Below are 67,478 nucleotides of genomic sequence, written 5' to 3'. Positions count from 1 at the left end.
GCATCCCCAAAAGCCCATTCAGCATCCCCAAAAGCCACCACAGCACCTTCAGAGCCAAAACCCCATTTAAATCTTTTCCTGAATCAGGCTAAAATCCCGACTCCGAGCACGAGGGAGATGAGGAGGGCTCAGCTGCAGCAAAGCCTGGCCCGCACCCAGGCTATCGGCAGCTCCCGTCGGCGAGCAGCCTGCCTCGCTGCAGAGCTCATTTCACCCCAGCTGGCTTTTCCTGCTACCTGCATTGTTTTGTGGCAGCTTTTATGGGGCACCCAGTGTGGGACCACGTCGGCTCCCTCCCAGCAGGGACTCGCCCTCGCTTGTTATTAAATTACATCCTGACCCGGTTAATCCATAGCTGATTAATTTTGGACTCTATGGCTGGGTATCAGAAAGGTTTCATCTGTCTCATGGCGTGTACTGTATGTACTGGGCTCTCTGTTAATCTGATTTTTTTAAATATCAAAAAATATGGGTGGAAAAATCAGAATGAGGTACGCAAACTGGGGAGGATTAACGGGGTCCGGCTGGGCACGCTCCTCTGCCTGCCAGGAGGGACCCCTCCATCCCAGCACCAGGAATTCAGTTTGGGATCTTCCTCTTGTGCATCTTTTCCCGCTCGGCTGTATAGCGCATCACCAGCTCTGGGGAAACTGAGGCATGGAGGTGGCAGTAGCCCGTAGGAGTCGATGGCCGCTGGTTCAGGCTGATCATTTCTTTGCTGGCGCGATTTGTGGGTTTAAATGGTGGGGCTCGTCCTGCCCGCCCTTGCCTAAGATGCGATTTAACCTCTCTGTTTACAAGCAAAGGTCTCGCGTAGGGGTCTCAGCCCCGGCTGCTCATGAGCTCTGGGCTCCTTGGGTGCCATGGGGCAGGAGAAACCCTGGGCTCGCTCCGAGCCACCGTGTTATTTCAGCATATTTTGGCCCTTTTTCCCATTTCTCTGCTGTTCCCACACTGAGGACTTGAAAGCGGAGGCAGCTTTTGCCAGGCCCCTATCATCCCCTCGAAAGTTTGAATTATTCTTTCCTATTTTTGCATCATTCATAAACTACCAGCCTCTCCCCTCCTGCTTATTCCCTTGCAGCTGCACACATTTGCCTTGAATTTAAAGTGCTCGATTTGCAAATGTCTCTCCCGAGGAGGGGGATGAGCTGCAAACTTTTGCAGGATCTTCCCTGGCAGCAAACCTAGGAGCTCCTCGGTTTTATTCTAGGGATGGTTCCCGTCCCGTTCCCAGCAGCAGCAGATGCCTCAGCCATCTCACTGAGCCTCCGAGGATGCTCCGTGCCTGATCCAGAGCTCAAATACTCCCTTAGTTATCCCCATCCCTCCTTTCATTACCCCCAGTGCCGCGGCAGCCTGGCTGGCTGGAGTTGGTCCATAAACCCAGCCCTAAATTGAGGGGTTTGAAGGGTTTGGGTTGTGCTTTTGCTTATTGCAATCCTTGTGTGTCCCCCGAAATCCAGCCCTCCCTAACACTGGGGGTTTTTGCTAATTTAAGGGCACTTCACGCAGCGTTGGGAAATAAGAAAAACTCACCCTAATATTTCAAACAGCCACAGAGGTACCGTGGAGCCGACCCAGCTCCATCCAAGAGCCGCGTAGCTGAAATCGTAGCGCTGAACCCCAGCTAATTAGTTCTGCTAAGAAAGAGGAAAATTAGCAGGGGCTCATTACTGCAGCAAATTGCTCGGTGGACTGACGCGCGTGCCTGGCGCAGAGCAGAGCCCAGCAGACGCGCTGCTTGGCAGAAGTCTCTGCGGGCATCGTTTTGCTTGAGAATTAAGGAAAAAAATCAAATTAAGTGTCATTGCCTCATTACACGGGAGCGGTGATGGGGTCTGCAGGACCTCTCCTGTCTTCTCCTCCTTGTTCCCACCCTGCTCCAGTTCATCCCATGGCAGATCACAGGGGAAATGGGTGTGATGAGCTGGTCAGTCCTCTGCCCCTTTCCCCACAGGGAAAATGAAGCTCCCTGTGCAAACACGGGTCCAAGCAGCAAGTCAGGGACCTGCTGCAAAAAAAAAAAACCAACAACCTTTACCAACTCATCTCTCTCACAGCGGGGGGTGTTTTATCTCCCCTCCCACGGCCAAGCTGTGTGTGCGGAGCTGCTGGGCAGCAATCCCATACCAGTGCTTACTGGGTGCCTGTCCATCCCGGATGCAGGACACCCTCAGGGGCCAAATTTGTCCATGGGATAAATCCTGGCAGAGCCGGCGATGGGTATTTAAATCCTTAGGGCCAAAAGGGTGTTTAAAGTCACCTTGGTTGAATGGGAAGGCAGAACTGTCCTGAGGGTATCCAGGGTGTAGCCGAAATCTCCGGAGGTGAGTGAGTTGTGTAACCGTCCTGTTTCTTGGAGGCAATGATGTTATTCCAGGCATCTCCCCCCGTACCCGTCCCGTCTCCCCTGGACCATAACCCTGCTTTGATTTCAAGGATGTTTCTATTAACAGCAGGTTTTTGCTAGAGCTGCCTTCTCAGCCCCAGCACGAGCCAGATCATCGGCTCCTGGGGATGGTTTTCACGCTCCAGGTTTCCCTCTGCCACAGATGCTTTTTGCCCAGGTGCAGGATGTGACCCTGGTTAGTGCCAGGGAGATCTGGGAGGAAAAAAAGCCCAAAGAGGTCAGGTTTTGCCCACAAACACCATCACCCTGTGGTCGAAGCCCTCCCAAAGCTGGGTTTGGAGGGGAGATGGGCACAGGATTTAGGTGCCAGGAAGATCAGTTTAATGCCTTTTTTTTCTCCAGCTGCCTCACCGGGGTGGGTAAATATAAGCACCGTAGTTTATAGGGGTGCAGAAGGGGTATATAAAATGATAACCCGACCCTGAAGGGCCTGATCAAAGGTCTGGATAATGTTGTGTCCTGTTTCCATCACAGATGGCCGGAGGTGAGTATAAGATGCTCCAAGCCAGCGGGTCCCGGGCTCTCCTCCGGGACGGGGCGGTTTAATGGGCTCATTAACATCACGGGGGGAGAAATAGCTCAGAGGACAGAAAAGGATGCTGGAGGGAGGGAAATCGAGGTGACCGGATCCCTCAAGAGCAAAGGAGCGTCACCGTGGAGGAAATCAGGCTGAAGCACGCAGGTAGAAACGTGCCACCCCTCTCCTCTGCTTTCCCCAAATGCGGAGGCCTGGGAGGAGGAGGAGGAGGAGGGTGGGGAGGTCACCTGGGTGAAGGTAGAGGTGGGACCCAGCCCTGTGTGAGGCCACCCGACAGGGATGAAACCCTCCCTGGAGCACCCATGGTGAGGGTGCCTGTGAGTGTAGCAAGCTCTGGAAAGGAAAGAAAGAAAAACTAGGGAAAGAAAAAACAAAAAAATATACACACATATGTATATATAAATCCCAGTTATTTCAGTGACTCGTGCCAACCTGCCCAGTCCCATCCACCCAGGGCATTTATTTATTTATTACCGGAGGCTATAAGCCCAGCGGTGCTGGGTCGGAGCCAGAGGCCGGCTGGCAGCCAGGCGTGAGGAAGGGGCACCCCTCCCTCCCTCGTCCCCCGCCAATGCCCTCCGTGGGGCTATTCCAGCCATACCTGCTGCTGCAACCAGTCCCAGCCACCGCGGGAGGGACGGAGATGTCCCACGTGGCGGTGGCACCGTGGCCATCCCCTCCTGGAAAGGAGCCCACTGTACCCACGGCCGCAGGCAAGAGGTAGGTGGGCAATGGGGGATGCTCCAACCCTTGGGCTTTCCCCTCCCCTCCTCTTTTTAATACCCTTATTATATATTAATAATAAAAAGAGCCCTATTGCCTGCTGTAATACTCCTGCTGACACTCTCCCGGTGTCAGCGGCTTGCAGGTCCCCGTCCCCCCTCTCCGCCTCCCTCACGGGGACCAGCTCAGACCTCGCCACGTCACGGACAAGACTTGTCCCCGCTGGACCATCCAGAGCATTATTGGGGATTAAAGGTGGCATCCGCCAGAAGGGCACATCCTCCCCCGTCTCGCTCGCCGATGAGCGGGTGGGAGCAGGAGGTGGGTGGCTGGGTCCCCCCTCCCCGAGCAAGCGGGGCATGGGGACAGGGTGTCCCCTGCACCCCACCAACCCCCTTTCCCGATGGATCCCCAGCTCATTTTAGGGCTCCTGGGGCGATGGCGGGGCCGAGGCTCCGAACTGTGCCGGATCCTGCCGCCGTGCCTGCCAAAGCCCATCCCCGGCGCGCTGGGCTGCCAATTACACAGTGAACCAAATAGAGAAGAGCCTTTTAAATGACATTGCCTGCGTTATCCCAAAGGGACCTTTCAAGGGTATGGCTGGACTTTTTTTTTTCCCTCCGCTTTCCCTACACATCCCTATGTGTTTAATAACTGTCTTCCCAGATGCAGAGAACGTTGGTACTTCCATGCCCTGTGCGGGTAAGTCCCCGTAGGTGATGGCGTGGGGGGCTACAGGAGGAATCCCTTCCTTCCTCATCCCACCACAGGGGTGGTGGGGAGGGGATGGGGGGCAGAGAGAGGCTCAGCAGCTCCGGTTTTCTGGAAGAACCTTGGAAACGGCAGTTGTTCACCGCAGGAGTGCAAGGGGTCGCTGGGGATGAAAGGACGACGGGTGGGAAGCAGAAGGGAATTGCAGACGGGGAGGTCTCGATGGTTGTGGAGGGGCTGGTGGAAACCATGGCCCCGATTTACTGGGACGTGATGGGCAAAACACAAACTCTCTCCCTCAAAATGACCTTTCTCTTCCGCCATCTCTCTCCCTCGCTTGCTTTTTTTTATTATTTTCCCCTGCCAGGGATTGCATCTGAAGGGTATTAGTTAATCAGATTCTGAGAAGCAGATGTTAGGTGATTTAGGAGGAAAAAAATGAGGCAACTTTCTAGTTCAAGCCTCCGCTGGAGCCCGGAGCGCGCGTTTCAAAGCGAGCAGCTCCCTTCTTGCTTTGGGGGGATGCTTTGAGGTTTTGGGTAGCACCATTAATTTTAGTCTAAATTAAAAATGAGACAGATGGGGTGCTCCGAGGGTTTGGGGACAGGTGGGGCACCTATCTCTGGTGATGGGGACAGGCAGACGTCAGCATGGTTTGGGGCTCTGAAGGCAAGAAAAGGAAAGTCAGAGCCCTGCATCCCTTGGGCAGCTGCCCCGAGGGCTTGACGGAGCTGAAAAGCACCTTTCCATGTCCCAACGGGGAGGATGAGCATGACTTTCCACTCTCAATCGTGACCATGACGTGCAAATTGTCCCTTCACAGCTCTGTGCCTCAGTTTCCCCATGAGGGACGGTGCCAGGGGGGCTCAGTTTGATGTGCACGGAGGCTCCAGAGCAAAGCCAGGTTTCAAGATTTCACGATTTCTTCTGTGACCAAAGGTCTCAGGTTGAAGCTGTCCTACCAAGCAAGGGCTGGAGCATTTTCTTGCCCGCAGTGCCAGCGTGCAGCATTAAGAGTTAAGCACACTTAATGCTTAAAATGCCAAGATCATCTCACGGCGCTGACTTAGGATGCGATTTCACGGTCAGCTTTAGCTGCTCTAACTTTGCTCCTTTGCTGAGAGGCTCCCGGGCACGTGGTCCCCTCGGGGCTCTCCCACCAGGACTGGGGTGTGATGGGGTGTGTGGCGGGTCAGGTCAGCTCACCCATCCAGCTGAACGCTAAATACTCCCGCTTTCCTGATTCAAACTGATTTTTCTTTATTTTTATTCTGATTTCAAAATAATCTCTGGTGTTTCGTATTAAGAAAAAATAAGAACACAAAAAGGGAAAGAGATGTGCCGTTTTCCCTTTTTTCTTTAATGCTTCTTTTGCCCTTGAAAGACTCAAAAGAGCTTTGTTTGGGCTGGGCTTATCGCAGGATCCCTTTGCCTGATGCTACCCAGGCGCTGAAGCGTGGGTTATCTGCAGCTCTCGGTTGCCGTCTCCCCACAGAGGTTGTGTTGCACTTTCTGCACCCCAAATTGCTCCGATGTGACATCTCGCTCTGCTCGCAACAGCTTTTCAACAGAGCCACTGAAACACCAAGGCTGACCTGAATCCGGCCCCACGGAGAGCCACTGTGCCTCGGGCATGCCTGAGCAGGACACGCATCCATCGCCGGGGCTGGAGGACTTGGCTTTGGAGTCATTGGGGCTCCTCAGCTTTGCAGTGAGTTGCTTTGGGGGGCAAAACTGAGCTGCTCCTTCCTTCAGGCATCATTTCTGCCCCATTGCCCCAAATGTTCCTCTCTACATGTCCCCAAGTGGGAAAATTGGCACAAAACCAGCCAGAAGCAGCTCTACAGAGATGGATGCCTAAGAACAACCATGCTCCGTGGCTTTTTATAAAGCAAAGAAACATGATTTTTAAGTGTCTTTGCCTTGGTTTATGATAAATTGTGGGCTTTGTCCCCAAATCCAGAATCTCATGACACTGCTGAGGTTGAGCCCTGATTTGGGATACGGATGCTGGCTCCTGTATGAAGTTTTGCTTTCGGGGTTGTAACGCTGAGAGCAGAAGAGGGAGGATTTGTAGCAAGCTGGGATGTTAACATCTATTTCTGCAACAGATTTGGGGTTCTAGCTTGTCCTACCCAACTTCACCAGCAGTTCATCGGCATGGATGGATGAGTCTGCTTCTGGGGAACAGGGGAGGAAAAACTTCAGAGCCCCAGATGGCTTCAGTGAAATAGGGATGTTGAGGCACCGGGCGCAGCTTGGTCCCCACGGACAGGATGGATCCCTTCCCAGCACCTGGTTGCATGGAGCAAGCCTGCGGTGGAGAGCATCCCCATCGCAGGACCGGCCCCAGCGCCGCTGCTGCTCCATGCAGATGTGGCCTAAATTGCATTGCTATTCTTGGCAGTCGAGGGCATTTGGGTTTTTTCGCTCCTTCTCTCTGAACTTCTCTGGGTAAGAAAGCCAGCGAGTCCTTGGTGATTAGCGGTCTCGCGGAGCAGCTCTGCATGTCCCTCTGTGGTTTCTTGTGTCCAGAAAATATATCTCTGGGGGAAAGAGCTGGAGGGGAAATAAATCAGGGAGTTGAATTTACTTGGAAAGTGCATTTTTGGGCAAATCTCCCCAGAACCATTCCCCGTTAACCTCTAATTTCTGTTCGTGCTTCTCCCTGAGGCAGAACAGGTAATTTCCCAGCTCGGTAACTTGGCCCAGTCCCTGGGCTCCTCTTTGACTTTGCCTCCAAGTTCAGTACAACAGCAGTGGCATGTCAGGGAGACGTGCACCCAGGAGTATTTTGGGGACAGAGTGTCTGTTGCTGAGCACCTGACAGAGCCAGTCTGTGAAAAAATCCACCCCGTGGCCTGAAAGATGCTCTCCAAGTGACCTGAGTGTTTAGTCCTCATCTTCTTCCTCTGGCTGGGAATATTAGGTCTACCATGAAGGAGGCCTAGGGGAGCTCTGGAGGACATCAACGCATCCACCCCAAAGTCTGGATCAAGACAAGGGGTCCCAGTTCGTGCCCTTCATGCAGAGCAAAGGGGTTCTCCAAGGCTGGTGGACATGTCCTTCTCCTCCTGACCTGCCTTCCTCATGGACTGCACTCCCCAAATTCCAGTGTGGCCCCTAGTTTGGGAATTGCTTTCCGAATGCCAGTTGACCCAGCTGCAACTTGCCCAGCACCTCCTGGGTTTTGACCCAATGCCTCTCCTGGCTGGAGCAAGGGCTGCTGCTAACCAGGACACCCATGTTTAATACCTCCAACTCCTGCTCCAAACTCTGGACCCACACCTGGAAATGTCTGAAATGACCCCTTGCTCTGCAGGGCTGGGATTGCTGGGGAAAGGCTGGGAGGGACAACTGGGTTCACCCTCATCCTCTGCTACTGCCCGACCTTTTATCCTTGGGTGCTGTGAATGGCATTGGGAGGTTTAATGATGATAATGAAGCCATGCCAAAAGGGCTTGCAGGATCCAGAGATGAATGACTTGGTGGAAGTATAAGGCTTTTGCCAGTGAATGAAATGAATGTTTGCATTAAAAAAATACAAGGTTTTCTGACCTCAGGTTTGTTTTATTCTTTTCAGACAAGCCAAGAGATATATATGCACAATTCAGCTCTCTCTCCCTGTCTGTTCACTTGCAGATCCTCATAGCGTGGGAAAGACGCAAGCTGCCGGCATCTGACCCGGGGATTTATGCTGCTAATCTGATTAGTGTATGATGGACGTGTCCAGTTGGAAGGAGATGGAGGTGGCACTAGTCAGTTTTGACAACGCTGATCAGATCGTGGAGGATCCCTGTTATTCAAACGACCTCAGCCCCGCCGGCCAGTCACGGAAAGGCCATCCCAGTTGCGCCAACCTCCTCTCCAACTTGAGAATCCTCATCAACAGTGAAAATGCCAACAATGAGACCATTTTCTCCAGGTTCTCTGCCGAGTTCAGTGAGCACCTGGTGGGGGAGAGGGTGGGTATGGATGAGGGGGACCAACGAGTCATCATCAACATCGCTGGGCTGAGGTTTGAGACGCGGCTCAAGACCCTCAACCAGTTCCCTGAGACCTTGCTTGGGGACCCAGAAAAGAGGATGCGTTACTTTGACTCCATGAGGAATGAATATTTCTTTGATAGGAACAGGCCCAGTTTTGATGGGATCCTGTACTATTACCAGTCCGGTGGGAAAATACGGCGCCCGGCCAACGTCCCCATCGATGTCTTTGCTGATGAAATCACCTTCTATGAGCTGGGTGATGAAGCCATGGACCAGTTCAGGGAGGATGAAGGGTTCATCAAGGACCCTGAGACCCTCTTACCAACCAATGACTTTCATAGGCAATTCTGGCTGCTCTTTGAGTACCCCGAAAGCTCCAGTGCAGCCAGGGGTGTAGCTTTGGTCTCCGTCCTGGTCATTGTCATCTCTATCATCATCTTCTGCATGGAGACCCTGCCGGAGTTCAGGGAGGAAAGGGAGTTTAAGTCCACCCAGGAGCTTTCTAAGAATCTGACAGACACCTTGCTGGCCCACAGCACCTTCACAGACCCTTTCTTCGTCATAGAGACAGCCTGCATCATCTGGTTCTCCTTCGAGCTGTTTGTCCGGTTCATCGTGTGCCCCAGCAAGACTGAGTTCTTCAGGAACATCATGAACATTATCGACATTGTGTCCATCATCCCCTACTTTGTGACACTCACTACCGAGCTAATCCAGCAGAGCGAACTCAACGGGCAGCAGAACATGTCCTTGGCCATCCTGCGGATCATCCGGCTGGTCAGGGTCTTCCGCATCTTCAAGCTCTCCCGGCACTCCAAGGGGCTGCAGATCCTGGGGCAGACCCTCAAGGCCAGCATGCGGGAGCTGGGCCTGCTCATCTTCTTCCTCTTCATCGGTGTCATCCTCTTCTCCAGCGCTGTCTACTTCGCAGAAGTGGATGAGCCACAGTCCCATTTCTCCAGCATTCCCGATGGCTTCTGGTGGGCTGTGGTCACGATGACAACCGTTGGCTACGGAGACATGTGTCCCACCACCTTGGGTGGGAAGATCGTGGGGACTCTGTGCGCCATTGCAGGGGTATTGACCATTGCGCTGCCCGTCCCCGTCATCGTCTCGAACTTCAACTATTTCTACCACAGGGAGACAGAGAACGAAGAGAAGCAAATTCTGCCCGGGGAGGTGGAGCGAATACTCACCAGTGTGGTGACGGGAAACGGCAGCATGGAGTCGCTCAATAAGACCAATGGGGGTTACCCTCGAGACAAGGCCAAAAAATGATGGTCAAGGCCATGACGGGACTAGGCACTGTCAGGTGGGATTGGCTGGATAAGGTATAAAACATCTGCACGCTCTGATTTTTTTTTTTTAAACCAAATATGCTGCTGCTTTTTTTTTTTTTTCTAGACATTTTTCAATCTCTGATTTCCTGTGGCTGTTCAAATAAATACCATCTTTCTTAACTCTCTTCCCTGCCCATCAGTCTGTTTTTTATTATTTGATGCTCATCTGCTTGACATTTAGCTTCTCTGTCCATGGCGTCAGAACGGAGTTTCCCATATACAGAGATTTCCCCCATTTACCGGAGGGGAAAAAAGGGCAAAATGACATGAAATGTTTTGCTCGGTGGCACCCAGCTGTCCAGGGATGAAGATGGGTCCAGGTGCCTGCTTTTCTTAATTCATTTTAAATAATTCCTCCCCACCCATCACTCAGGATCTGGGGTTCTCAACAATTCTCAGATCTGGGACTGAAAAATAAGCTGGCAAAAAAAATTAAAAGTTATATTTTAGCTGGATGAGTTCCCTGCCTAAATAATGTGTTTGGCTCAGCAGGGTGGGTAGCGATGGAGGGGACCAGGCCACTGGCAGGGGGGGATTAGGAGGAGAGGGATGGTGACCGGTCACAGCAGCATGGCCACCAAAAAAGGGCCAGGGCACCGTGGCTCAATGCCCACTGGGGTGTCTGATGGAAAACTGAGCTCTGAGAGAGGGAAGGGGATTTCTCCTGAAACAAATGCTCGACTCAGGGGTTCTCTGCTGTACTAACGCCCCTGGGGACGAGCCACCGTGACCTTGTAGCTTTTATTGTCCCTTACGTTGCTGCAAATGGGGCACAGAGTAATGAGGGCTGACATTTCCCGACAGCTCGGCTTCACATTTTAAAAAAGGCACTTCTGGTTTTCTGAAACATGCAAATTTCCATCGGCACTTTTGATGGGAGAAACCAGCAACAGATCATTTTGCCGTTCTCTCTAATGCCAGCAGGTTTTCTTCCGACAAAAACATTTTGTTCCAACTTCACTGTTTCACTTGGCTGTTTTTGATGTTTCTGCCTACATTAAAATCACAGTTTCTCATGCAGTGTCTACACATCCGCTTTTATATCCCACATCTGTTATACTTGATGGCTCATCTCCTAAAGGTTCGACACGATCATTATGCAACGTGCCAGCATCTCTGGTTTGCAATTTCGTTCCGAAAGGAGCCATGAAAGATGGATTTTTTTTTTCTTTTTTTTTTTTTTATTCCTGGTCTGATGGAAGTTGTGAGTTTGGGCGTGCTGGGATTTTCCCTGTGGCAGAAATCCTGCATCCTGCCAGCTCTGCTGCAGAGCTTGTGCTGGCTCTGGTCTGGGGGGGTTGTTATTTTGGTTTTGGGGTCTTTTTGTGGACTGCCTTTCTGCAATGAGGTCTTTCGCACCCCACGGAGATGGATCTGGGACGTGACCAGCACAGCTCCTTCAGGACAGGTCTTTCCCTCCCCCTTTTCACCTGCTCTCCCTGGTTTCTTCCCATCCCTCCACCATCCTCTTCCTCACCCCATCCCTTGCAACACCCAGACCGTCATCCCGGACAGGAGGAGGAGCTGTGAGAGCTATTTAATCTCCTTCCCACCGTGTTCAAGTTCTCATCATCTGTGGCGATGGCTGGAGGAAGCACAGCTGGGCACAGCTGGAGAGCAGCACCCTGAGACATCCCCAGCTCCTCTCCACTCACCCCTCAATTCTCTCCAGCAGCTCTGCCATGTCACTATTTTGATTTCATAGCAGGTTCTTTCTCCTTTTCCTCTAGAAAGCTTGAACTTTTTGCATTCTTTTATTTTTTTAGCACTTCCTTCCCCAAACTTCAGTCCCAGCCTGTCAAAGCTGAAGGACTTTTGGTGTTTATTCCTTGGGAAGTCACCACGAGAAACCCTGGTGATAAGGTTTGGGCTGGGAAATATTCAGCCTGATCAGCTATGAGCACATCTTCACTGCTCCTGCTCCCTTAGCAAACAGGGACTGAAATGGTGCTGGGATGGATGGATGGATGGACGGATGGATGGATGGATGGTTGGTTGGTTGGATGGAAGGATGAACAACCTGATTCTTATTAACTTGTAAACTTTATTCTCAAATAAAATAATAGATGCTTCGAAGTCTGGCATGCAGAAAATACTGTTTATTTGGACTCAACTTTTTGTTCTTGGCTTTGTGCTGCTCCAAGGGAGCTGGTCCCCAGCTGGGAATCATGCGGGGGGCGGGGGGGGGGGGGTTGAAGCATGGGACATTATAGACCTGACAGCTCCAGATCTGTGAGCTGAGGACAAACTCTGCAGGGGTTTCCCCAGCGCTTCAGCTTACACCGTCCATTGCGGGAGGCCAGGTCTGAGGGGGATCCCTGATTTATGCTATGAGGATGGGGCCAGAGGCATTAAACCCCTCCAGACACACTAGCTTATTTCCGATTTATCCTAAAGTGAAGAGGAGGAAAATCAGGCTATGAATACCCAGTGTCAACACTCAGCTGGTGCTTGATAAAAACCTGCCAGAAAACCCATTCTCCCATACAATTTGCAGCTTAGTACCTTCCCAAATACAGGCTCAAAGCTCAATAAAATCCACAAAAGGCTCTTATTAACTGTACTATTCTTGAGTCAAGCCTTAATGAGCCAATCTGTCATGTCCTCTAGCATGCAGGCTGAATTCCCACTTGAAATTTTGTACTGGCACAGAAACAGCTAAAAAGAAGACAAGAAACCTCTTTGCTTTATCAGAAAGATGTCCTGGCTGCTTTTTATCCCTGGACCAAGTTGGAATTTGTGGCCACCTGTGAAATATTTGTCAGCTAGAAGCATCTCCCTCCTCCTTGGAGCTGAAATTTCCAAGCAAGCCCTGGAGCATCCTCATGCCACCAGGCAGGTACTTCTGTGCTTCCCCTTCTGTGTGCAGGAGTACAGTTTTGGCACCGCAGCCACGAGATGGCACTCCAGGACAGACATTTCCCTGGATGTAGACAGTCCCAACATGTGTTTCCCCCTGTCTAATTCATGCTTGGAAGCTTTTAGCTGGTTTCTTTCTTTATTGCATGTGTGAGCGTGGATGTGGGAAGGGATGCTTTGGCCGTGGGGAATGCTCTCATGGAGGGAGCCCATTGCAGAGTGACGTTTGCCGAAGACTCTTGGCACCGGTGCAGGGTAGCCATGCCAGGAGGGTTCGGGAGTTGCCTCCTGGCACAGAATTTGGGCTGTTGGTCCTGCCCGGGACAAGGACACGGCTTCCCTCTCCTGTCCTACTCACCAGGAGTGCAGCTACAGCTGCTAGGTTCTCCTGTTGGGTCTTGTCCATCCTGGCAGGGGCTGGTCCATGGGTTGCTGATCCTTGGAGCCATGGTTCCCACTGCATCAGGTTCATTTCTTATGGCTCATAACGATGAGAAAATTCCTGTGATGGAGCTGAGGTAAAGCCTTGTCTGCCCAAAATCCAGGCTTGGGTCCCTCTTGGGCAGAAGGGATTCCCTCCCCCTGGGGCTCAGTGACCCAGGGCTGTGTGAGCTCAGGGAGCAGGGGGGGATAAATCACATTTCCACCATCCCACATTAGATACTCCTTTCTAGTCAACTCAAAGAGAGGGCAACTTTTGCATGGTGAGATGAGAGAGAAATTCATTTCCATCCCCGTTTGCCTGGATCTCTCCCTCTGCATCCCTGTTCCCATCAGGTAAGCAACCTCTGGGGCCCGTCGGTGATGGAACCTCATTTATCAATAAATAATGCAAATAGCCCCTTATCCCTCAGCACAGTAGAAATGAAGAAGCAGCAGGGACTCTTGGCTCTCTCTCCTGGCCGCCTGCTGAGCATTTTCACTGCAGCTGCTCAGGAGGAAAGAGGCAGCCTCCATTTTCAATAGGATTTTATATGGATGGAGGTAATTTCCTTTTCAAAAATGGGAACTGCTGCTTTAAAGGAATGAAACAAAATTAGAGAAAGAACTGTCCCGACCACTGCAAGGGAAAATGATCATAACATAAATATATTAGGTTTTGGTGGGGGTTTTTTGCAGTAGGAAAGACTATAACTGAGGACTCGCTGGTGGTTCCAGGCTCTTGGTGACCATCTCATAGCACAGACTGGGTCATTACTGGGAAGGGGGCATTTGTTTGAGATTCTTTATGGGGAAACAACTAAGTGTAACTGGATTGTTCTAAACTATGGAAACGGAAATAAAAGACATCACCGCTACACATGCACAGCTGTGGGTGTGCTTCTGTAAAAGCCTCACAATGAGAGGGCACGCATTGGGTAGGAGCCATCTCCTGCCCTGCTCTCTTGGGGAAATCCAAGGGAAATCTCCAGCCGAGCCATGTCCTCCTGGGGGAGTCACTGCCCCTTTGGGCTATCAGACACCAGGTAGGGGACACAGGGGCAAACCTTGAGCCCAGGGACGGGGAGCTACTGGGTCAGCCACCGGTGGGACATGTCTGTGGGTCTGCAGGGATCTGCTCTGAGACGGGCCGTGTCTGGGATGGTGAGTTTATCCTCCCTGGATGGAAATTTGGAGGTTCCAGAAACACTCACTTGATGTAGCCCCAATAAAAGAGCCAATCTTTTCTTCCCAGGGACCCAGGCTATGACTGCAGCTCCCAAAGGCCTTAGTCAAGACTGTGTTGACCAAATGCTCCTTTGCCACCACAAAGCAGCAAGTGTATGACAGCTCCTTCCTAATTCCTGCCATTTTATCACAAATAAATGCGCAGCCACCAACTCTGAACCATCAACGCTTTATTCATGTGTCAGCAAGAGATTCCTTGGGGGGGGTTTCTTGCTACACCAAAAAACATGGTTGTGGTGTGGTTACATCATGAAACCACAGCACCCCTGGCATCATGGTGGATCTAAATAGCCTTGGCCAGTCCAACACGGTTGTTGGCCCTGTCGAAGATGCTGTAGTACACCCTGATGAAGACATCTCCCAAGATCCAGAGATCCCCAGAGGTGTTCTGGAAGCTGCTGGTGCAAGATCCTTGGTCATTCTGTATTTGAGCAAGAAAAGGCAAATGGGGGAAATGTGGGCTAGTATCTTTTCTTGCATTGCTCTGGAGGCCCATGGCCATCCATCCCCTGTCTCCCATGGGAATGGGAGAAGCCAAGGCGACCAGAGCCATTGGAGAAAGTAGAAGGACCTTGAGAGAGGCTCCTGAAACCATGACCACCTGGTTCCCCCTTACCGGCTCAAAGTAAGCAAAGGCGGGCACAGGATACTGAATCCCATCGATGACAAAGATGACATCAGGCATGGCAGAAATGGAGCTGCAGTTCACGTTGTACTGCAGAGAGCAGAGGAAAGAGGCTTTTAGGTGGGAAACAACATGCTTACAGGACAAGGAGTGAAGGGTTTTGATTTCACCAGTATAAACTAGAGTCTAGGAGTGTCTCATGGTGATCTCTGTTGGAGGTATCAGAGGAGCAGGGCTGGTTTGCCATGAGCAAAGATGCAGTTTCCCTGTGCGTGGAAGCAGGCTTGGCGCTGGGCTCGGCAGTGCCAGGCTGCCTCCAGGGCAAGCAGAGCAAGCCACGGGTGCTCTTACCTCTCCGTACGTGTCCTGCCTGGCCCCGACTGCGCTCTGGATGTTACTAATGCTGGAGGGTGGCCCAGCAACAAGAGAAGTGCCGGTGTCAACGATGGCTTGACAGCCACCACTGCATGCAATCTCCTGGCTGTTCACGATGATGCTGGGGGGACAGACAAAGCACGGGGCCGTTAAATAACCAGCTGGATGTTTCTGAACTTTTTTAATAAGAATTAAAGCTGGGTAACCCCAAGTGTTGCCCTTGAGCCTTTTGCTTCTCGGAGTTTGCAATGCCAGCTGGTATCACAGCCCCTATTGCACACAGGGGCACGGAAGCACTGAACACAGCCCAGCAGTTGGAACCCAACTGAGCCCAACAAAGTGGTTTTTGGACCATAATTTTGCTCTACTCATCGCCAGAGACATCCCTAAGAGCACAGGCTTTGTACAGAGAAGAACTAGGCTGTGTCCCAGGCACAAAGCATCCCCATTTTGGGTGGCAATTACCAGAGTACTATGGATTTTGGCCCCTTAACCTTCTGCGTCCCGCAGCCGTGGGGTGTTAGATGCCAGTGGAAAGCCTCTGATATTGATGGGTTCAAGGTCTCTTTAGAAACGATGGTTAGCAATTAATATAGACCAGCAGAGCTATTTTGTTACCTGTCCATGGAGATCTGCCAGTAACCTTGGTAAGAGACGGAGATCCAGTTGATGGAGCCAGTGAAATAAGACTCATCAATTCCCCCGAAGATGACGACACTCCCTGTTGTCTCGCTGGATGATGCAGAAAAGAAAAACAGAGAGTTGGCCACGTGGCTTCAGTGCAGGTAGCTTAAAACAGCAGGGCTGAGTGTCGTGCAGGGTGCGATGCTGCTTGCGATGCCACGGTCTCATCCGCTCCCCTCCTTATTACACAGCATCAGCGAGGCAGTGGTACAACAGCAGCGTGTGCCAGGTCCTTTGGACCCAGAAAAAAGGAGCCATGGTGGGAGCATGTGTCTGGAAACTAGAGAGGTTTCCCTGCAAGCCATAAGCTCCCCAATGAGTCTGGTGGCCGCCTGCCATGAGCCCCCGAGCCTTTGCATGTCATGACGCAGAGACAACAGCCTGATGGCAGCGGTGACAGTGGAGGAGCTGGAGCCACCAGCAAATGCAATGATCTGCATGAGACTCATCTGCTACCTTCCCCAGCCCTGGAGACCCACATGGCTTACCGGGACAGATAGACCGAAAAGAGGTTCTCCTCCAGCAAGCTCTCATTCACCAAGTTATCAAACACTGGCGTGATCCCATCAGCAGCCAGATTTGGGTAGCCCAAGCCCAGGATCCCATCAAATTTGACATAGACAAAGAATTGGCCAGGCTCAGTGGTGCTCAAGCCGAAGAGCTGGTTGGTGTCCACCAGCGATGCAACCTAGGGACAGGAAGGATGCCGTAAGATCTGGATCCAGCACTGCAATATTGATGTTAATCAGGTGGAGAGGGCACAAAGGACCCTCACTGGAAATGCCATCGTGACACTCACAGTGACGGTGTCGGAGCCCACGATGCCCTCCATGTTGCCGGTGCCGTAATGAATAGACAAGTTCTGCCCTGTGCTTTTGTAGGTGGAGGACTGTGATGGGTTAAACATCTGATGGTTTTCTAGAAAGTAAGTGGGAAAATCAAAAATGAAGACTTTCAGCAAGGCTGAGCCGTAAGGGAAGCGTGGGAGGAGGAACCCTGCTGAATTGCTGCTTAGACCTGCCATTTATTATCCTGCTTTCAGGAACAATTCAGCTGTGAGCATTTGCTGTACATTGCTGCCCCTCCTCCAGCAAGCAGGGATCTGCAGGAAAGCCCATCATCCCCTTTGGACAGATGGGGAAACTGAGGCACCGAGCACTAAGCACCCTGTGGAGTACAGCAGCGAGTAGGTCCTACACCCCAAACACTCATCTCTCCAGTGCATTTCACAGATGCTATGGACCCAGCGGCACGGGGTTTGCTCATTGCACTGGCTAGGTGGCCCCCGGTCCCCTGGCAATGTCACCCCAATCTTTGGGCTCGATCGTGCAGTTATAAGCCCAGGATGTGCTGCTGGACCCAGCTCTGCCGAAACGGGGATCCCTGCCTGCCCCTACTTACGGCAAGCCGGGCTGGTGCAGGAGACGGAGGGAACCCAGAGGTTGGAGGAGCCAGTGTCAAAGACCACGGTGAAGTCCTGCGGTGGGGTGCCAATGGAGATGGTCCCGTAGTACTCCATCTGCAGGGCAGCAGGACCGGGGGTTGCTTTTAAGGCATGAAACCAAACCTGGAGCTTCCCCAGGCTTTCAGCTTTCACAGTCCCCTTCTTCATGGGGACACTTCTAGCAGAGCTGCTAGGGGGACATTTCAGTGTCCTGGCTCTGTCCAGGGCCACCAGCGTGGGCAGGAAGGGGCAAAGGATGTGGGCTGAAGGCTTTGGGGTAAAATGATTTGGGTTTGGTCCATGCATAGCATAGACATGGGGATGGGCGTCCCACAAACCGCACCGCGGCTGCGCCGCTGGGGGACAAAGCCAAGACTCACATCGAGGGTGTTCAGCAGGGGCTCGGTGGCCACTTCGGTCCCATTGGGAAAAGCATGCGGGAATTTGGTGCCGATGTCATATCGGTGATGCTGGAGGAAGCCGTGCAGCAAGCCCTTCTCCCTGAGGACCTCTCTCAGCTTCTTTCCCCTTTCCAAGGGCAGCCTGGCACAAGCACCAAGGAAAAAAGAAGTTAGACAGGATTTTGCTGCCTGCAAGCTCCTGCGAGGAGCATTTGACGCCTTCAGTATTTGTGCTGATCCAACAGCAGAAGCACAGTGGACCCCCCTCAAAACAGTCAGGGGGGTTTCTGCAAAACCCCAAAGCACCGCTAGAAACCAGGTCCTCCCTCAGGCACCACCACCTCCTCTGCACCCCTGCAGCAGCTTTCCCAGCCCTCACCTCCACTTCCCAAAGCCATTAAAAGGCTCTGAGTGCTCATTTTCCCCCTTCACCTTGACTCAAGTGGCCTGTGAGAGTGATGCTGCGGTGACTTACTTGGTGACACCCTGGGAGAAGGCAGAGGCAGCGCAGAGAAGGATGAGGAACCGCATCGTGCCAGCGCAGCCAAGGCAAACGCCTGGCGGTTTATATAGCCCCTGCCCACCCCATTTGCAGTGCCAAGAGCAGCTGGGACTGCCGCTGCCCCATCCCCTCCGGTGGGCACCCAGCCAAGGCAGGTGACACCCAGGGACCGAAGGACACGGCAAACATCGGCTAATATCAATACGTCACCCAGCAAGGTGGGGGGACGATCACATCATGCTGACCATGATACCCTACTGCAGACCCCATTCTCCCCCCTGTATCCCCCCTCCAAACCCTCCATCCTTTAGCACCCCAAATCCTTCATCACGACCAGGCACTGCTCATTTGTAAGCATCATTTTGGCATCCAAAGCCATTGCAAGCAGCAGTGAGACCCCCCCCCCATTTAGGGGCCTCCCTCCCCTGTTGGGACGGGGAAGGGGGCCCCATTGGGTGCCGACGTGCGTGTACACCCCGGGGAGGTGGGCGCGTGGGGCATACGCACGTTTTGACCCTCTGGTGCCCGCCGTTATCTGCAAAAAACAATTAGTCTGGTGGGATGCAAACAGGCTGCGGGAAAGGTGACCCTGTGGCATGCTGACCCCTCTCAGCGTGGTTTGCCCAGCGATACGGGGACCATTAAAACATGATAAAAACTCCTAACGAGTGCCTCGGTATCACCCGCAGTGATAACGGCTCCGGGCACCAGCTCGCCTTTCACAGTTTGCAAAGAGGAGAGCACGAGGGACGCGGTGGGCGAAGGACACGGGGCGATGCCGAGAGATGCGGGATAAGGGTCCTTGTATCCGCTCAATGCTGCTTTTATGTGAGCAGCATGTCCCAAGGCACTGCACCCCCTCCGGACCCCCGGAACGTGGTGGCAGCTGCTGGTATGGCAGCAGGAGATTGAGTTTCTCGGATGACAGCATGGAAAAGCTGATGGACCTTTTTTTTTTTTTTGTCTTTATAGTTTGAATTTCCTATCAGCGTTGCCACGATTAGAAAGGATGCTGTGGGCAGAGCCCTTCCATCCCCATGCCACCAGGACGGTCCCCTCCACTGCGGGGGGAAGGTGGGTTTCTGCGATGGGGCTGGTTCTTGTAATGGAGTAAAGTAGGAATTAATCATGATTTTTTCAGCAGAGGGAAGGGAACCAGCGGAAATTGTCTGGTTGATTTGTACAGGAGTGGGAAGGGGCTGGGGCTGGGCTATGGTGGCCAAAAAGGCAACAAAGCCCAGCCCGCTTTGGTCTCAGACATGAGTTCAAGCTGGATTTGAAATGAGGAAAGGCATCGGGATGAAGTGCAGAAACCACCTTGGGAACAAAACCTTGCTCCAAGCCAAAAAAACCCCACATAAAAATAAATATAAAATTATAAAATAATAAATAATAAAGATATAATGGTAATAATGTTAATATATAATGCATAGTAAATACTATAAATAATAAAAATTAAAAATATAAATAATACATTCTGTATTTTCCTAGAATACAAATATATGAAGCTCACAAAGTCCAGTCTTAACCCTACCGTTAGCTGAGCAGCTTTTCAAAGGCTGCTGCCTGGGTTCAAGACCACCCCGATGGCGCCCGAGCCAAGGAGTCGCAGAGCCCCGTTGGCAAAGCCAAAGGCTGAGAACCCCTGGCCCGTCCGGCTGCAGGAGCAGCACGGGGCACCGGGGCCCTGCAGCCTGCTGGAGAGAGCAACTTGGGGTGGGAGCAATGATGTGTGCTTGGTGTAAAAGTGGGATGGGTTTGATATGTATTTTAGGGGTGAATTTGAAAGGAGAGAGGAGAGGAGAGGAGAGGAGAGGAGAGGAGAGGAGAGGAGAGGAGAGGAGAGGAGAGGAGAGAAGAGGAGAGGAGAGGAGAGGAGAGGAGAGAAGAGAAGAGAAGAGAAGAGAAGAGAAGAGAAGAGAAGAGAAGAGAAGAGAAGAGAAGAGAAGAGAAGAGAAGAGAAGAGAAGAGAAGAGAAGAGAAAAGAGAAGAGAAGAGAAGAGAAGAGAAGAGAAGAGAAGAGAAGAGAAGAGAAGAGAAGAGAAGAGAAGAGAAGAGAAGAGAAGAGAAGAGAAGAGAAGAGAAGAGAAGAGAAGAGAAGAGAAGAGAAGAGAAAGAAGAGGAGAGGAGAAGAATATTTTCATGCTGTTTGGAGACCACACATGCAATTATTTTAGGTGTTGAATATTCAGACCTAGGAGCATCACCAGGATGCCGCGCTGGGTTTGCGACACCTCAGCCGTGTCCTGGCGGGGTGCCAGCTGGGTCCCAGCTGGGTCCCAGCCAGGTCCTGGCCAGGTCCCAGTTCACCTTGGAGCCAGAACATTAAACAGCGAGTGGGGAAACGCACGTGCGGGAGGACGAGAGGGGCACTTGGCACCGCGCCGCGGGGGAAAGAGGCTCACGGGAAGCAAACGGCCCCTGACGCTCCTGATCACCAGGTTGTGTTGACTTTTCCCCTCGTCCCCGCAGGAGGACGTGAGCTTTTGCTTTGCTCTTTGTGCCTTTTCCCCTGTGTGGAAGCTTTCACCCCTAGGGGAAAGAAAAAAAAAGGAGATTTGCTAGGTTTTGCTCCTCTAAATGCACTTTGAAAGCCGCTTAAAAGTGTTTTTTCTGCTAAACTGCAGGTAAAAGCATGCAGGGACACGGCCGCGGTGAGAGCGCGGGAGAGGGGAGCAAGGGCAGGGACCCGCTCAGGCTGCTCTGGGCTGCTCTCGCCTTTTTTCAATTTACAATTTTAAATCAAGAAGGAGAGCCTGCTCTTGCAACGGGGGTGTCCCTCGATTTATGCCAGAATCAAGTGATTGCCCACTGTCACCTCCTGCAGTTTCAAGCCACCGGGAGGTCGGTGATTCCCACCGGGCAGCGCTGCCCCGGGGGCTGGGGAGTCCCCCCGAAACGGGAATTGAGGGCGATGAGAAGCTGTTTGGTTGGTTTCTTTCTTTTTGTTGCTATTTGTTCTGCTGGCAGAAAATCATTTGCAATATTTTCCACTGGGGGATGTCTAAAAATTAACCAAACAAAAAGAAAATTCCAGTCCTTTCTGCTCATTTCCAAGCTTGTGGGAAGGCCAGAAGCAGCTAATAAAGTAAGGCAGGTTAAGAAAAGAAACCCAAACCACGGAACTATAGATTTTTTATGAATGGTATGAAATGTTGTGCTTTTTTTCCTGGCTTTTTGCCCCCTCTGTACTGCTATGGGACCCGTTTGGCAACCCATGGTGTCCCCCGAGCCCTTCTGCCATGGTCCCCGGTGCCACCAAGCCGTGGGTATCACAAACTCACCTGCCTGCGCAGATGCAGCATCCCCACTGCAGGACTCTTCTTTTGTAAATAAAAAGCACCACTTCTGAGGTGTAAAAAAAAAAAAAAAAACTAAATAAAATCAACCTGGTCATTGCAATGTTTTATTTTCACCAAATTTACAACAATTTTTCTTTGGGAGAAACAAGTGCAGGGAAGTTTTCACCCAGCATCAAACGCCAAATCTGAATTATTTACTCTCCATGATGACATAGCGTCTGCCACAGCCGTGCCTCTGGTGTCCTTGGGGGTCTTTAGAAATAGAAACAGTTGCTGCTATAGCACCAAAACCCCCCAAAACCCACCACAACCCCCCAAACCCCCCCAAACCCCAAAAGGGGGAGGGCCCCGAGCATAAGGAGGTGCCGCTGCTCCCGGCACCGAACCCCAGGGGCTTTCCAGGAGCACGTCGTTCAAACCCCCAAAATAAGCTTTGCCTTTAAGCCCTGCTTCTGCTTGAAAGGAAATCAAGTTTGGGTTTGGTTTTTTTTCTGTAAATGCTGATTATTATTATTTTATTTCTTTATTTCTTTTTATTTACTAATGCTGGGGGTTGCTGTAGGAAGCAGGAGGGAAGCCCAAGTGATACACAGTGTTCCCACAACATGTTTTTAAGACGGGAACTGCAAGCACGTGTCTGAGAGAACTTTTCGCACGTTTAATTAACTTTAATATCCCATTCTCCGCTCAAATTCGACTGAGATAAAGAGAGACTTCCAAACCTCATTCGGTGCCTGAACCTAAGGCAGATGCTGAGGCTGGAAACCATTTTTCTCCGTCCCGAAGGCCCACATCTGGCACGGCACGGCTTCAGCCTCTGCCAAGCACATTGCGTTGCTTGAACTTTGGGGAAACCCATTCCTTAATTCCCCACAGCTATTTGATATCGATTTCTTTTAATTGCAGGCTAAATTAGATCATCCATCACCAGCTTGAAGAAAAACTACGCTGGTAAAATACGACTGGGCAATATCATGATGGGAATTGCCGTTACAGAAACGGTTTATCCAGTAGGAATTGCAAGGAAACTGCCCAAACTCCCCGCAAAAGGAAGTTTCTGCCCCTCTGATTTTTGTCTTTCTTAGGGCACGACTGAAAAGTGTAAAAAAATACTTAAAGTCAGGTCTCCACCGCCGCTTTCGCCGCTGGGCTCAGCCCTGCGGACGCTGTGCAGACGAAACGATGCTGCCCAGCTTCACGTCCCAAATTTTATCGTGCGCCGGGATAAAAACCACGGGAGGAAGCTCTTGGCTGCTGGGTGCTCGGCATCTACTTTCACTCTTCCCAAATTGCATCACCCTTGATTTTTACTGTATAAAATAAAGGAGGGAGGTGAAAGCTAGCTGACGGCATCCGTTACATGCAGACAACATCTTGCGAAAGGGATTTTTGAGGCCACAGGCATTTGCCACACACGCTGTCCTTCGATCCACGCCTCGGCAGAGGATGCTGGGCCTGGGTCCTGCTCCGGGCTGGGGCAGAGCTTTGCTAAGCCAGATAGCGGAGCAGCTTGGCCTGACCGTGCCTCAGTTTCCCCATATAACATATAGCTTATAACAACACTGTCTACCTTGGAAAAGCACTTTTAAGGTTGCCTGGTGCTACGTGGGCACCCAGCAGCCATGGGAGAGGGCAAGAAATGGGTGCTGGGTGCTCACAGATGGAGAGCCAGGAGCATCACCCTAAAAATCAATGTTCTTGAAGTTGATGGAGCAGCGGTAGCGGCCGTCGAGGAACCTGGAGCATATGAAGTTGGGCAAACATGGGCAGGTGTGGTGCTGGCGCTTCCCGAAGAAAGGGACCTGTGGAGAGACACGGGAGAGATGCAGGAGAGATGAAGGCATCAGGGCTCTGCCACAACTAAAAAATTATCAAATGGGATCAAAGCCCTGAGAAAATCTCTGGCTCTTCTCAGAGGTTTAATGGGGATATGCCTGAAATTAATTTTTGATCTCTCTGAAGCCCTTTGCTCCTTCCTCGTGCAAGCAGAAGGCGCAGCATCATTAAATCTTGCTCCCAGCGTGCAAAATCAATACGGGAGCACGGAGCGGGCCGTTCCCCCCGGGGCCGGGACGCCGCCACTAAATCCTCACGGAGGAGGGATGGCAGCAGCACCGCGCTTTGGGCTAATCCCAGTGCCCTGGGGTTTCTTATCGGACAGAAATCACGGCGCTGGGGCGGCTCTGCGGCATTAACTTGGCTTGTCCCTGCTTGGCAGAGCATTTACGACTCAATTTGGAGCAGCACGGCGTGCGCTTTGCTTTAAATGAATGAGGCAGGCGGCTCAGTCCCGGCTGTAAGTCGAGGTCCACAGCACCCATGGGACATCCCGAGGATTTAGGGTGGCGCGGACAGGTAGGGGGTTCCTCAAAATACTTTAGAGGCTGAAACCAGCTGCACCGCTCCAGCTCGGGGACCACCACGATGCTGCCAGTGGGATGGGGGAGAGAATTGGAAGGGTCAAAGTGAGATAAGATTGTGGGTTGAGATAAGAACAGTTTAATAATTGAAGTAAAATAAAATAGAATAGTAGTAGTAGTAGTAGTAGCAGCAGCAGCAGCAGCAGCAGCAGCAGTAATAATAATAATAATAATAATAATAATAATAATAATAATAATAATAATAATAAAATAAAAATACAATAATAACATATAATAATAATATACAAAGGCAATGCTGCCCGGACCCTCATCCCAAATCCACCCCAGCCCCCCGACACCAGCCCCCTTCTCCATCCCAGAGCTTTAATGGAGCTTTTCTCCCACGCGAGGAGCTCGGTGCCCCTTGCCTGGCCCTTGTCCCCCCTCCCAGCCCCACGGGGCACCCCCACGCCGGTACCTTGTGACTGAAGGGGTGGCACTCGTCCCCCTCCTGCCCCAGGGGGGTGCACATCCGCAGCCCCCGCAGCCAGAGGCTGACGGCGCAGCAGGTCCCGCTGCCGCACTGCGGGTCCCGCTCACAGGCCTGGGGAGAGGGACGGCGGTGGGTTAGTGGGACCGGGAAAGCATCGCTGTCCCTCCTCTGGGGGGGCCCAGTGGTGAAATCAGCCCACGCCAAGCGGCTGGGTGTAACCCTAAACGGGGATTTAAGGGAGAGGGGTTTGTTGTTCCTAGCTCTCCTGTTTTGGGTTAAGCTGGGGAGGTTTTGGGGCAGGGTTGGAGTGGGGGCGATGGCGTTTGCAGGATGAAGGGGGAAATCCCTTGTGCACGCAGTGGTGGGAGGGATGCAGGAAAAGTTTGCAGCTGCCCAACTGAAAAGCAGCATTGGTGCCAAGTCAGAGCAGCGGCATTAAGAGACAAACTCACTCTCTGGGTCCTCCGTTGCGTACGCACATCGCCCGTCGGAGCCTGTGAAACCTGCTAAATAACGCAAATGCCCAGGGCTTTTTTTTATTTATTTATTTCTGTTAGTAGGGAGCGGAATAATGCCAACAACTCAGCCTCTCCCACCCAAGGCAGACGGAAAATGGAAAACGGTCACCTCTTCCCCCAGGAAGGGGAAACTGAGGCACGGATGCAAATGCTGCACCAGCTCACCACCACACCTGGGAGCCCATGACGGTGTTGAGAAGAGCTGAACGGGAGCACCTCAAGCACCAAGCAGGTCCCATTTTCCCCCCCCTAGGCTGTGTTGGCCATCGCTAGAGCAGCTCATTGCACCCCGACCCCTTCTCGGACCCATCTTCCTGACGTCGCACAAGAGGAACCGATGGGGCTCACCCAAACCCCCCCGGGCACCCCCTCCTTGGGGCACCTCTCTCCCACGAGCTCCCAGCCACAAACCCATCGCTCGTACAGATGACGAGGTGTGGAAATGGCAACTGGGGAAAAAAAAAAAACACGAGGGCAATGGATAGAGCACAATTTTGGGGTGCAGCTCTCTCGCAGGGGGGTAGCAAGGGGATTTTGCAGAGTCTTCCCTTTCCTGAAGGGAACCTGATTCTCCTCCAGCATCCAAAGCGCCTTTTAATACCCAAATACTGTTAAAAATCAGACCTCAGCAACAACGGACCCTCACCTGCAAACTCTGGGGCCTGCAGGCAGCCAGGGAGCTGCACATCCAGCTCTTTGGTTATTCAAAATGACTCATTTAAGCCCTGGGAATAATTTCAGGAGCTGCTGGGTCTATTTGGCTCTGGACGGAGGTGGCTTCCCTCCGACCTGGCTCCGCAGCTCCGGGTGTATGTAGGGGTTGGGGAGATCCAGCTGAAAAAAATCACAGGCTTGAAAGAAATAGGTCCGCCTATAAGGGGAGTCCGGGAAAAGAAGAGCCAAGAGCCAACTGAAGTCAGCCACAAAATTCCCATCGGTTGGGAAAAGCCAAGAGGCAGCCGGGATGCAAAGGCTTCGTCTTGGTTTTAAACAGAAAATTTTTCACTGCCAGGGGAAAAAGGAGGGGGTTCAGGCAAGCCTGGCTTTGCTGAAACCAGCCTCTGGACTCCTGAAGCACCACAAAAGCCTGGATTCTGTCCCCAAAACTCGCTGCTCCTCTTGCTTTTAGCATCACCCTTGGTCCAGCTCTTGCTCAGCAGCACCGAGCTCTCGGACACGCCGAGGCCCCAAAGCCCACTAACACAGCAGGGTAAGCATCGGACCTCTCCTTCGCATCCCGACATTTAATAAATTCTCTTAATTTGGGCTGGAGAAAGACACTCTGGGGTGCTCGAGCCCTTGTCCCAACCGGGAACATGCTCTGGGGGATGCCCATAAAGATATATTATATTTTCCCTGCTGGAAAACTTCCTAAAATCCCCCGGTTCCCTGCGTGCCGGGTCTGACAGGGTGCTGAGAAAAGAAGCAGAAAGAGCAGCTCACCGGCGTGACTTTACACTCACGCGGACTGGGGCTGGCTGCGGGAACAGCATCCGGCGTCGGAAAAATGAGTAATAAATTGGGAAAAAAACCCAAACCACCAAAGCAAAGAGCAAAAGGCGCCGATTCCTGCCTTCTTTCCCAACGTAATAAAAAACCGAACTAAACCTCCCGGGTTGGGGATGGAAGCGGCACTTACCCCGGTGATGACGGCGCAGGGGCAGGAGGTGACGAGCAGGAGCAAGCAGAGGGTTTGCAGGAGTCGGCCCATGGTGCCGGGGCAGGAGCCGTCTCCCTGCGCTGCCACGCTCTGCAGCAGCCCCGCGCCTCCCGCCCTATATAACCCCGCCAGCTCCGCCACCGGGGGCTTTTTTTTCTTCCCCCTGATGATCTCAGAATAAGCAGATGAGACCTGAATCGCTAACGGTATAAAAGAAATATTAATAAACCACCGAAAAAGAAAAAAAAAACACCTCTCCCACGTCCCAGGGTTATTTTTCATCTAAGCCAACACAGCTGGATTTTCCAAGTACACCTCTACATCCATATTTATCCCTGACGGGTGTACTTAAGAATTGAATCAAGAATTTGTGATTATTTAGCTAAAAGAAACCACAAGAATAAAGTTAGCCTGCTACTTCTCGGCTCGTAAGAGCACAATGCGTAATAATGTGGCTCTGTGATAAATATCCTGTAGAAAGAGAGACTCAGCTGCATTTATTTGCGAGGATAAAAGACGGCAGAGAGGGAATAATATCTTTTTCAGTAATGAGGGTGTGTTTGAATCGGAATATAATGTGTAAATATGTTGATTTGTGGTTTGAAGTATATCCCCCCTACCTCAAACTGCATTTGGTGCATCTCCTGGGAGCACAAGGGAATAAGATCAGGGATTGCTAAAGTGGCTAAAAAGGCAGGAAAAGCTGGAATTATTGGCTTCTTTTTTAATTTGTACATCCCGGGAGGATGCAAGGGACAACATCCCAACGTGTTCAGGGATGGGGGGCCTCGACAAAAGCACCCGCCGGCCCCCACAGCTGCACCCATCAGAGGAAAGAGGAGCAAGAAATCTCTGCAGCCTCTGCGATGCGATGCCCCCGCGGAGCTGGGGCCGTTCGTCACCCGCCGCCTCATCCCATGCAGCCCCTGTGGGAGCGCAGCAATAAAAAAAAAAAAAAAAAAAAGAATTAAAAATTTACATACCCTCCTATGGCCAGCGCACGGTCCTGGGCTCCCACGGTCCAGCCTGGATTCGGCTGAGGACCCCCAAGCCCAAGCTCCCAGCGCCCGCAGCCGTGCTGGCCGGGGCCGCGCAAGCAGAGACCGTGGCTAAGACCCTTTGCACAACAAGAGCAGGAAATAAAACTCCATTTTTTTCCTTCAAAATAAAGCTGGGTTTGGGATTCTGACCCAGCAAGGTAGATTTTTCCAGCCCTGGATTGCTAGGTGCCATCCCCGGAGTACCAGCATTAGGAATTTAGTCCCTTCTGGCTTTTCCCACTGAGGAATAAACATCCCTGAGCCTGATTTTTGGGGCTGCTCCCCACCAGATCTGGTCCATGGGGGCAAATTAGGGACCGGGAGCAGCCGAGGGGCTCGGCCCCAGGGGGAAACTTGGCCCGAGGTGATGGGCTGGGATTTGAAATATGAGTTTGGTTGGAGCCGCGTGGTTTAATCGGGCTTTTCTGTGGAATTCTTTTGCAGAGTATCAATCTGGTGCTAAATCGTCTATTTAATTAGTTAAAAATAGCCCCGGCATTTCCCTGCCCGGAGACCAGCACTTCTTTTGATGTGGCAGCTGTTCTGCTGCTTCGCTAAAGTCTCCTCCACCTGGGCTTGAATTAATTAATCCCAACTCTCCCCAAAAATCCTCCCCTCCAGAATTCCTGCAGCCAGGAACGGCTCAGGAGCGGTTGTTTCCTTGAGAAGGTGCTGATGGGATGGGGAGGATGCAACCCCCAGCCTCCACAGGGCATATTTGTATTTTTTCGGTCCTGCGTTGCTTCCTAGGAGTGGGGAAAAAAAAAAAAAACTCAAAAAAAGGCAATATAAGTCAAAGCCACCCCGGCGGGGTGGGATGCAGCAGGGAGCCTCTCGGCAGTTGGGATCGGGGCTCTCGGTGCTGCGTGGGAGAGCTCCCAGCTCGACCAAGGGGAAAGAAAAATAAAATAAAAAAACCCCACTGCACTTCACTTCCCCCATCAATAACATTTTAATTTTCTGACCTGACAAGCCAAGATCTATCGCCAAGCACAGCCGGGAACGGCTTCAGCTGACACCTTATTAGCGTCGCCGAGCTTCACAATGCGCCCACCATAAATTACCTCCTACTCCCCGCTGGCGGCGGGGCTGGGTTTTGGGGGGGCTCCTCGCCGCAAAGGCGGGCTGAGCAGCGCTTTTAACACCCCTCTGCACCCCGGGAATTGGGTGGGGGTCCTGCACCCCCCCGGCACCGTATGCACCAGCCCAGCGTGGCCCTTCTTGCTGCAGATATCGGGCTCCAGCCGGCGTCCCCGTGTCCCCGTGTCCCCAGGGCCCTGCATCCCCGCCATGGTCCAGCTGCGAGGGGATGCTCTGGCCAGGGAGGGTGGGCAGGGGCACCGCCATGAAAACACCACTTAAATGGCATTTTGCCGTGCAAATCCTGAGCGGTGCCGCGTGGAGGGAGGGAAATGCAAATAAACCACGCTCAGGGGTATAAAGGTGGAGACAAGGGAGGGAAAAAAACCCCAAAAGCCACAACCGTGCCACCCGCTCTGCGGGAAAACGCAGCCCAGGGAGGGCTGCTTTGGGGTGCAGGGCCCGGATTTGCAGCTAACCGCCCCAGTTTAGGGCATGGCGCATGTGGGAGCCTGCGGCGGCCCCGGGAGGCTCCTGGGGATGGAGGCCGCGGGCAGAGGGATGGGAGTTTGGGGGGTGCCCTGGGTCACCCCCAGTGAAGCTGGGCGGGCGCCTTCGCGCAGCGAGGCCCCTTGGCCCTGCGGAGCCGCCGTCCCCGCGCGTCACGTGGGTGACGCCGCTGCCAGGAGCGGCCGGGTAGGGCGGAAGTGGGGGGGGCGCGGGGCCCGGCGGCATGGAGGGGACGCTGGAGCAGCACCTGGAGGACACGTACGGGCCGGGGGGGACACGGGGGACAGGGGCAGTGCTGGCTGGGCCGGGGGGGCCGGGGCGAGGGGGGGAGCTGGGCCTTGGCCGGCCCGAGGCCCGGCGCGGGGGTACGGGGCCGCCCCGCCGCTGACCGCCGCTGTCTCCCCCCCCGCAGCATGAAGAGCCCGGCCGTGGTGGGCGTCCTCTGCACCGACTCGCAGGGGCTCAACCTGGGCTGTAAGTAACCGAGCACCGCCGGGGCCTGCCCCGGCCCTGTAAGGGCTCCGGGGGTCGGGGGGGCAGCGGGCCCGGCCCCACGGGAGCCCTCCCAGTTTGAGGGCACTGGTGTGCAGGGGCCTCCCACACGCTGTGGGGGCGCCAGGCCCTGCCCACCGCAGTCTTCCCCCCCCCCCCACATCCCCCTTTTTGGGTGCCCCCAGGGTCGCTGGGACAGCAGGGACCAGCACCACCCACCCCTCGGTACTCAGCTTCCCACAGGCGCTGGAGGACACCAGAGCCCGCTCTTCCTGCCGCGTAAATTCAGGCTTTTTGGTGGTTTGAGGGCAACAACGAGGGGAGAAGCTGCACCAGCCCCCGGGGGAGGCAAAGGGGCCCGAGCAGGAGCAGCCCCCCTCGGCCCCGGGGGGAGGCTGCTTCACGCCGAGCGCTGTCCCGCCCCGGGTGCCTTCAGTCTCATCTCCCACCCTCGCAGGCCGAGGAACCCTCTCGGATGAGCACGCCGGCGTCATCTCCGTCCTCGCCCAGCAGGCAGCCAAGCTCACCTCCGACCCGACCGACACGCCCGTGGTGTGCCTGGAGTCGGACAGCGGGTGAGTTTTCAGCCCGGGGGTGCCACTTTTTGCCCCCCCATTCGCCTTTGCCCCCTCCCCGTTCGCCTTCCCCCCCAGCCCTGGGGCCCTCCCCAGAGTCAGATCCCTGGAGCAGCTCTTCTCATCTTGCGCTGAACTGGCAGACGTGGAGGATGCCCCGTCTCTGAAGCCACGGGGGGAAGGCAGTCGCTGCCGTAGGCATGCGAATTCATTAGATTAAAGGAAACCCAAGGAGCAGGAACTGTAAAAGCAGTAGGAAACCTTTCAGGGGGTGGTGGCTGCTATACTTCTTCCACACTTGGGATCTCCACAGATAATTGAGCCCCCGCTGTAGCCAGTCTGCATGGTAGGCAAAGTCTTCTCCAGGGAGCGGGCAGAAGAGACGCAGCAACCACCAGGCCTAGCGCAGAGCTGGGGGCTGCTGCAGCCACTGAATGATCCCCCTCTCCGGTTTCCCACCCGCGTCAGCTCCTCCTCCTCACAGCTGGCTTCTCAACCGCTCAGTGCTTTTCTTCTTCTAGGAATATCATGATCCAGAAGCATGACAGCATCACTGTAGCAGTGCACAAGCTAGCATCCTGACCCTTGGGAACCTGCGCGGCGCTCCACTCCCACCCGCGGCCCAGCTCCTCCTCACTGGACAACCACTCTCCTCTGCTGCTCCAGCGCAGAACGGGCTTGCAGTACCAAACCTGGGCTGAAGGCTCTCCCTCTCCACTTAACAGCTCCTGTGCAGCTAGCGGGGTCTCCAACTCACATTTTAGCACTTGTGCTGCTGAGGGTGAATTGTGGGTCACTCACCAAGCTCGTGTAATGATCAGATACTACGAGGTGTATGTGTGTGTGGCCTTATTGGTTGGAGAAATCAATAAATGACCTGCAAAACCACGCCTTTGCTTCTCTTTGCTCCTGCTGTGAAAACTGTTGCCTATTGCTTTGCCTTGTTTCCAAAGCCAAGTAACTTCTCCCAATCCCTTCTTCATCAGCACTCCGCTAGAGAAAGGGAGCAGTGCACAAAGGCCTGAATTAACGGAGGCTCCCCCAGTGCAAAAGGTACAAACACTTTCCGAGGAATTTCTCCTAGGAAATGTTTAGCCTCCTCTAGTTAAACGCTCCGGGCGAGAGTTACTTGCTTACTATGCCTTGGATTGAAGTTCAAACCTAAACGTGTTGGCCCTGCCTGCCCTGGCTGCCTGCCCGGTAAATGGATGTTGACAACATCCTCACAAATCCAGGCCTCCCTTCTTCGTACGGATTCGAGCATTTGAAATGGTGCAAGGAAACAACCCTGCGGAAAGGCTTGCCCCTTGAAAATCTGCTACGCTTAAACGCTTCCTATGTGTAAGGGAGGAAAAAGGAGCTGGCCGGCAGCTGGCCGCGTGTAAAGCAGAAGGGAAGCTTCGCAGAAGAGCAGGAGCTGACAAATTGGGCTGGGTCAGAGACAAAACAACACGCTCGCTGCTTTGACTTTACTACTAGGAGCAGCTCCACTTGCCAGCGACATTCGCGGTCTCGCAGTCGTTGCTGCGTATGAAACGGGGAGCAGGGACGAGCCTGCCCCGCGCGGCGGGGCTCCGCGCGCCTCTCGATGCCAGTGTTAGTTCTGCGTAACAACCCGGCCTCGGCAGCAGGAGCTGGTGTGCCCAGGCCCCGCGGTGGTGGGGAAGGGTCCCTGACTCCCCTCTCCCTGACAGCCCACGCCGCTGGGAGCAGCTGGAGCCGGAGCGTTTCCTCCCGGACACCCGACAGCACAGATGCCGCGCCAGATGCTGCCGCCGCCGCCGCCAGCACCCCCGGCCCCCCACCTGCCGAGCCCCCCGTCCTTCAAGCCCTTAAACCATACTCACTGCAAAAACCATGCCACTTAAATAAAAGCTTCATGCACATATTACAAGCCCTACTATAGGGAAAGCTCCTCCGTAGGCTCTGCTGTACCTCTGTCCCGGGCTCCTACAGCGAGACAGAGCATTGCCTTTTCTGCCAAGGGAGAGGAGCAAAGCGCGGTATCACGATCCTGCAATTTTATCTGACCTCAGGACCGCCGATTGGGGTGACAGGTCAACCGAAATGGGGGGAGGAGGCGTGAGGGCTGTATTTACCCGGGAGTTTGTGCATATTTACAATAGAGGCGTGAAGCCAACTCAAATCCCACTCAACTACCAGCTCCGCTCAAGGGCTGCAGTGGCACAGCTGCTCTGCTCCAGCTGCCGAGCATCTTAGCTGGAAAAGCTTTCCAGACTATCCCCTCCTAAATGACGCAGTTTCCCGAGCCAAGGGCCACGCAGCAGAGGCAGAGCGGGCAGGGCAGGCAGGACAGGCAGGGACGGGGCTCTGCTCCCCTGCAGCCGTCGGCAGCCCCAGGCTTGGCTTCAGTCCACTATTGCCACTTTCTGCTCCGCTCAACGTCTGGCAAGACCCAGGGCTTTGCCTGGAGCTATAACCCTTCCAGGCTTCCCCTCCTCTTTCCTCCCAACAGGATTTCTGCTCCGAAAGCCCCGGGTTTCCTGCTCCCGGCTGGGGAAGGGGAGGGACTCCTGGCCTTGGGGCCCTGCAAGCCAGGCGCTGCCTCCAGGGAGGAGGAGGACGGGCGCCGTCCACACAGCCCCAGCGCTTGCCCGGCTCCATGTCCCACTTCAGGGCTCGTCGGGAAGGACGGACACCATCGTCCTCACCGGAGGCCAATGAAGGACCAGACTTTGGGGTGCCAAGTCAGGAAGGGAGGATTTAGTCTCTGGAGCAAATGAAGAGACGATTCTTCTTTGCTATCGACCGTTTCAGGGAGGATTTTCCAGCATGCAGCAGCAAGGCGGTAAGGAAAAGTTTCAGGTTCATCAGCCCCGACTGCTCTAGGGTCCGGCTGCTCCCTCGGGCAGGATCCTGCCGCTGCCAGAGGCGCGGGATGGGCGAGAGGATGGAAGGGAGATGAGCAGGGAAGGATGGGGAAGGGAGAGCTTCCCACGGGAGCTCAGAGATGGACACAGATAGACGGGCACCCCCCGACTTCTGGCACAAACCAACCAAACTATCCGCTCTAAAGCAGCGGTAAGGTGCTTGTCACTTAAAATCCCTTAAAGCTTAAGTGGTTACAGTAATTTGGTGGGAAAGAGAAAGGATATCAAACTGTTTGCAGGCCGTGATAATGTGCAATTTAACATCTGTTGGCAAAAAGATTGATAAAAGCCTCGCCGCTCTCAAAAGCTTTTGCAAGTTGCACACGAAATACTGGTGCCTACCTCATTAAGAGCCAAGGAGCAAAAGGGTTCAAAGGCAGCCGGTGCTTTCACGGGAGCAGTTTTTGATTTGAAACGGTGACAGAGCAAGGTGTTAATGTGTCCTGAAATTCTCATTTCCAGGGGAAAGGAAGGAGGAAGAGCCAGAGGCTCCGGCAGCCGGGAAGGGCCCAGGCGCCGAAGCTGCGGACGGAGGGTGGGCATGGGGAGTGGTGTTTCACTTCTTCCTGGTAAGCAGCCAACAAATTCAACAAAACCCTCCTGAATCTGCGGCAGATAGAAAGCCTTGAGTCTCACTCACACGGAGCAGGGGACAGGACAGGCTGATCCCACCGAGCTAAGGGCAAAAATCAGCGGTGCTTTGCTACACCGAGTGCCATCACCCGTTTCCCTGCAGGCTGAGCAAAGCCGAACGCCTTCCCCTATGGAATGCCACCTGAAAACACCTCAGCTGGTGTAAATGAAGGTGTCCACCCTGCAGCCCAGGGCCAAAAGGCAGCTTGCAATGATAAGATGACTTTTCCCTACTCATACGCACCGCCACTGGGGTGTCAAACCCCAAAGGGGCGTCTCGTACCTTCGGTAAAGGCGAGCTCCCATCATCGGAGCCGAGATGGGTCCCCAGGGACCGACTGCAGGAGCAGCACGGGCTGCGGGCAGCGCACACACGCTCCGTTACGCGCTCCCAGGAGGACTGGGCATCTCGACACCACTTAAAGCCGCTAATTCTCCACGCTACAGGCTTTAATACCACACACTATCTTCCCGTCAGTGACAAAGGCAACGCCATCCCCCAGCTAGGAAAGCTGGGAAGCGCAGGGAAGCTTTCCCCACTTCCACTCCATCCAAAGTAACTCGCTGCCAATCATTAACGGGGGAGGAGGGAGGGAGTTAACACCGAGGACACAAACCATCCTTTGCCCCCGTGGCAGCGCTGGCCTGGGAAACCGCAGCGGCTAACGTCCATCCCCGCGCCGCTCGACACCTCATCAACTCCTAGTGATCTTTCAGAGCGCTCAGACCCATTTCGATTCTTTTTTAGTATTAAAAAATAACTTACAAAGAAAAAAAAAGCCTACAAGAGTCAGGCTCTAGTGTTATTTTGTTCCATTTCTTTGGAAAAGCCCATTTGCACAGAAGGTTTTTTGAGGGTCTGTTAATGAACCGCAGCGTGGCCACCACCAGCCTGCCCTGCTGATATTCCCCAACACAGGCTACACCAGTTAACACGTCCCAGTTTGCTTCTCCCCAAACACAACAAATTATCCATACAAGAAAAGCAGAAGGAAAAACTTTCCCTCCCGCCTGACCCCTGTGGCATCTCACCTCCGTCTGCTCCCACCAGGTCAACGTACTCGTGATGGGGATGCTGAAGACCTTTGGGATTTTCTTTGTGGCTTTCCAAGAAGAAGTGGGGGGCTCCTCCGAGCAAGTCAGCTGGATCGGCTCCGTCATGTCCTCCCTGCGCTTCTTAGGAGGTGAGCTGGCATCCGTAAGGCGGGGGGCAGCACTTCAACCTCAAGCCCATTCGCTTCGACATAAGGGGCACTGCGGATGCTCCGCAGGTCCCATGTCCATCCCAGACCGCTGCAAGCCGGCTGCGGCCGGTACCCACGCCTGTCTTAGCAGGGGCATGGTCCAAGGACGGGGAGCATGTGTGTCACAACGCCTCGCCGCAGCAGGTTTGTTATATACATTCGGAGCAAAGCCTCACCCCCAACACCAATATTATTGCCTCTGAGCAAGCCAGCTGCTGAATAATTCACGGCTGCTGAGCTTGGCGTGCATTAGGAAGCAGGCTGAGGATACCTGAAAATCTGGGCTTTGATTCCTTCCCCTGCCCCGTCCCCCAGACTCCCAGGGTACGAGGCAAGGCCTGAATATTAACCCATCCCGAATTTCTCGTGTCACCCCCTCCCTCCCAGGGCCACTCGCCAGGGCAGCAGATGCAATGACCCCCATACAAGTCCCCAAGCCCCGCAAAGCGTCATTTGTCATCTTCAGCCCGAGATTTCTCCCTCCTTTCCCTTCCAGCCCCGCTGGTGGCCGTGGTCTGCAGGAGGCTGGGCGAGCGGCCGACCTCCATCATCGGGGCCGGCTTGATCGGAGGGGGCTGCCTGCTGAGCACGCAGGCCACCAGCGTCCCCTTCCTCTGCGTCTCCATGGGACTTCTCCTGGGTGAGCAGCCTGCGACTCACAGTCGGGCAGAGATTTTCCTGTGCATGATGAGCAAAAGCAGCTCCTTTAACGTTAACCTGGGCAGCTCCTTTAGCAAAGCATCCCCAGCTCCTTTCTCTTAGATGTTGTGTGAAACCCCAAAGCTTCATGCTCATAAAATACCAGTTTCAACATGCTAGACCCAACTAAGCTTGCTTTTTTTCTAGACCCAACGTGAATCCTGGCCTTCTAAAATCCCTTACTAAAAGCGCACAGCCCCAAAAACCCCAGATACTAAATACCACGCATGAATCTTGTTCTCCACTGACTGCAACAGCAAAAGTCCCTCCGCTTTCAGCCCGTGAACCCTGCAGAGCAGCTCTACTACAGGGACAACAAGCTTGGGACGACATGACTTTGAATCCCTAAAGCCCACGACATGAAGCAGTCACTTTTTGGGCACGGACATCTTATTCCTTCCCCCTTCCCGCAGGTATGGGGTTCGCCTGCCTTTACCAGGCGGCCGCGGTGATGACGGCCAAGCGCTGCAGGACACGACTGGCTTTCTCCAACGCCATCGCCCGCTCCGGGATGGGGCTGACATTTCTAATAGCGCCGTTCACTCAACTGCTTATCGATTTTTATGGCTGGCAAGGTGAGCACATCTCCCGTTTATCCAAATTCATCAGCACTAAAAGGGCATTTGAGGATACCCGGGCAGGATAAGAGGAGCTTTTTAAAAGTCAAAGTTGGATGCACCGAGGAACAACTCTGCCTCTTCTAGGATAGTTTGGGGACATCTGGTTAATGATTAAACACTTAATCAGTTGTTAAAGTTAAGTCAGAGTCAAACCAGAGACCTCAGAAACCAAAACCAAAACTGAAAATCCCTACTTCTACTACACTTTTTCAGGCCATCTTGAAGGTTCGTCACATGTAGTGGACTTCTAATGAGGGCAAACAAAACAAACTCCCAAATTCCAGAGGTAGCTCTGGATTTGTTGCATGTATCCCAGCGAAAGGGACTTCCAGCTAGAAAAAGAGGAATAAAAGCTCCTGTAAGATACCTCCTCCTTAGGACAGAGCTTTCTCCATGTTCAATACAAACCACGCCTTGGTCTAGAAAGATCGTTTCCTACTGCTCCTCCTTTCCCATGCCAAGAAAAAAGCATCTTCTGTCTTCCCTCAGGTACTCTCCTCATTTTTGGAGGCATCATGTTAAACCTCGTGCCTTCCAGCATGCTGCTGCGACCCGTCAGCGCCCAGCTGCAACGCTCCTCTGCTAAAAATCAAGACCGTGGGTCTTTAATGGCAAAGAAGGATTCAGAAATGCTTGATGGATGCTTAGATGAAACCACTCACAGGGAAATACAGCTTCGCAGTGCACAGGACCTTCCCACCATGGAGGGAGTCGTGATGCCCCATGGCAGAGATGTCTCTGGTCCGGTAAATACATCGGCTTTGGAAGGGCTTGAGAAACCCCCCATGGACAGCTGCTTGCCAGAAATAGCCACTGAGGCCAAGAGAAGCTACAAATCCCTTCCACCGACCGAAAAAGAAAACACACAGCCTCTCCTCGACTTCTCCCCACTGAAGGATCCCGTCTTCTGCATTTTCACGTGGTCTTTTTTGTTCAGCCACTTGGCCTACTTCGTGCCCATCTTCCACCTGGTAGCAAGAGCCAGGACGCTGGGCGTAAGCAGCATGGACGCCTCTTACCTCATTTCAGTAGCTGGTAGGCAAAAGAATCTTTTAAACCCATTTATAATTACAATGACACCAAAACAGGAAAGAAAAGGAACACAAATCTTGCCAAGAAATAGTCCCAAATATGTCCTAGAATAAATCTTCGTGGAAGAGGTTTAGCTCACAGCCTTTACCCGGCTTCTGTATATATAGCGTCGCCTTCTGTAGAGGTACAAAGTTGCTCTCACATGGTGGGTGGTTCTCTCAACCTAAGCTAGATGATCCCCCATCCTCGCTGCACCGAAAAAACACAAGTTTCCAATTACATAGGTGCTATCTGTCCTCCTAAAGCCTCCCCACCACGGCCCCTGCTTTGCTTGAATCCACAAGCCGCAGAAATCCAGAGTCACTCGGCATTCAAGGACCTCCAGTTTGACCCAGGAATGTGTTGCAGAGAGAAAAATTCAATATTGGGGAAAAAAAAAAACCCAACACATTAACTTGGATCTAGCCATTTGGATTTGGTGCATTCACCTCCAAGGGAAAAAAATAAAAACGACTCCCAGCCCTGAAAAATAACAACATGCCTGATTATAAGCAGGGATTAACTCTAAAGTCGCATGGGGTTAAGAAAGCAGCTCCAACCTCAGTCGTCATAAATTATTTTATTGTACAAAAATAAATTTTACTTCCACACTGCTGTATAATATTTAGAAATGACATACGCTGTCAAGGAATCTAGAAGGAGAGCACAGGAATGAATCTGACATTTTGAATTAAGAGTAGGAGGGACACAGTGGTCAGCAAGGTATTAGCTGACAGCCAGCACTCCCTCTGATCTTTAGTTCATAAAAACATATTGAGAAATGTAAAATCAAAGTATCAAAAGTTTGCTGAGCCTTTAAAAAATGCTGGTTTTCTGTCCTTCTTTGCTTCTTTCTAAAAATTAAAATGTCATAAGCATATTTCTTCTCAATATCCTGCTTTTTCTCTATCTTGAAAAAGAGATCCAACAGCAAGCTTATCTTTCCAATTTTTACTGAAGGGCATTTCAGAGTTTTCTGCTGAGTGCACAGCCCTTAATTGAATTTTTACTGACCACTTTAGTGCACCCACAGGCACTTGGCAATGGCAGGCACCAAGGTAAAGTCTAAAAAAGCATGAATTTTACAACAGCCTAAAAACGCCTTCCTGTAACTTCCCGGCATTTGAGCCCTTTGCGGTCACGTTCTTACAGCGAGCGGCAGGCGGAATCGGGACGCGTTTTAGAGCAACGCAGTGCCAAGTAGCAAAAAAAAAAAATAAAATAAAATAAAGTCTTCTTTGAGGCTCTGGTGAACTCCTCTTCCCCCCAGGCATCACGGAGACGGTCAGCCAGCTGCTCTCGGGCTGGGTCGCCGACCAGAACTGGACCAAGAAATATCACTACCACGTGGCTTACCTTGTCCTTGTCGGCATCACTAACCTGCTCTGTCCTCTGGCCACCACCTTCCCCTTACTCATGGCCTACGCGGTGGCCTTCGCTCTTTTCTGCGGTGGGTTCATGGCTCTGGTCCTCCCTGTGCTGGTGAGTAGAGATACGTCATTAAAAAATAGTATGTGGCATTTTCAACAGTATTCCAAAATTATCCCAAAACCCTTTCATAAAGCTGAACTACCCCGGGCTGTTGCAGACCTGCATGAGAGGGCTCTCCCCTCCAGCCTTCCCAGTTTGAGCCCCTGGAGAGCCCCAAATCTCCTCTCCAACCCACTTACTGGTATCCACAGCCGAGGTGCAACAGAAGCACTGGGAGTTTATTGCAGATTTTTAATGCCCTGGCTCTGCTAATGGCCTTCCACGTCCTCCTCTCTAACGGAGACTGCTCCAGCTCATAGGAGATGAATGGCTTCATCCTGGTCCCCATCTCACTAATGCCAAGGCAGAGGGTTATCTGCTCCCGATCCCAGAAGGATTACAACACAAACAGACCAGTTACGGCAGGATCCGGGTAGGGAGGCATCATTACAATTTGGCATTTCTTTCTGGGAAGGAATTCAGAGTTTAAAACACTTTCCTCAAAGTCTTAGCAGCGTTACTAGTTTTGGGAGATGCCCAAGCAGCTGGAAGGCAGAAAAGCATCTCGCATCCTAGTAATTTCCATGCCGGCCTTAAGGAGGCGAGCGGATTCCAGGCTGGCTCAGAACTACAGGTGCAAAGTCCTTGAAAAACAGCAGCTGAAGAAGAAATTCCCAGAAAGAAGAAAAAAAAAAAAAACCCAACCCAAAACCAATCTCTTGTGCTTGCGCACTCACAGGAACTCAATCAATAATTATCCATTTTGTTTTACAACAGGTGGATCTAGTGGGCGTGCAAAAACTCCACAGCTACTTGGGGTTTGCTGCCTTCTTTGCTGGGATAGCAGCCATCGGCGGACCTCCTCTAGCAGGTAACTCTAACGTTGCATATAATAAATACTCACCGCAGACATCCAGTGATAAAACGTGCTCCTGGTTCACTCTCCTACCCATATGCATCCAAGGATGGTTCTTCTGTCCAAGTGGAGGGGGAAAAAAAAAAATAAAAAAAACAACCATATTTCAGAATTTTATCTTTATACCCAGGCAATATTTTGCTCGTGAATTTGCAAAACCCAACTAGCAGTTTGGGAAAAAGCTGCATGGAAAAACGGCGGCTAAACCCCACGCACATGTTTTAACCTTGACCACAGCAGAAGCGTAACGCCCACGTTACCACGGATTTTACCCCCAAGAGGGCTTTATTACACTGAACTTGGCACAGAGGGACCAGAGGGGAGACAAGGAGAGGAAGGTAAAGCAAGGACGGGCTCAGCAGCAGTCCCACCAAGCAGAGGCACTGAACCGTAAGGAGAAGTCTCAGTAATCTCTTGTTTTGAAGAAGATTACGCAGGTCAGCCACAACAGCTCCTGGGTCCAAAGATAAGGAGGATGAAAAGCCTTTCCTCTTCTCCCTCTGCCAGAAAACCAAGGCAGTTTTGAGTATCTGGCAGATGTCAGGCGCTTAGAAGTGAGTCTCTAGGCTCTGCTTATGAGCGAGGGACTCATTCTCCTCCAAACATCTTGCCCAGGACAAAGCTTTTCCTTCCCCTGATGACCCTTTAGCCATACCTCATAGCCGGAAACAGGAGCTGAGCTCTTCCTAGGTCCTCATGATGCAAACAAACTAGAAAAAGCTGCAAGGTCAAACATCAGCGTGAACGATGTCCCGTCACCCGCCTAGCAAACGTATCCTGAATAAAAACCGGCAGCTTGTTCTTCAGTTATTGCTCCCTGCCCTCCGCTATCAGCTGCCCCATGCCTGCAGAGGCACTTTGCTCGAAGCTGCCAGGGACCCTGTAAATACCAGCTCTGTGCAAAGTTTTAGCAACGCTGCTGTACTGCCAGCATGTGAAAAAATTGATTTCCCTAATCAATATTTCTAGGTTGGCAAAACTCTGTATATGGATGCAATTTCGAGCAACTAAAGCGTTTCATTGACAGCGTGCTTTACACTGTCACGGTGATACATAGCCTATATCGGGCAAGATCTCTTCTGCTGATACAAGATGTATGTCTACCAGAAAGCAATCCCTGTACAACCACTGCAGTAAATTCCCTGACACAGTAACACACAGTATGAAAAGAGCTAAATAACTCGGCTATCTCTTACCCATGCATCATACACGCGAAGATAGCGGTTATACCTTCATCCGCTTCCAATATATTTTTTGCTAATGGGAAGCCTTTTGCTTTCCCAAAGTGCTAACCACTCACCGCGTGAACACGTCTGGATTTTGTAAAGCAAGCAGGTTTCCTGCAAAACAGCCTTCCACAGAAATCAGTCTTAATACCGGTGCGATAACTAAAGGCCAAATCAAGCCAAGAAGCAAAACTCTCACTGGTCTGTGTCAGCGTAGGCAGAGTGAGAGGCAAACAATTCAGAGTTCAGGATCGAGGTTTGTGATCCGAGATAAATTCTGCAATTTTCTCTTCCAATATTAAGCATGAAAACTGAGTACCACCAGAAGCGACCGATTAAGTGTCCAAAAGCATCTGCTCCTTGCAGAATACAGAACAGGATTTAAATGCTACGTGAGACCCTGGAGTTCGGTGCCTCTGACTGCTGCTGACCTCCCTAAACCTTCACTTTAGAATTACAATTTTATAAAACTCAAGTATTTTTAATGCAGTGAAACCCAAGGCATAATGAGAACCGCAAAGGTTAAAAATGCTTATTTTGCATACTAGAACAAAGCCTAATCGCAGCGCAACGAAAAGGTGACTTACCCGCAAATCTGTTTAACTAAAAGCCCTTAAATCCGGAGGCAGCCAGCCCGACCAAAAGCCCAGGGTGAAAAGTTTGAAGGCTCCTTCACAGCTCCTCATCCGCCAGCACTGCTGGATGCTTCTGCCACGCTGAAAAAAACCAAAACCAAACCAGAACAAACATTATTTTGGCAAGCCGCAAGCAAGCTAAGGAGAGAAGAGTACATTTTATTTCCATAAGCAGTACAAACCAGCACCTCAAACTGCAAAAGAAACAAAACAAACCGTGTAATCCAAGATTACCAAACAGCTTCCAGCGAGCAGCACACAAACACCAGCCCCAGCAAATTCGGGTGGTGAAAGGGGAGAGGACGGAGTCATCTGAAAGCTGTGCTGGCACCTGCACTTAGATGCTCTCATCTCAATTTTACCTGCGTCTTTGTATCGCTACTTCGGGCATCAGGAATGAACAAAACTTCTGGTTACAGGCTGGCAGCACGATTTAAACAGCCTGACCACAGCCGGCAGCATGCGAATGTGCTGGGGATGTTTAGTTTGGACAACTTAGGTGCCAGGGATTTACCGGCATTGCTTACTAAACTGCTGCTTATCTGAAGTTTGCACCCACAAGCTTCTAATTGAGCTTTCTGCAGCAGGAATGGTTTTTTTTTGGATGGGGCATGGGGGCACAGACACCCTAGGTGCTTTAAAAGGCTGAGGTGTCATGCGGTAGAAGGTGGTCGCTGTGCCGCCGGCGAGGAGGCAATGCTGGTCTTTCAGTGCCAAGTAGAGCTTATAGAAAAAACAAAAAAAAAATTTAAAAATATCCTGGAAGATATTTAAAAAAATATTTTGAATAAATCAGAGCTCCACACCTGGAGCTCTCTGTCCTGTACATCTAACAAACAACTACGTTAGCATCCCTTCTCCTGTCCAAATCCCACAGACTCTCAGACAGCAAAAACAGATCCCACCTTTGAGAATAAACCACTCTGCAAAAACATCGGGGTCACGGGAGAGCCACCCACGTCACCCAGTCCGGCGCACGGGATCCTCCTTTCCGACAGCAAGCTCTGTCTTCGCCTGCATCGGGGCTCACACAACATCCCTGAGAAAAAAGGGAGCTGAAATTCCCCGAGAAAGGCACGAGCCAACAGCCACTGAACCCGGGGCAGAGCAAAGCAGCCCGCAGCCTTTCCTCTGTTTTATAAAACCTTCCTGCAGCCGTGTAAATCTACAGCAAGGAAGATGTTAGCACCTCTGGTATGTCACAGATCCCAAATTTTACCGGCACCATTTCCTTCCCTACTCAGGCCATGGCACTCACAGATAACAGCAGCGGCCACGCTCCTGCGCGCCTGAGATCGGGATCTCCGGGGACTATATTATTTCCCTTCCTAACCAGAGCCGGTTTTAAGAATCCCAAATTCAGGCCAGATCTGCCGTTCGTGTAAATCGTGCAAGCCCATGGATGTCACCGGAGAAATTGCATTTTACGCCAGCAGAAGATCTGGCTCAGCTGCTAACCCACCTCGGGCATCCAACCATCCCATGCCAGATTTAGGAGTATATTGAGGTTTTTATTACATGCAGCAGCAACTCCCATCGCTTTGTATGTTCTAGATTCTAACAGAGGAATTATCCACCTTTAAAATGATTGTCTAGACACGAGATGATATGCTGTAACTAAACAAAACACTTTGAGGTCATTTTAAAAGGTGACCTGCCCCCTCGCAGATTCCTGAGTCTTTATGGAATATAGGTTTTCCTTTTAAGTGCTCACAAAGCTACTTTTAAGCAAGTTCATTTCAAGCTCCTGGCCTGGGATCTCTCATATTAGACAGGTTGCATTAAATTGGGTCTGCTCACAAGAAGGCAAGGCTGGAGAATCTGGAGTTTGCAGCCAGATGTTGCAAACACCAACACATGCAAGTCATCTCATTAGTCCAATGGGATCTTCCATCTGCTGCAGCAGCTCCTTTTGGCCCATTTATTTAAACAGGAAAAAATGTCAGGGACTAAATTCAATCAAATTAAAATCCATGTCCACTACAAGGATCAGAAGAAGTTAGCTCTGGGAAGAATGACCTACAAGTTTGCCTGTTGTACCAAGGGCAATAGTCCCAACCGTCCATGTAAATGCTGCACAGCAGCAGGCACGCAAAGAGTTAAGATAACTTAAAGAAAATATCTGAGGAATTCTTAAATGAGAACACACATCCTTTGCTTGCCGCCCACCTCCCAAAACGATTTTTTTCCAGTGAGAAAAATCCAACAGCTTTAATAACAATCTTTTCTCCTGCAGGGTGGCTGTATGACTACACCCAGACATATGTCTGCTCTTTCCTCTTTGCCGGAGCCTGTGCTCTCATCTCACCTATTTCTTTCTTCTTTGAGCCTTCGGCCCAGAAATGGAAGCTAAAAAAAGCCAACCTGAACAACGGCCCCAGGCTTGGCTGAACCGAGTCTGCGGTGGAAATTTTGAAGGATGGTCTTTGCTTTCCGATCGTGGATGCAATCAATCGCCAGCGCAAACCTTCTGTACCGGGCAATATAAACAGCAGCAAAAATGAAAATAGGAATTTTTAGATGACAGATTCAGCTTGTAGATCTTTCTTCTCCATATGTGATTAAAGCCATCTGAGAAATATGTAGCGTAAAGTGTTATTTGATGGGGAAAAATAAGGCCCACGGCCCGGATGGACACTGGCTTCACTCTGAGTTTGCTCCCGAGCCGTGCCTTTCTGTATCTCAGATTTAACCCCGCTGCGTTCAGCCTGAGAGCTCGGTGGCAGAGCCGCCCCTCCAGCTTTCCCAGCCACCGCGAGAGAGCAGAGCTGACTCACCTCTTGGGATAAGGCAGCCAAGGACCTCCAAAGTGCCAAAGCACGGCAGGAGATTTTAGCTTATTCTATTTAGATACCGATAATTAGCCCCGGGGAGGGATGCAAGGACAGAGATGGTACAGAGAGATAAGGATTAAACTTCCATGAGGATACGGAGAACAGCCGGTCCACAAAAACCTCTTTTTCATCGAGAAGGATGCTGCACCGTGGCTGCTCGATCTCCCGGGCACGGTGTTATCTGCCACAGCACAGAGGCCCTGGAAGCAAAACCAATTCTAATTAAAGCTGGTACCACGATACAGCTAACAAAGATCATACCCACCTCTCAGACTCCTCTCCCCTTCTCCCCACCCTCCCAATCACCCAGCGACTCTCTGGGATTTAATTCAGATGGGCAAGATGTAACAGCTGCTTTGACTTTCTTTCCGGTAGTGAGGTTGCAATTTTTTGCATTATCACCAGATATTTGAAATTGTTACATGGATCTGGGATATCATAAGGGTTTTACACGCAACCATCCCAGACACTGGCATTATCCTCCCCCCCTCCCCATTTTTTTTTTTTTTTAATATTAAACCAACAAGAAAGTTGTTTCCCCTATAGAAACACTCCTTTAAACTGTCAAATGGGTTATTTCAAGCACGAAATTAAGCAGTCTATATTTAATAAAAAGCTACAGAACATTACAGCGGTATTAAGGAGCTAAAACATAGCCGCAGGCAAGAAAGTTCCCTCGCGGATAACGGGCCAAATTCCACAGTTACACAACTACACAACACCAAAGAAACTAGGCGTGCTTAAACAAGGGAAAAATTTAGCCTTGAATTTGCAGTGGATGGAGAATAGCCATGCTACAAAGTGGTTAATTTTTCATATGCTGATTCACAGCTGCTCCTCACTCCCGCAGGAATCCGCAGGCAGCAAGCGCTTCAGAAATCGTCCTTTTACACCTTAACCACTGCATCAAACGCAGCACACGATTCAGTTGTACCAGTTAATATCCGTATCCACGAGAGGATCTCTAGCGGGTCATTTTCCGAGCAACCAGAGTTTAAGGATAAGACGACTATTTAAGAAGCGTTTAAGGCACTGGGAGTTTAAGAGGGGTGAGCGGGTATCGTGTAATTTGGCTCAAGCCAGTCCTGCACTAAGCCTTCAGCTGAGACCTTCCATAGCAGGGATGAAGCTTTCATTCGCAAATTTGAGTTTTCACCTCTTGAAACATCATAGTTCATCACTCTCCTACTGAACAAATTAAAGACTCCCAGCAGCACTGGTTTGCTGCTGTAATAGCAACTATCAGGAACACTTGGCTTCAGGTTTTCCAATCCAAAAGCTTAAAAATCCCCTCTTATTCTGCATCTAACACGTATTTGAGCTTAGTAGTGCTTTTCGCTATTAACAGTGTGAGACCCAGCGACCAAAGCAATGCGGGGACGAAGAAGAGCCAACATCCTTGCCCCGCTGCTCTCACTCTACACCATCTACAGCACCTATCCCCACGCTCTAATCTCCTCCCCATAAATAAATCCACTCTGTCCTGCTACATTTTCACCTCTTTTGCCACCAAGAAACGACTTGCAGTGGGATGCCGTGTCCACACCTCCCACCCCATCTGCTCCAACAAATGGGCTCCCTTTAAAAGCTCCAGGTTTTTAAGGAGGAGAGTCCTCCCCTGTCGTCTCCAGAGTAACACATGCCACCAATTCCCTACCCTCATTTAGAAAAATGGGTCTCCCGCGTGCTTGTACCCTCTGTTTCCTTCTGCAAAGGAGCAAACAGCTCCGGAGCTCCCATTTCCCACAGCATCTTACCCCACGGATGGGCACCACCAGCCTTTATTTGCCCCAAAAATAATTCCGCAGGGGCCAGGTACCTCTCTCTAGCCCCGATCACCTCTTGTCTATCAAAAGAGGTTGAGGAAAAGAGTCCCCGTAATAAGAAACTCCTCCCAGCTGCCCTGCACAGTCCTACCATCAGGCTGGGAGGTGGGAGAAGTCTTCAAGCCTTTGTCTTTGCAACGGAGCAGGCTCAGGATAACCTCCGGTGGCCAGATACGCTTCTCTCCTCTCCTCTCCTCTCACGCCTTTTGCTGAGAAGGCAAGCACAGAACAGATGTTTTAGTTCTCCTCGCAGCTCAGAAAACTGAAGACATTCATTTACTTGCAAAATAAACACATGCATTAAAGAAACAAACAGCAACAACGATGGGAACATCTGCCCGGAGGAGGATTTTTCCATCCCATTGAAGTCACCTTGCAAATAACTTCCTAAAACCAGTTTTGCATAGTAAAGAGCATCACGTGCTGTTTGGATAAATGCAAAAGCAGAGTTTGCTGGGACACAAACAAGTTTAAAAGCTGTAATCTCTTTGGTTCACTAGCAAATCCCCTCCGCGCCTGCTCCCTTACCCAACCGCACACTACACATTAGAGAAAATGAGCAGCAATGGCTTAAAATGATCTTTTGCACGGAAAGTGCTTTGCTTAAATGTGGTGCCCTCCCCAGTCCTCCCTCCTGGTCCTGGGAAAGCAGCAGCCCAGCAGCAGAGGACTGCATTCCCTCGTGCTTTCCAGCCCGCCTGGGCCTCTCGAGCATCATCTCTGCACTGGCTCTGTATTGGAAAGAAATTGCTAACAACCTCCTCGAGACCTTTCCGAGAAAATAACGTAACTTGCAATAAATAAAAAAAACCTTGTAAAACTAACGACAACCTCAGCACTCTGTCCCGAGTCACTCGGTGTAACATTTTCCTACCCCAAGCTCATCTTTTGCACGGGCGAGGCCTGGGGTACCGTGCTACGGCAGGATGCGCTGCACTTGTACCTTCATGAGAAACCTGATTTGGAAGCGTTTTACCAAAGATTCCTCGGTTTGAGAACCTTCCTCAAATTCATACCGGGAAGATGACGCAGAGAAACCAAACGCTAAAGATCTTTCCAAAAGATACGGTGCCATGCAGGCGACCAGAGCTCACTGGCAAAGCAGCCGAGCGACAAAAGGCTTTTACAAGAAGCCCAAGGAACCAGCCTCCCATTTTCACTGTACCCCAAAAGAAACCTGGTGCAACACCCCCAAATGCCTTCGAAACAAAGCCCTACTTTCGTTAGATAAAGTTTTCTGAGTACCGATGGACTGTGAGCCTGATTCCTGATTAATTTTAGCACTGCAAGACTAAGAAAGGGAGAAGAAAACATGAACTCGGCTTCTCCTACAAGACATTGCAGCCCACGCTGCTGCAGTTAAGGATTAGTTACTCCTGGGTTTGTTTCATCCAGACAACTTGGCTGCAAGGCTTCCGTCCTTCCTGGGAGTTACAGGGGGGAAAAATGCTTTTCTGTCATCGTTCAGTAATTTATTCCCAGGTATAATCCTGCAAGGCAGCTCCGGGAGCTAAGGCTCTGGCCAAAAAGGGAGCGAGCAGTAACACAAGAGCACCGGGACTTTGCTGCCATCTCAACCATGCCCAGAAGAGCCTGGTCACCCTCCGCAGCCCGTTGGGACCCGCTTGCAGTGCCCGTGCCAGGTATTTCGGCAGGACTGATTTACGGGGTAGGCACCTGCTGGATCTTAATCCTCACTTCCACTGGTTTTTACATAACGCCAGGATAAAAAGCTGCTAAGACTCAGCTCAGGTCTATCAAAGCTACGGAAGTCGGTGCAATCGGAGATCACATCGAGAAGCGCGCTGCGCGAGTCCTTAACTCACACTGGGATTATTTTATATTATTATTTGATACAGCGATCGTACGCCTCTGAGGGCCCCGGCTATCAGGTGCAGGTTCTCCTTCCTCATTCTGTATTTGTGGAAACCTGCTCTGAGGCACTGAAAGTCAGGGTAGACGTTTTAAAACATGGATTTAGCCATTCCTCAGTACACAAAATAAACCTCTCTCCCTGCCTCGCGCTCTCCACGGTCAGCCTCTCTCCTCGGTAAAAAAAGAATCATCTAATAACCAAGGCTGGAACTTTCCCACTGCTCCTCTCAGATGCCGACGACAGATAAACCCAGGCACTAAATACAGAGAAAGTTGACCCTGACGTTTATCGCATAATAAGCGACGATCTTTATCTCGCAATAAAATCCCCTCCAAGGGCTGGGCTGGACTCGTTTCAGCCGTTTCCCCGACGTGCACGACCTCCGGGTGAGCGCGGAGCTGACCTGGAACCACGCAGCCGCTCGGAGGTCTGAGACCAGGGCGAGGGGCAAGAAGTTTTGGGTTTAACCCATCACCTGGGATCCCACCTTGACCCTTTCTTGGCACCTCGGTTGCTTTACACACAAAACCACTGCAAGACTCTCGCCCACGGCAATACTGCGAGAAACACCAGCTTTGTGGGACACTCGTTAACCATGGGGGGGAAGAAAAAAAATCTACATAATTCAGATTTTAAAGGAGAACAAGCGTTTTCATGGCTGTGGCAGGCACAGGTCTGTTTTTTGGGTAGCGGTACACAAGACACCCCAAAGGAGGTGCTCCACCTACCAACGCTCCTGAGGTTTCTGCTTTTTACCTTAAGCCGCAGGAAGAAAGCAAAAAGCAATTTAAAATAAAATAGCTGGGTAAGCATACGACAACACGGCCTTCCAGCAACAGGAAACAAGGCTGTTCTTCCCTCGCCCGACTGTTTGGCAGATACCGCGTGCGGTTTCGGCTGTTTACTTGCCCTTACACACGCTGATAACAGGAACCCTCGGCTTTTTTTATATATATATATATTTTTTTTTTTGGTGCTTGTTTCCCTCCCTGCCTGGAACACGTCCCGCAGCCGCGTTGCAATGCAGAGCGTTATTAGGCTGAAAATTCAGCAAAGCCTGAATTAAAAAGTTTCACTTCCAGCGAGATGAAAGCCTCCACAGGAGGTGAGGAGGGTTTGGGTTTTTTTCTTTTTTTTTAATCCTTAAAGGTAGCATAACGATTTTCATTGAAGTCGATGGGAATTTATCAGCTACTCTAATGAAAAAAAAATTAAAACAGATGTTTGAAAAAACAGAAGTTTTAGCTTTAGCTAAGAGATCCTCACAGAAAAGCTTTCAAGCCTGCGGGAACCACAAAGGAGATGGGAGCTCTTGCTCATGGCCAAGGGCAATTTCAGAAGCAATTCATGGGTCAAAGTCTCCATTTCCAAAGCGATACAGACTTTGCCTCCTAAGTCACCACTGAGCTTTGCAAAACTTTCCCCTACAGATATTTCTCACGTGGGCAAGATAGGGCAAGGATTGCACCCTGGCTCGGGGAGGCAAAGGGTGTCTTTACAACACCCCAGTGACTAATATAATGCCAATAAATTGATTTCCAGCCCTTCAAGCCTTCGGTCAAGCAGGGAAAGGGAGCTACGGCCAAGCCGGCCGAGATAAGGGCGGTTGCAGGGATGGGTTGTCTAGGACCGGGCTGTCCCAGCCTCAACCTCCTGCTGGGATGCAAGTCTGCGTGCAACGAGGAAGAGCAAAGGCACTCGTTAAAAGGTATCTGCCAGCCAGGAATGCGTCCATGCCGATATGCCTTAGTGCAAGAGAAGAAAGCTGGGCTGGCAGATGTGAAACATGAAGTCTTGTATTCATCCACCCAAGAGGAGCAGCACGCGAAAGAACGACGTCCCCTTCCTCGCTGTGCCCTCCCCGCAAGCCTCAACGACAGCGGTTCGGGTGGTCCAAGAGTTCATCCTGCCCTGAACCTCTGCCCAGGCCGGCGATGGCGCTGGGTTCAGAGCTGAAGCACCCGAGGCGGCCAGCCGATGCTGCGGGCAACGACCAAAAGCAATCCCTTGGCCAAGTGGGCTGCAAACACCACCACGGACCACAGGACAGCTCCCCTCGAATGGGAACAAGAGCTTAACAACAACCCTCATGAGACCTCGGTGGCTTCCCTTAATTCAAAATCCTTCTGCACCCGACGTGTGTCCTGAGGCATACCTAAAATGTCTTAATTTTACAGGCTTGAAACGCAGCACTTGCACATGAAAGGAGATACAGACTGACGGATCTAAGTGTTCACTCGCTACAAATGGCAGAAATTACAGGGAAAACTGCCAGGTCGGGGCAGGACACTGGACTGAGTCGTACGCGTTGCTAAAAGTCAGCCTGACCTATCACTGGATCTGGGGACAGGAAATATTGAAGACAGCTAAAAATCTACAGACCGATCTTCATATCCGATTGCAGAACTAGGTATGAAGGTCAAGGCAGGGAGATAAGGAGATGAAATATCCGTTACCCACAATTAACCTACGGCTCATCTGTGGAAGCCGACCACGTGCACACACAACCCATCCCGATCCCGGGACAACGCACACGAGCTCAAACCCCAAAGCATGGGCACAGGAGCCGGGCTGGGAGGTGGCAACTCATTAATTCACAGCAACACCATCATGTTTGACAGCATCCATACCTCCATTTTTCAGCCACATTTAATTAATACATCCCTGGAGCGGGATACAAAGGATTGACAAAATAGCAGACCTTCGTGCCACCACGTACGCATTCTCTGCTCCCGCTCGAAGCACCCCAACTCCATCAGCACGTGAACAAATAGGATGAACACCAGCAGGGTCTTGTTAATCGGCTCCGAGTAACCCATCACACCGAGGCCGGCTGACCGAGTCCTTCAGCAGCTTACCCTGCCTTAAGAGTTCACTTCACCCAGTTCTCAAGCCAGCTATAATTAAACTCAGGCGCACAGCTACTAGACAATAACCGAAGGAGACCCAATAGCAATCACAAAGCCATCAGCCCGAGATACTTTCCACTTCTCTCCCCGGCCTTTCTGCAGACGCCTTGCCTGATCGACTCGCACTAAAAACCAGGACACATGGTGAGAGCATATCCTCAAAGAGCATTTGCCATTTCATAGTAAACGAGCAGCACGAGGCGAACATAAGCTTGTTATTAGCGAGGAGCAGAATCTGGGCCATCTGATGTTTTAAACTTACTTATTAATTCAGCTGCGGCTGGTAAAAGCACAATTCTAAAAAAAGTGTGAATTCAAATAACCGGTTCCCCATCTAATCCACTTGCATCGCTTTCTACTGCGGTGCAGTTAATTAAATGGTTCTCTTTACAAATCCACTTTCCCCAGAAGTCTCATTAGCCAAATTAATATGATGCATATAGAGCACTTAACCCTTCAAAGAGACTAGTTTTAACAAAAGCCCGGCTTTACCTGGCAGCTGAAGCATCCCTCTAACCAACCGAGAAGGCAGAGGGGCAGACCCAGCACACAAAAAACAACTCGCTAGCACAGAGCAACCATAGGAGAATCATCCCACACCACACCCCACGATACCTCCAAGTCTCCGGAATAAATACATAATGTAAAGGAGAGTGGGAACAATCTCCCGGTTAAATACACAGTGAAATCCGAGTCAGAGAGGCAGACCTCTTCTGGAACAGCCACCGACGGCCCCGTTTGCCGCAATGCAACGCGTCAAAGCATACCCAAGAAGCGGGAGAGTGCCCAACCCCTGAAACACATGCCCGGTTACCCGAGCGGCTAGCCAGCTCACCAAAAACACCTCCTTTCTTTGGGTTACGCTACCAGATCACTCATCTCCTGTTGGCATCAACCACCCGGCCGAGTTAAAGAGGTTGCAACATGCCTCCCGGTATTACTACCGGCCCCAAACCTTCTGTACAACACTTCAAATTAAACCAGATTCAGAGGTCATATCTCAACAGAACATGAAATACATTGCAAAAATACGAATTTTCACTACAAACACCAACTTCTGGAAGAAAAGGCATCTCAAGAGTCTCCCCTCCCCGCTTCCCTCCCCTCGTTACCAGCAAAATCTGCAATCGCTCCCATTTCCAATAAACAGCTTAATTTAAACACTTACACCAGCATCCCATAAACACATCGATAGCTTTGCCTAATCATTGGCTTGGCTTTCCGTATCAACATATACAAATTATAAATAGCATTCTGGGTTAAAGCAGTGTTAATTCAAGCAGTTCATAAAGTCAAAATAACAGCTCTATCTCGCCAAGCTTTAGGTTTATCCACACGGCATCTTGCCCCAGGTGGACAGAGAAACCTCACGTTCGTTAACCCCCAAAGCAAACACAGAAGCTACATCGAAGAGCTCCTTCCTTCGCTCCCATCCCCAGAGCGGATGGCGCAGCGCGTTGACCGAAGCAAACACGTTAGTAAAAGTTAGTAGGCTGGAGAACCAAGAAAAAAAAAAAAAAAAGGCGAACAACAAAATCATCTTCTTTTACATTACAATTCAGTTTAACCTCTTAAACCCCCTTACCTGTCTCAGGGATTTACACAGCTCTTTGCCCCAGGAACAGACACCTTGCAGAGCACAACCACGGCATCCTTTTGTTGAAAGGCACCTGCAGCCTAGCAATGATCCTGCCTGGCTGCAGGACAGCACTAGGTTCGTTATCCACGGGAGGTTAAAGTATGTCAAGGCAATCAGGGCAAGCTTGCATTTCAAGGTGTCTTCATCTGCATGTCACATTAATTCTAACAGACCGGCAAGCATAACACGAGAGGTTTCTGAAGCCAACGATGCAGCAGTGTTAGCTTCCTCTTGATGTCTGCGGTTGTCAAATGCGCCCCGAAGTCTCCTGCAGCAAACATGGAGTTGTACTCCTGCACTGGAACGGCCTTCCACAGCTCAGGAGCCCCCAATACAGGAGAACGCAGCAACTACAGCACACAACATTTTCAGGCCGCCTCCATTTTTTCCTCTCACCATCTGTACTACACAGTGAGGCGACTGCAAGCGAACATGCAGTCGTACCTGGGACGCGATCAGGGTGCATGCACATCCGAGGCGTGTGGAACCATTTGCTTCAAAACCGGTCAAAATAAGGCACTGAGACACCAACGCAAAGGTTTTAAATTACCGACTCTAGCTCTCAGGAACTCTTCATCCATTCAGCACTAAACCCATCACTGCATAACTGCTGAAAAGCCCCTGGAGATGGAGGAGCGCCTCGCGTATGTCAGGAAAGGCTTTATTAACATCATTTAAACACTTTTAAGGACTCATTTCTCTTTTTCTTTTGGCAATTTGGTGCAAAGGTTTACGTGCAAGATTCAAAGCAATTTCAAACTTTTTCTTCAAAATTAAAAAAAAAAAAAAATCAAAACTAAAGCCAAACATGTTGGGTGAACGAAACAAATCAGAAACTTAAAATTCAGGAACTCCAGCTCTTCAAACCAGCGAAGCCCCAGACTTGTACACCGTTCTGAGACGCAGGGTGGTGCTTCCCTGCTTCTTGCATGCCAGCATCAGCACCGCTTCCTCGTCAAGGTGAGGAGTAAAGCAGCAAGTGACCCCCTTTTTCACTGCAACCAAAGGGGGTGCCACAGCAAGACAATCAACTAGATTTCTTCCGATTCGGTACACCAGGCTGGTCAACGCGAAAAGTGTCGGTCTCCCTGCTTCTTGCTCAAGACCCACAACTATCAGATCAAACATTGAGCAGCAGCAGCAAGTAACCCCTCCGCTGCAAACAAAGGGGTCAAACGTTTGTCGTCAATTCACTTCCAGGCAGAAAAACCATTTTCCTCAAAAGAAACAATTTATTTAGAATGAAACAAAATCAGCTCAACTGTGAGCGCATGTTTGAGTGACAGCTACTTTTAAGCTGTGTGAGCCATAAAAAGGGTATTCCTTTACTTTTCCAGCAATCTTGTGTACACAGCACAAAGCAAAGAGGTCATTTTTTTTTTTCCACTTAAAACACGGGCATTGGCATCACAATAGCAGATACACAACTTTTTTTTTTTTTTTAAAGCTGCCATTTTAGTAAAATGCACAAATACTAAACAGATAAGCTTTCTTCCATCAAGAGGCCCATGTAAATTCCACACAAGCCACAGCTTCTCTTCCCAAAGGTCCATTAGAGCTTGGTATCCCATGCGGTTGTCTTCTGCAGTCCACCAGCTTTGCTTGCAGGAGGAAAGAAAATGTTATTTCAATACAAACGTATACAACAGATTTTTTTTTTTCCCCCTCCCTACATTATACAGATGAACATAAAGAGCTACAAGGCCTTTCTGAATATTCTACTTGGACTTCAAAAAGCACCAATACCACCCACGGGCACAAAACCTTGAAATGAAGTCACCTTCTATGTATAGATGCATAACAAGTAGTGCAGGGCTTCTTTTTGGACCAAGGTTAAACTAGGCTTACAGTACTGATGATTATTCAACTTTCAGCAACAGTTAATGGGACACATCCAAATAATTAACCATGAGAAAAACCAACCGAATTCTTGGAAATTCGGTTGACTTTCCTCGAAGAATATTTCCTGAAGGCAACTCATCAACAAAAATATGAAATGTAGTGTTACAAGTTTCTCTTTTGTTCTCATTTTGCTGCGTAAGTCTAACAGCAGACAACTCCAATATTAAAGAAAAGGTCAAATCAAAGACACACCTCGTATAATTTAAAATTGTTACTATTCAAGTAATATTTCTCATCCATCATTTTCACACAATCAAAACTGCATGAAGTTGAATATTCAATTAACCATTCTCTGAACCATACGGTCTGCTTTAAGCCTAATACAAAAATCATCTCATCATTCAGTTTATAAATCATTGGAATATCTGTCCTTCGGTGCTATCTGCAGAAAGTAATAAAGGGGGAGACAAAGGGGAAAGAACCCCAAAAGCTCTATAGTCGCACGGCAATAATTTCTTCCGCTCTCGTTTCTGTTCAACAGGCATACAGCAGACTCCCCGGGAGCACTGCCCTCAACACTGTTTTTCTTAAAGCCAGGAACCACGATTTTCCAAGCCATTTTTCCCTGAGTCCTCAGAGTTTTTGAACCTGTCTTCACAATTTTGACTCACTCCTCCTCCCCATTAATACTTAAGGCCTCTCACCTCAGTTACCATCAACCAGATGGTTCCCCAACCAATGCAAGAAATCTAAAAGTCTCCTCTCCGCCCTCCACAGGGGGCTGAGCAAGTTGTCACCAAACCATTTCAATCCTTTAACATCCTTGTGAATAAAAAATAAAAGAAAGAGGGTAAGATTTGTCTGCCTGGCACGTAACGCCCTCCTCTCTCTACAATGCTTACAAGGATGCGTCGGTATTTGTAATCCAGGAGTTTGAAACCTCTGGAGTTGAGGGTAAGCTCAGCGTTCGCGCCGCGGTCCCAGTGAACGGCAGACGGGTCACTAGATGGGAGCAAACAAAGCCACTGGCCAGCAGCCAAGGAAGTTGCATAAAGTTTCCAATTAAAAAAAAAAAAAAAACAACCAACAAAACAAACAAGATCTTAAACAAAAGTATGAGTCATTTGAGGTTCTTTCCCCAAAGGATAAAGCACAACTATGAAATGATTCGGGAAAAGGACATCCTTTTTCCACGCTAATTCAACCAACTAATGAAATATAGGAACATCAGCTGTACACAACGTCAGATGAAATACTGAGCTCTCGCTAGAGCGACATAATGCCAAACACAACGAGAGAGCTAAAGCCTGCTACATCTGTTTTGCTCTATACCACAGAAGTGGTATTCCACACGGACTTCTACTCGCGTTCAGCCCTGGCCAAGACGAATTTTAGTGGACAGTTACTCCAATGGTGCGCGCTTCAGAGCCTAAGAGAAAAGCACAGCCGACCGAGCTGTACCAGCCTGGATGGCAGCACGGGAACTTAAGTGCCGGCAAAAAAACCCAACGTTGCCAGTCAACTATGTTTTGACATTAAGAACCCTCAAAGGGTGTTAAAATCCTTGCTTACAAAACAGAGCAGCAACCACAAATAAACCAGATTTAAAGAAGCAGGTACTCCATTAAATAAGGAACCAGAAAACCTGGAGTCAAACGCAGCCTCGCCTGTTCCTTATTACCCTCCAGCGCAGCAGAATTTTGACTCATAAAAGCCCGTGGCCGGTAGAACCACCGCTATTTTACAACGAAAAATGGAAGTGCACCTAGGATGCTCTTTCCAAAAGGGTTCCCACACTGAGTTTGCTTTGACAAGCTATATTGACCCCAAGTTTTACAGGTTTTAAAAACAGGTGCCTACTGCGTATCAGCATAACACTGTTCTCAGCAAGTTTAAGTGTTGAACACAAACGTTAGTGCTTCTTTTTTTTTTTTTTTTTTGGTTTAGGGCAGATTTGAATTCCCAGCGGTTCAAGTTTCTTTCCTTTAAAACTCTGCGCTTGCACGTGACTCCCGTCAGATGCAACGAGAAAACTCACTCGAAATGCAAGCGGCGCTTCGGGTGAGGTAGCAGCCGCGCTGATTACCTGCTGACACACAACAGACACCTGCGAGAATTAAAACAGACATTCTTTGCAATAAGTGGTAAATAGGTTGTATCTTCTAAAACACATAGTTATTTGCGTTATCGGTGTCATTTCGAAAAATTCTCATTGTTAATAGTAAGATGAACAGCTGAATTCTGCCATCTATTACATTCACGCTGAAGGCCAACAACCCAGAAATCCTGGGTTTTACCCTCAAACATTTAAGAGCATTAAATGAGGCTTCTAAGTTTCCATTTAGAAAGAAAAGTAGCTATAAAACCAAAACCTGTTTTCAAGGTATGCTGCCACATTCAAGTTCTCAGTTCACCGCGATGCTTGGGTTACTACGTCTACTCATTCCGGTCAGATAAAGGAAATCAAAGCCCAATTAACCAAAGCACTCTCTGACGAGTGGTTCAGTAAAGCGGTATTACAGAAATTCATATTTTTGTGACAGTGAATCTTAAGCAAGTACAGTCACACTTCAGAGCTGCCGTGCCCATGAAATACATTCAAGACATTTCCTCCTTCATCTGCTATTCCGCATTTTGAACTCAATTTTTGCATCGTGCAAGTTGAAACAAAAATCAACTTGTCCCCGTATCGATTGCCCAAGGCATACAGCGGAGGATCGACGGAGTGAAGCAGCATCGCTCTTACATTGCCCAAGTCTCTGAAAACGTGGCTAAGTGCAAGGCTACATTCTGGGTTTAAGTGCAAGATTACGTTTGGGGGGGCTGTAAATAGATACAGTCAGATTCACACTTCAGTTTAGAAGCTAGCTGCAACATCCTTTCGGTTGTTAAACAAAACAACAGGGATTTAGATCCCTTCTTCCCTCCTAAATGCCTGTATTAGCAAGGTGGCCGAGACAGCTGGAGAAAAGTGCCCGATCAGCGGGGAAAAAACGTAAGAGAATGCGAACTAAGTTCTTTGAGAAAAAGCAAACTGTTTCCTCCTAGAATCACAGGAACAAGAGCTCAAACCTCAGCATCTTGGCGTACTTCTACTACTTCTCCGAGATGCTAAAAACACTTTACTCCAGATGCCTGTAAAATGATAAACCTCATGTAATGCCCACTGTACTGTACCTGAAAAGTCCCTAGCAGACAGCAGTTTCTTGCTATTAACAAAGAGGTAAAATGTTAATGAGAACTTTTATGTAATTAAATTATCACAGAATTAAAACCATCTCTGGAGAGAAGCACACTTGCTCAGAGTTTGCACTGTGGAACCAGACCCCCACTGTACCTGCAACTCCTTGAAAAAAGGCAGTAAAAACAAAAAACCACAATATAACTAAAGTTATTCTTAAAGCACCTCCTTGTTTCTTGCATACCAGAGTAAGCACAAGACATTCATGGTTTGTAACAAAGTCCTCAGCTATTTACCGAACATTGTCACTGCTACAAACCCAAAGTGCATATATGGGATACAACAGAACTCAGAGAAATAGGAGAAATACACCTGTTAAAAAAAGCATACTTTCAGTGCATGCATTTTGAGGGGCTGGATGAAATTATCAAACACCCAATAAAGGAATTAAATGTTCTGCAGTGTACCCGAGAGCAGGTGCTGGTCACCTGAAAGACATCAACCTTGAGCCATGCAACTCAAAGGGAAACCGTTCAGGCTCCTGAGGAAAGGGATCACGCGTGCCAAAGGGCCGCTGGCCTGAGGCCATCGCGGAATTTCAAGGACTCGAAAAAAATGAGTTGACACCAGTCCACTAGCAAGTATGTGGTTTTCCATTTAAACTACTGAGTGCTTTAAATCTGGTCTTTTAGGTTTGTAACTCTATCGAGGATGAACTATTGAACTTGCTTTAAAATACATGAAATGAAAAAAGGACACGAATCAAAATTAAGAAGATGGGAGCTTGTTCTTTCCCCCCCCTCCCCCAGTTTTTGTTTTTCCTTTTTTTTTTTTTTTCCTTTTTTTTTTTTTTTTTGTAAATCAAAGCAGGCCTAGCCTCCCTGCTATCCCCACTGAGAGGGGATTCTCAAAATATCCTATTCACGCTAACGGCTAACCAACCTTTCTGGCTTCTAACTTTATAGAAAAATGTAGTAACAGAAAAGCGGGCAGGGAAAGTCACCTACAAACGAAGATCTAATTTAAAATAATGACAGGGCTGGCTAAGGCTGTATCCCATAGCACCTGGCACACGCTGGAGGGGCTGTGTGGAGGAGTAGGCAGGGTTGGGTACAGAGAACACGAGGGCCTTAGGACGCCCCACGGACAATGATCATGACCAGATAGTCGTCCTCTGATTTGGCCAGCGCCTTGGCCGTGGAGTCCAGGAATTGCTGAGAGAAATCGCAGGGCGGAAAGGCGTGCAGGACCCCGCTGTTCTCCTTGTCTTTGTTACCCCCCACAGGGAGGCTGATCACCCCAGCAGCCTGCTTTTGCTTTAGATAGGACACCAGATTCCTGAGTGGCCTCTGGGTGGAGGTGGTGGCGGCCTCGGCAGCTCCGGCTGCGGAGCGGTTGTCTGATGCGCCAGGCACAGCCAAAAGGATGGCGTAGCCGTTGGGACCCGCCACTTTGATGCGACGATTGACCTCATCCAGCTTGGGCTGGTCCAGACGAAGACGTTGGGTGATCTTGAGCTGAGCTACTTTCCCACCCGTCGCTCCCTCCACCAGGAGACTGCTGGCAACACCGAGGTCCCCCTGAAGCAGATGCATATTGGACGGGAAGTTGCTGTTCTTCAGCAGAAGCATCCCCTGCCAAGCCAAGCACAGCTTGGGGGCTCCCCCGGCCTGCGACGCTCCATCCTGCTGCTGTTTCTGAGGAGGAGGTTTGAGGCGGTAGCCTCCGCCGCCTCCTTCCGTAGCGCGCTCATCCTTTTTGGCTGGACTTTTGCACTCCTGCGCGGCGGCCGCCGCAGAAGCACGATGCTTCCGCTCCCGTTCGGCGGAATTCTTGCGGTCACGCTTTTCGTTCTGACCCCGCTCCAGGCTGCCCCTGCGCGATTCCCGGACAGGCGAGGGCCGCTCCAAGAGGAGCAAGCGGGAGGACGTGCGCTCAGGGTCACTACTGTAACGCTCCCTCCCTCCAAGGAGCTCGGGGCTGCGGTCCGGTGGAGAGGTTGTGGCTAAACAGTGACGCTTCCGGGAAGAAGAAGAGCGCTCACTGTCTGGAGAGCGGTCCAAGTGCCGGCCTCCATCCTCCGCCAGTCTCCGTTTCCTAGGCTGATCCCTACTACTACTGCCCAATTCCCTCTCCCCTCGGTCCCGCTCCAAGGACCAACCATCCCGGCGGCGCTCCAGGCTTTCCAGTGGGTCATAGGCAGCTGCCCGATTACTCCTATCCCGTACAGGGGGTGGGGGTGGCACCCACTCTGTCTCAGGATAAAGGTCTCTGTCGCGGTCTCTATAGAGTAACGGTGGCGTCCTGTCCCGGGCCCCCCGAAGAGGATCAGGCGGGGCTCCCCGGTGAGCCCCAAAAGCAGCCGCCTCCGCCACAAGCTCGTAATGAGCAGGGGGTGGCAAGGGCAGAGGCTGCAGGTAGGGCTGCTGGTACCGATGCTCAGTGTCAGCAAAGTCTACGCGGAGCCGGCGATCTGGCCCACCCAAGGGAAACCCACGCATGTGGGTGCACGCTGCCTGCGCCGCATCCAAGCTCTCATACTGGATATAGGCCCAGGAATCGCCTTTGCGGTAATCGATAGTGCGAATGGTGCCAAACCGATCAAACTCCCTGGCCAGGGCGGCGAGGGGCACCCAGGGCCCAAGGCCACCCACCCAGAGCCTGGTAGTTGGAGTGGCTTTACCATACCCAATCTTGATGGGGTTGCGCAGAAGCACCTTTCCCGACATGGCCAGCTTGGCCCGGTGCGCCATGTCCAGATTTTCAAATTTGAGAAAACCATACGTGCTGGTCTGCCCGCGCCCCGGCCTTTTGATGTCCACCTCGGTGATGACCCCAAAACGGTCAAAAGCTCGCCGTAAATCTGACTCGCTCACGGTGATGTCCAGGTTGCCCAGGAACAACGTGCGGTTGGCTCTCTGGTCATCCTCGGGGCTGATCTCCTCCTCACCGGCAGCTCCAGCACCCCCTCCTCCTCCACGAAAACCCCCAGCAGCCGCCACACCGGCCACCCGCTCCAGCCCGTAGGCCGGCCGCACTCGTGCTTCATAGAAACCCCCGTAGTCCCTCTCCCTCTCCAACTCCCTGGGCAGAGGGGGCGGAGGCGGCAAGCGGCCCAGGGCGAGCTGCTGCAGCCGGTAGTCTCGATAACCCAAGGCCCCGCCGCTACCGGCGGGTGACAGGGCCCGCTGCGTCGCCCCAGCCGGAGGGTGCCGCACGGCCGCCGCCGCCGCGGCCGCCACCCCTACGGCTGCCGTGCCGTAGGGAGACTCCTTGTCCAGCAGCGCTGGGGAACGGCTGCTGCGTCGTCGGCTGCTCCCTCCGCCGCCCCCGACGTAGACGGCCTCGATTTTCAGCGGGCGGTCGTAGAGCACGAGGCGGCCGCGGGCGTGCTTGGCGGCACGGGCGTCCTCGGGCCGGCGGAAGTTGACAAAGGCCACGCGTTCGTCGGCAGCGCCGGTACCGGGCGGGAGGCGGCTGATTTTGACGCTCACGTCTCCGAAGCGCTTGAACTCGTGGAAGAGCCCGTCCTCCACCGCCTCGTCGCTCAGCGCCGAGCCCAGCTCGCTGATCTTCAGCGTCTTGTACTCCCCGCCGCCGCCCGACTCCGAGGAGGAGGAGGACGGGGCCGCTGCCGGCGCCCGGGACTCACCCCCACCGCCGCGGCTGCTGCTGCTCCGCGACGCCTCCGCGGTTTTGCCGCTGCCGCCGCCGTAGCCGTGCCGGCTGCCCCCGCCGCCCGCCGCCGCCGCCCCGGCCTCGTACTCTCGGCTACCGGCGCGGCCGGCCTTGTCCGGGTGCGGGCCGCGCCGGCTGCTCCCGCTGTTGCTCTCGTTGGAGGCCGCCGCCGCTTTCCCGCCGCTGCCGTTGGAGCCGCCGGAGCCGCTCGGCTTCTTGCTGCTCCGCTCGCCCCGCGCCGACGAGGAGGAGGACGCCGAGTCCTCGCCGCCCCCGCCGCCCCGCGAACGCTTGGCTTTGGCCGGCGAACGCTCCTTGCCCTTCATGGCGGCGGGCGGTGGGGCCCCCTCCCGCCCCCGGCCCTGCTCCCGCCGGCGGCCTCACCGACTGACTGACCGCCGCGCTCACGCACCCGCCGCCATCTTGGAAGCCGCGGCGGCAGCGAGCCCCGCCCACTCGGCGTCCATTGGCCGCCGGGCGCCGGCCCGCCGCCCTCGTTGGCCGCCGAGCGCGTCACCCCCACCCCCTGGCCCCCGCCGGGCGGAAGGCCCGCCCATTCCCCCTCTCTGCCCTTTCCGATTGGCTCGGCGGGCCGTCCTTCCGCCGGCCGGCCTCGCGCGCCCGCGAGGAGGGGGCGGGAAGAGCCGCCCCGCCCACTCCTTCCCGCCCCGCTCGCTCATTGGACGGTTAGAAAGGGCGCGGCCTTCTGATTGGGCTCACCCCGTATCAATCGCAGCAGTCCAACCATGGGAGGACTTCCCCTGCTCATTGGCCATTGGGCCGGACTTTTTGCCTCCTTCTGATTGGCTCTCTTCCCTGCCAGTTATAATGGTCCTGCTGCGGCCCCGCCCCGCCCTTCCCCATTGGCCGCTCGCTTAGACGCGGGTTCCCATCGTCCCTCTCAAATTCTCGCGAGCTGCTCTTTCCCCGCCCCCTTTCCTCATTGGTCACTGGTAAACTTTCCTGCGCTGCTCTGATTGGCTGAAGTCTACGCCGCTCCCGAAGAAGCGCGGGCTGCTGCCCAAGCTCCGCTCTTCGGTTTTCATTGGGCGAGAAAATTCTCCCCAGGCATCTGATTGGGTGCAGCCAGATAGCTTGCTGTAGGCTAAAGCGGAAATCAGTCACGCTTGCTCTGACTCTGATTGGTCGCAGCGGGGAAGAGGGCGGTTTCCCGGCGGAGTTCTCCGTGCGGCCGCGGCTGAGAGCTCAGACCGCGCCGGGCTGCGGCGCGGAGCAGAGGAGGGTGGGGGTGGTGGTTTTCGCGCGTCTCCTCAGCCCGTAGGGACGCGCAGGCAGCCGGGGGATCAACGCCACCGGGGTGGTCTGGGGCTCAGCTTCACCGGAGGGGGAAAGGAGAGAGCGTTCAAGCGGGGCGCGACAGCTCGGCCTCCGGTCAGCGCCTGCTCTGCCCTCCGCCCGGTTCCCTGTGCGTGTCCGCACCAGGAGATACACCGAGACCCCTCCTGCGGCTGCGGCAGCCCCGCAGGTCTCGGGGGGGGGCCGGCCCTCCCCTCCTGGGTGTCGGAGCCTGGAGAGGGCGGCAGGGAGCAGGCCCGGGGACCGTCCGACTGTCACGGTCACGCCTCGGCCTGTCACCGCCCCACTCGAGGCGTTCAAACCATTTGCAATATTCCCTGTTTAAAGCATCACAGAAAACACGACTTATGCTGATACATTGTCACGTTTGTCAGCGTTCTCATCTTCCACGCGGGAGCTGGAGCTCAAGAGGTGGCGAGGGATGGGAAGGACCAGCTTTGCTTTGGGTCTGCCTCTGAGGCAAAGGGGTCGGAGCTGCTGCAACCTCCAGGCCCGGGAAACCCAGTCCCCGTCGAACAGAAGCAGCTCTAATCGCGTACCATCACGTGAGGATCCGGCTGGGCCCCTGCGCTCCTGCCCTGCCGGTGCGCAGGGCAGAAGGGAGAAAGAAAGGTTCGAAGGCTGAGAAAGCTGTGGGAGGGGTGGACTCCGCCATCCTGCCATCCCATAAATCCCAGGGGTGGACTCCGCCAACCCCTGCATCCTGCCATCCCATAAATCATCCCTAATTCCGCACCACCAGGGCTGCGCTGGAGAATTATCCGTTCGTTAGTCGTCTTTGCCATCGAAACGCATCGCGATCCGGCAGGACCTGAGGAGGGGAAAAAAAAAAAAAAAAAACAAACCAAACCTGCAACCACACTGCAGTAGGAAGAACTTCATTTAAGCCAGCGATGCTACGGCCCCCTCGAGCCATGTTTTATAATCACAGCCTAAGTGGTTTGAAATAAGGAGAGCAGAAAGCACAATGTTCCCTCGCCATGCCTCTGAGTGAAATGTCCTCGCATCTCTGTGTCACCCCATGGAAATAAGATCGCTCCCCAGGAACGTCTTAATCCCACAGAGGGAGAATTAAATCACATTTTTTAATAGCGGTCCATTAGACTGCATTTCTCCCTGTCATATCATCTCCTTCTGACAGAGATGGTACACAGAGGCTCCCAAAACTGTGGGTAGGTTTTCAGTGGTGGGTAAATAGCTGATGTCTAAATATAGGCCTAGGAGTGATAGAAATTGTGTTGGAAATATATGTTGAGCTTCTGAAAATGAGATCCTCCTATGTAACAACACTGAGTTAACCTAACGGGCGTAGCGGAGGCAGAGCCGCAATGGTACCGGAGCTCGGCTCATGTGGATATAATTATCGTAAAGTATCTGAAAGGCAGATAAATGAGATGGATGCAGAGTGTCCAGATGAAGGGATGCAAAGGTATGTGAGGGAGGGGCGGCAGCACCGGCGCGGAGGAGACGTGGAGTCTGTCAGACAGCCTTATCGCAGCCGCTGCTCTTGTCTGGGTCGAGCCGCTTTCCTGGGGAGACACCACTGAAGGATAAAGCTTGGGCTTTTATTTTTTTTTTTCCCTTCTCTTCCCCTAAAAAAATGGCTATTCTGTCGAGGTGTTACCATTTTACAGAAATATCTCACTTCCAGGGCCAGGGTTGCGAGAAAGGTTTCTGGAGGCTGGGATGGGATGGATTGAGGAAGGAGACCTGGCCCACAGCGTGCTTTGGGGAGCAGAATATCCCAGTTTACAATAAAATAAAGCATCATTTTAGTCTGGATCCCATGCAGATACCCCTCCCCGCCAGCTCCCCTCCTGCACATCCCGTGGCATCTGTCAGAGCATCAGAGGAGCTGAGGAATCACTCCTCAGCTAGGTAAGATAAAACTGCGGGGAAAACCCTATTTTGCCATATTTCAGCTTCGTCTTTGAGGTTACATCTGGTAAAACAGCTCCACCGGCTCCACGCATCGCTTTAAACAGCTAGTTGGAGCGACCGTCTATCTGCCAAGGTCCTCACCGCTTCCTCCTGCTGCCTCGGCTTGGGAGAGGAACGCAGAAATTAAAATTCCTCCGCTGATGAGTCACGGTTTAAAAGACACCTTGGGGGAGCGCTGGGCCACATCACGGCAGGGCCGGGCCCTCCTGACGGACGTTTAATCTGATTTCGGTCCTCCTGACCCGCTCCTTCCTCCTGGACTCTTCTCCTCCCGGATTTTTCCACCTCCACGTCAGTCACCGCTGACGTGGATCTCTCCAGCGGCACCGGTGCGTTTTGGAGCGGGTTTTGGCACCGGGAAGAGGCAACGCAGCACCTGAAACCAGCCCTGGAGAGGAGGACGCTTTGTCAGGCCGTGAGAAAGGACCCGGCGTAAGCAGGAATCTCCCCCGGGGCCCAGGCTAGATAAAGAGCGCTCTGTCTGCGCTTATATATGTGTGTATGAATAATTAAGGTGCCAGATGGCCCTTGAGCCCCTGGTCTAGGTATAAACCTCTAATTACATTTGGTGTCCATGGGAGTCGGGTATCCAGGTCCCTCTGCGGAGCTGGGCTCATCCCGGAGGATACTTGGGTGTTGCGGAACCACAGAAACTTGCTGTTTTCCTGCAAAAATCTTTCTCTAAGGGTTTAACTTTCTTTTTAAAACCTGTCTGGAGATGATCGCAGAGGAACGGGTCGGTCTGATGGAGGAGGAGAAGCAAAGAGAGCTCCCTGGCAGGATCCCGAGCCCCCGCTCGGAGCCCCGCTGAGCCACATGGGTAGAAGACTTGCGAGCATCTCGACTGAGGAGGCGTTTGCAGTTTTGCATTCAGAGGAGCTGCCTTTCATCCTGGAGGTGCGCTTGTATCCCAGCTGGCCATTAGAGATGTCGAAATACATTAGCTTCACTTAGGCGAGGCCGCAAGAGCCCTCCCGGGAGCGGAGCTGCCAGCCCAGAAGCGAGCTGTCGCGCACTCTGACCCGGCGAGGAGGCGAAAGCTTTCCCCGAACGGTGGCTGCAATTCTCGTGACGATCTCCGCAGCGGCCCAGACCTCGCCTCAGCCAGCAGAAGAAAACTGGAGACCATCCACCCTGCGGGATGCCGGTGAGGTTTGGCAACGAACCACGAGGCAGCTCCCTGTACCTCGAGGAAAGCCGGGAGAGAGCGGATTTCTTCCTGCAGCCGGGAAAGCTGTGTCTGGCGCTCACTGGCAGCCTCGCGGGGAGACGGGGTCAAGTTCAAGACTCCTCACCCTGCCCCGTGCCTGATTTCACCGCTGCCTAAAGCCCGGCTCCCTTCACCGTGGTCCAGCTCTGCTCAGCACCGTCCCCGAGGGCTTTGGGGACAGATTTTGCAGCGGTTTCTCCTCGGAGCATCCTCCCAACCAGCAGCCCCAGGCACCCCGCTCTCCCCAGCCTCCTGCCCCATGCCCCAGCGCTCTGCCCGCTCCTGCCCGGCAGGCAGAGCAGGCAGCCCCTGCCTGTCCCGCTGCCGGCAGAGGGCAACGGCAGCCCATGAATTGCCAGGGCCTGATCCGGCCCCGCTGCCGCAGCCCTGCCCGGGGCTGGCCGCAGGAGCTGGGCCCTCTGCCCTGGCGCAGCCCCTCCTAACCCCCCTCCGCTCCCTTTTCTTCTCCATTTCATTTCTTTTCCTCCGCTGCATGGGGAGTGCTGGAGTTTAATAAGTAATGAAGGAATTTATGAAGCCATTAGCACAGTAATTGTTCGCTTTCCACCTAATATTCAGAGATTAATGGAGAGGGAAAAATAAACCCCCAAAGTATAGAGAGGATTAAGGCGGGATCGGGGATCCAGGATCACACTGCAGGGCCACATCCTTCACCGAAGCCCTGTGTCCTGCGGATGGCTGGTGCACGGACATGAATCTATGATTACAAAGATTTGATCGCCCAGGGACCCTCCGCGCTCTCAGCCTCCTGCCCTTTCCAGTCCCCAGCTTCCCGCCCCGGGACTCGCCGAGGACGGCCCCGCTCAGGCCAGCGACGTCCGTACGGGATGGAGGCACCTGATTTTGGGCGCCCAAGCCCCGTCTCTCCTGGCAGGGCCCCACGGCTCCTCCTGCGGAGATGCAGCCCAAGGAAGCCAAGCAGCGCCCTGGGACACTGCGTACGTCCACGGGCTTCAGGTGGTTTGGCTCAGGTCCGTCTCCGGTCCATCTGCCCCCTGCAAGCTGGTGCCTTTGCCTTCCAGTCGCTGCCTGCCCTCAGAGGAGCCCGGTTTTACATCCTGCTCCACTCAGAGACCCTTCCACCGAGAGGCAGCAATCTGGACCGTCGTCACGCTGTGCCTCGGTTCTGCTCTCTGAGAGCGGGGAGGAAAACGAAGCCGTCCTGCCGGGGAGGAGCAGCACGGCCCAGAAGGACTCGGCCCTGCTGCGCTCACGCCGAGCAGAGACGAGACCCACCACGATCCCGGCAGGCAGGCGCCTTTAAACACTGGAGCCTCCGCTCGAGCCACTGCCATGTCACCGCAGGGTGACACGCTGCCACGGCCGGGACATGACAAGCGAGTGCCGCAGCAGCCTCGCACGAGCTGGGTCTTGCTGGGCAGACGGCAAACAGGTGGCAGCTCTGGAGGAGGGGGACCTCACATAACCACGGAGCCCCAGAATGACCCAAACACCCGAGGTGTGGCTTGGGCTCAGCCAGGGCTCTTGGGTGCCTTT

At 51.9% G+C, this 67,478-nt stretch overlaps 6 protein-coding genes and 1 long non-coding RNA gene across 17 annotated transcripts; 3 read left to right on the top strand and 4 right to left on the bottom strand.

The window, feature by feature from the left end:
* Window positions 1-8,101: 8,101 nt before the first annotated feature.
* Window positions 8,102-9,652, top strand: KCNA10 (potassium voltage-gated channel subfamily A member 10). The gene has a single exon (XM_009471552.2). The coding sequence runs from the start codon at window positions 8,102-8,104 to the stop codon at window positions 9,650-9,652; it is 1,551 nt and encodes a 516-aa protein (XP_009469827.1).
* Window positions 9,653-14,524: 4,872 nt separating this feature from the next.
* Window positions 14,525-18,301, bottom strand: LOC104018420 (embryonic pepsinogen). The gene is made up of 9 exons (XM_087761894.1): window positions 18,246-18,301; window positions 17,750-17,912; window positions 17,327-17,444; window positions 16,725-16,843; window positions 16,414-16,613; window positions 15,860-15,973; window positions 15,218-15,362; window positions 14,858-14,956; window positions 14,525-14,662 (listed from the first exon to the last, which is right to left on the bottom strand). Exons 1-9 carry the CDS (start codon window positions 18,299-18,301, stop codon window positions 14,525-14,527), a joined length of 1,152 nt encoding a protein of 383 aa, XP_087618020.1.
* A 4,955-nt stretch (window positions 18,302-23,256) lies between these two features.
* Window positions 23,257-26,656, bottom strand: PROK1 (prokineticin 1). The gene is made up of 3 exons (XM_009471550.2): window positions 26,585-26,656; window positions 24,413-24,538; window positions 23,257-23,376 (listed from the first exon to the last, which is right to left on the bottom strand). The coding sequence occupies exons 1-3, from the start codon at window positions 26,654-26,656 to the stop codon at window positions 23,257-23,259; spliced, it is 318 nt and encodes a 105-aa protein (XP_009469825.2).
* A 2,741-nt stretch (window positions 26,657-29,397) lies between these two features.
* Window positions 29,398-31,190, top strand: LAMTOR5 (late endosomal/lysosomal adaptor, MAPK and MTOR activator 5). Its single transcript, XM_087761907.1, has 4 exons — window positions 29,398-29,493; window positions 29,648-29,709; window positions 30,185-30,302; window positions 30,824-31,190. Exons 1-4 carry the CDS (start codon window positions 29,459-29,461, stop codon window positions 30,882-30,884), a joined length of 276 nt encoding a protein of 91 aa, XP_087618033.1. The 5' UTR covers window positions 29,398-29,458; the 3' UTR covers window positions 30,885-31,190.
* Window positions 31,191-32,607: 1,417 nt separating this feature from the next.
* SLC16A4 (solute carrier family 16 member 4) lies at window positions 32,608-44,288 on the top strand. Of its 6 annotated transcripts, none has more exons than XM_087761864.1 (10): window positions 32,608-33,111; window positions 33,656-33,762; window positions 34,878-35,010; window positions 35,098-35,214; window positions 35,567-35,710; window positions 36,183-36,344; window positions 36,879-37,424; window positions 38,731-38,942; window positions 39,708-39,801; window positions 44,036-44,288. In XM_087761864.1, exons 1-10 carry the CDS (start codon window positions 33,096-33,098, stop codon window positions 44,209-44,211), a joined length of 1,707 nt encoding a protein of 568 aa, XP_087617990.1. In that variant the 5' UTR covers window positions 32,608-33,095; the 3' UTR covers window positions 44,212-44,288. The 6 variants fall into 6 exon arrangements, with proteins under 6 accessions (XP_087617990.1, XP_087617994.1, XP_087617991.1 ...); XM_087761865.1 differs by having other exon boundaries at window positions 32,610-33,111; window positions 43,944-44,288; XM_087761866.1 differs by lacking the exon at window positions 35,098-35,214 and having other exon boundaries at window positions 32,612-33,111.
* LOC148055237 (uncharacterized) lies at window positions 38,807-43,933 on the bottom strand. Of its 2 annotated transcripts, XR_015705692.1 has the most exons (4): window positions 41,660-43,933; window positions 39,835-39,904; window positions 39,131-39,397; window positions 38,807-38,939 (listed from the first exon to the last, which is right to left on the bottom strand). It is a non-coding gene; the product is annotated as an uncharacterized LOC148055237 (long non-coding RNA). The 2 variants fall into 2 exon arrangements; XR_015705691.1 differs by having other exon boundaries at window positions 39,835-43,933.
* A 27-nt stretch (window positions 44,289-44,315) lies between the features above and the next one.
* RBM15 (RNA binding motif protein 15) lies at window positions 44,316-61,915 on the bottom strand. 5 transcript variants are annotated; one of them, XR_015705685.1, is made up of 4 exons: window positions 58,880-61,915; window positions 52,738-54,392; window positions 46,459-46,576; window positions 44,316-44,741 (listed from the first exon to the last, which is right to left on the bottom strand). XR_015705685.1 is itself a non-coding variant. In XM_009471564.2 (1 exon), the coding sequence occupies exon 1, from the start codon at window positions 61,816-61,818 to the stop codon at window positions 58,945-58,947; it is 2,874 nt and encodes a 957-aa protein (XP_009469839.2). In that variant the 5' UTR covers window positions 61,819-61,915; the 3' UTR covers window positions 57,506-58,944. The 5 variants fall into 5 exon arrangements, 1 of the variants encoding a protein (XP_009469839.2); XR_015705686.1 differs by lacking the exon at window positions 52,738-54,392; XR_015705688.1 differs by lacking the exons at window positions 44,316-44,741; window positions 46,459-46,576 and having other exon boundaries at window positions 54,330-54,387.
* Window positions 61,916-67,478: the final 5,563 nt, after the last annotated feature.

The sequence above is a fragment of the Nipponia nippon genome, unplaced genomic scaffold (assembly GCF_047370975.1).
Source record: "Nipponia nippon isolate SJK-2023a ecotype South Korea unplaced genomic scaffold, ASM4737097v1 scaffold_25, whole genome shotgun sequence".
Classification (NCBI taxonomy): Eukaryota; Metazoa; Chordata; class Aves; order Pelecaniformes; family Threskiornithidae; genus Nipponia; species Nipponia nippon.
This window is presented reverse-complemented; position numbering and strand designations above follow the sequence as displayed.

What these genes read in the sequence shown, in the direction of transcription:
- LAMTOR5 (XM_087761907.1), top strand. Translation starts at nt 29,459, where the DNA reads ATGGAGGGGACGCTGGAGCAGCACCTGGAGGACAC. An exon ending in GAGCAGCACCTGGAGGACAC is followed by an intron (nt 29,494 to 29,647) that starts GTACGGGCCGGG and finishes CCCCCCCCGCAG; the next exon opens with CATGAAGAGCCCGGCCGTGG. An exon ending in GCAGGGGCTCAACCTGGGCT is followed by an intron (nt 29,710 to 30,184) that starts GTAAGTAACCGA and finishes CCACCCTCGCAG; the next exon opens with GCCGAGGAACCCTCTCGGAT.
- PROK1 (XM_009471550.2), bottom strand. Translation starts at nt 26,656, where the DNA reads ATGGGCCGACTCCTGCAAACCCTCTGCTTGCTCCTGCTCGTCACCTCC. An exon ending in CCTGCGCCGTCATCACCGGG is followed by an intron (nt 24,539 to 26,584) that starts GTAAGTGCCGCT and finishes CCCTCTCCCCAG; the next exon opens with GCCTGTGAGCGGGACCCGCA. An exon ending in GCCACCCCTTCAGTCACAAG is followed by an intron (nt 23,377 to 24,412) that starts GTACCGGCGTGG and finishes GTCTCTCCACAG; the next exon opens with GTCCCTTTCTTCGGGAAGCG.
- RBM15 (XM_009471564.2), bottom strand. Translation starts at nt 61,818, where the DNA reads ATGAAGGGCAAGGAGCGTTCGCCGGCCAAAGCCAAGCGTTCGCGGGGC.
- SLC16A4 (XM_087761864.1), top strand. An exon ending in CTCCATGGGACTTCTCCTGG is followed by an intron (nt 35,711 to 36,182) that starts GTGAGCAGCCTG and finishes CCCTTCCCGCAG; the next exon opens with GTATGGGGTTCGCCTGCCTT. An exon ending in CGATTTTTATGGCTGGCAAG is followed by an intron (nt 36,345 to 36,878) that starts GTGAGCACATCT and finishes GTCTTCCCTCAG; the next exon opens with GTACTCTCCTCATTTTTGGA.
- KCNA10 (XM_009471552.2), top strand. Translation starts at nt 8,102, where the DNA reads ATGATGGACGTGTCCAGTTGGAAGGAGATGGAGGTGGCACTAGTCAGT.
- LOC104018420 (XM_087761894.1), bottom strand. Translation starts at nt 18,301, where the DNA reads ATGCGGTTCCTCATCCTTCTCTGCGCTGCCTCTGCCTTCTCCCAGGGT. An exon ending in CTGCACCAGCCCGGCTTGCC is followed by an intron (nt 16,844 to 17,326) that starts GTAAGTAGGGGC and finishes CTTACTTTCTAG; the next exon opens with AAAACCATCAGATGTTTAAC. An exon ending in TTTTCGGTCTATCTGTCCCG is followed by an intron (nt 15,974 to 16,413) that starts GTAAGCCATGTG and finishes TGCATCATCCAG; the next exon opens with CGAGACAACAGGGAGTGTCG.